General features: G+C 40.2%; 3 protein-coding genes across 8 annotated transcripts; 1 reads left to right on the top strand and 2 right to left on the bottom strand.

Annotated features, from left to right (window-relative positions):
• Window positions 1–16624: 16624 nt before the first annotated feature.
• Window positions 16625–21169, bottom strand: vrtn (vertebrae development associated). Of its 3 annotated transcripts, none has more exons than XM_028605403.1 (3): window positions 20928–21169; window positions 19794–20125; window positions 16625–19666 (listed from the first exon to the last, which is right to left on the bottom strand). In XM_028605403.1, the coding sequence occupies exons 2-3, from the start codon at window positions 20103–20105 to the stop codon at window positions 17903–17905; spliced, it is 2076 nt and encodes a 691-aa protein (XP_028461204.1). In that variant the 5' UTR covers window positions 20106–20125; window positions 20928–21169; the 3' UTR covers window positions 16625–17902. The 3 variants fall into 3 exon arrangements, with proteins under 3 accessions (XP_028461204.1, XP_028461203.1, XP_028461205.1); XM_028605402.1 differs by lacking the exon at window positions 20928–21169 and adding an exon at window positions 20684–20911; XM_028605404.1 differs by lacking the exon at window positions 20928–21169 and adding an exon at window positions 20468–20677.
• Window positions 21170–24038: 2869 nt separating this feature from the next.
• Window positions 24039–45230, bottom strand: slc25a29 (solute carrier family 25 member 29). 4 transcript variants are annotated; one of them, XR_003694896.1, is made up of 10 exons: window positions 45192–45230; window positions 44568–44618; window positions 36747–36790; window positions 36125–36208; window positions 32904–35541; window positions 26368–26637; window positions 25956–26223; window positions 25819–25872; window positions 24539–24585; window positions 24039–24448 (listed from the first exon to the last, which is right to left on the bottom strand). XR_003694896.1 is itself a non-coding variant. In XM_028605630.1 (4 exons), exons 1-4 carry the CDS (start codon window positions 44593–44595, stop codon window positions 34771–34773), a joined length of 927 nt encoding a protein of 308 aa, XP_028461431.1. In that variant the 5' UTR covers window positions 44596–45086; the 3' UTR covers window positions 32661–34770. The 4 variants fall into 4 exon arrangements, 1 of the variants encoding a protein (XP_028461431.1); XR_003694897.1 differs by lacking the exon at window positions 45192–45230 and adding an exon at window positions 45099–45140; XR_003694895.1 differs by lacking the exon at window positions 45192–45230 and adding an exon at window positions 44714–45086.
• Window positions 45231–46078: 848 nt separating this feature from the next.
• slc25a47a (solute carrier family 25 member 47a) lies at window positions 46079–50410 on the top strand. Its single transcript, XM_028605503.1, has 6 exons — window positions 46079–46262; window positions 46910–46953; window positions 47046–47117; window positions 47284–47463; window positions 47725–47989; window positions 48621–50410. The coding sequence occupies exons 1-6, from the start codon at window positions 46226–46228 to the stop codon at window positions 48926–48928; spliced, it is 906 nt and encodes a 301-aa protein (XP_028461304.1). The 5' UTR covers window positions 46079–46225; the 3' UTR covers window positions 48929–50410.
• The last annotated feature ends 21679 nt before the right edge of the window (window positions 50411–72089 follow it).

Genomic DNA, 72089 nt, shown 5'->3' with positions numbered 1-72089 from the left:
TTAATGATGGTGCTGCAGCTTCAGAATGGGTTTAGTAGGCCTAGTACTTTTTCGCCCGCTGGATTGCAACTAAATGAAATAGATTATAGGTTCAATGTCATTTCACCAGTAATATTAGACTTATGATAAAATATGATATACACTTTATTGGAATTTACGCCTTTACTCTAGGAGCAATTTTCTCCCACGCAAACTCTCTTGCTGTGTTCCTTTTTTAATGAAATATATGTTCAAACTCGCTGTATGTGAGCATGAGTATTTCCACCGACCCGTTTGTTTGTGGTTGTTAACATGGTGAATCATAGTATCATGGCTCCATTCATGATGCCTTTTTATAGTGGTGGTGCAGGCACTTAAAGGTCCCATGGCATGAAAATTTCCCTTTATGAGGTTTTTTAACATTAATATGCATTCCCCCAGCCTTCCTAAGGTCCCCCAGTGGCTAGAAATGGTGATAGTTGTAAACCGAGCCCTGGGTATCCTGCTCTGCCTTTGAGAAAATGAAAGCTCAGATGGGCCGATCTGGAATCTTCTCCTTATGAGGTCATAAGGAGCAAGGTTACCTCCCCTTTCTCTGCTTTGACCTACCAGAGAATTTGGCCCACCCATGAGAGAGAGACATCATGGCTTTCAAACGAGCAAAGTAACAGTTAGTCAAGGCCACACCCCCACCCTTCACCTTGCCCCCCCTCCCCTCCCTCCTCCTCAATAGCTACAGACACAGAAATGGCACATACTAAGTAAAGCTCATTGCGGGACTGACTCTAGTGGCTGTAATTCTGCACCAAGGCTGAATTTCGGGAAAGAGACTTCAGATACAGTATTAGGGGACCGCTAAGGTCTATATAAAAGCATCCCAAGACACGGGACCTCTAACTCTGAGTGAACCTACTCTGAGTTGATTGAACCAACTCAAATCAGCTGTTCTGGAACTGAAAACTCAGTTTCCAATCTCAGGGTAAATCAACTCAGAGATCAGGGTTGGACTCAGAGTTTGTTAAACCTCTGTCCTGAAATGGGCCCCAGATCACTAAAATTGTGGTGCAGATTCAATAGGTTCAATATAATATTGTTGTTAATTTTTGCAAAGAGCAAAGCAAGCCTCAAAGACAAATTATCCATTGAAATGTGTCCATGCTATGGTTTACATGCTTTAGTGGTAAATACAATTTGCATTATGTACTTTTGGCCTCAAATATCAGGAGGCCTTTGATCTTTGTGTACAAAAGCCAACATCAGCAGAAAGGTAAACCAAACTTTCTTGGTAGCTTCAGTTTGTTTCGAGTCTATTTCAAGATCAATCTCACGAGTCTATCCATCCATCCAGCCCTTTGAGCCCTTTGAGTCTGCAATCATTCTGCATTAAATCCATCCCACCGTGTATGTTTGTACACAGTCCTACAATCTGTGCGGCAGTTGGAAGGAAAACTGCAAAGAGAGTGTTATCTCTGCACTAAACTGCTACCACAGTTTATTGTCAAATGTTGCTATTTGTAGCCCTTCGAAACCTGTAATGAAAACCCAATTCACCACCCTCAATTCATAGAAGTTACACAAAAACAGGCTTCTCATTTCAGGCAGGCGGTTTGGCCAGCTTAGATGTCAACTGTCGCTAGCAGATTGTATCTAGCCAGCTAATGAAGCTAACATTAGCTTCATCAGTTGCTTGAAAACACTGTCTTTGGCAAACTATTAAATGTTTCCAGCAGATTTGTTTTAAGACAAAAACAAAAACCTTGTCACAAAGCCTGCTACATACATGATATTGAAAGACTATGTCCCAGGCAAAATAATGAAAGTATGTGTTCCTTGAAAGTAACACAGTGTAGTAGGTAGTAGGCTAGTTAGCCAGACATGCTAACCTTTGCAACTTACATTAAAAAAGACAAACGCACTGTGTCCAATCCTTATTTTGCTCTTATTTTTTTGGTTTTGGAAAGGTTTAAAAAAAAAAAAAGACACTATCCTCGACACATTTTATATAAGAAGTTTTGCTCCATGCACATCTTTTAACATGGACAAATCCAAAGATTACTTAGATGAGACAAAAAAGTGAACACTTCCTCAATCTGTGGCATCTCGCAGCAGAAGCAGTGTGAAACAAGAGCCTGTGTGGAAAAGGAGATTATCTACAGTTTTTAGTCGAGTTGGCACAGGAAGTCAAAGGAACTCTACACTGCAAACCCAGGGCAGTCTTTATCAGCTACATACACCATCTTTCTTTCTCTTACTCTCCCTGTTTGCACACATTAAAATACCATCATAAAATTCACATACCTTGATCTCTCTATAGACAAGAACCATATGTGCTCAGCAGACATCCTAAACAACAGGAATTCTAACTTTTATCTATTAATTATTTGAGTTGTTTAAACCTGCTGTGGGATCTTCATGCCAAAGCCCATTTTCAATACATCAGAAGTTCTCCTAAGGGTGGTATTATGTCCATATCTCTCTCTCACACACACACACACACACACACACACACACACACACACACACACACACACACACACACACACACACACACACACACCCCTACCTTTGAGAAACAATATGGTCTTCTTTTAGAGCAGCCAGATTAACAAATGCACTCAGACAGAGGAATTTGGGTCTCCTCTGCCTTCCTGTGAAATATAACAGACCTGATTGGAAGTGACACAGCTATAATTTCACATGGTGAGAGGGATCAGCCTTTGCTCTACCACGCCCGCGCACGCACATACGCGCGCGCGCGCACACACACACGGTACAGCTAATTTTCTCACATTTTCATCAGTATATTGTTATGCTTATTAGAACTGCAGAATCACATCATCTATTATTCTACAGCCTACTGGCATGGTGACAGTGCACGGAAATAAGCACTGATATACAGCTAATGCTTTAGACAAACAAAAGCACAAGACAATGTTTCTAGAGATGCTTACACAAGGATCAGTGCTGAATTAAAAACGTCAGAGTTGGAAGGGAATAGTCTAGACATATAGTGGAGGAGTGTTCCACATTTAGTCTTGTATTTCGACCTGTCTTTGTTGATCCTATCAAATTAAAAATCTATCACACAATACCTACTCTAATATACTGTATGTTGTGGTGCAAAAATCCTACAAATTAGAAGTCGAAGTTCCTTAACCTCAAAGGTGATTTCTACATGATTTAGTAGATGCACCTATTAATAAGTAACGATTTTTAGATTAAATGAGAATGTAGATCAATATGTACCAATCTTTTTGATGGGATCACTGTAATTTGCAAGTCATTTTTCATGTATCACTTTAACAGCAATACAGAAAAACAGACTTTGGGTGAAGACCCAGGAGTGGAGAGATCATATCTCAACAATGACCTGGGAATGCCTCGGGATGCCCGAGTCAGAGCTGGCTGATGTGGCTAGGGGAAAGGAAGTTTGGGGGTCCCCTGCTGAAGCTGCTGCCCCCGCAACCTGGATAAGCGGTGGAAGATGAATGGATTTAAATGCAGAATGATTTTATGTTAATGTTCTAATCTCCTTGGATCGATTATTTAATAAAACTAGTGCAGTGCCCGTTCAAAACGTTCTCGAGGAGGGACGGATCAACATTCGGTTCAGTCGTGGACCAAGGAGTCGAGGAATTAGCGACATGAGATGCACCCATAGTTGCATCCCCTAGCAATGCTAGCGTAGACGTGTCATTTGCTAACAGCTATTTCATTCCGAAAAGTACACTGTTGATGCTTAAAATATTAGAGTTTGCTACAATGTAACATCTCCAGTCTCTTCCTTCAACTGTTCTTGGATGTAACTGTAGTGAGCAACAAAGAGAAAGCTGTACTCAGCATGCTGCTTGGCGGTGTAACAGTTATTAGTGGTCTTCATTCAATACATTACACAGTGTGTAAATACATCACTAGTAATACATATGGCCCATAGATGTCAAGAGCTCACATTCAACTCTGCACTTCCTTGGCTCCTCAGCAATACATCCGCCAAGTATGAAGTCAATCAGATGAACGGTTGACTCCTTCCACTTTAATTAGATGGACCAGTTATTTCTTGGTTATGGATTATGTTGCAAGGGATATGAAATATGTAAACAATCCATAACCCTGTATTTGTACAAACCATAGTTCCATACACAGCCTCACACACAGTCCTTTAGGAATAAAACTCTTTCAAGGGCACATGTGTAGAATGCTTAGCTTGTAGGTGAAATGTATTTCCCCAAGCACACATCTAAGATCTCCTTAGTTCGGTAAATTTCTTTAATTATTACAACCCTGAAGCGGTCTGACTGAAGCTTCAGACTTATGACTAAAACAGCTGCAATAATTCAACCTAATAAACTCAACAAAGGCCTTAAATCAACCCAAGGGACGATTTGATTCAGCCGACTCAAGTCGGATTTAAAGAGCGTTTTGTTTCATCTAAAATGCTGCTGCACAATTTAAGTGGAGTCAGTGTTAAAGCTTTTAATTTGATTGCATTTCAGGCTGATGTCAGAACAGCACACATTGCTATCACTTACCTGAAAACATCTGTTCTTGTCACAGTACTATTTGCTTCTAACACTCCCTATAAACTATTGAGTCATCTTTGAAGGGGAAAGCTTAAAGAGCAGAGTTGGCAAAGCTGGATCATTCAAAGACATATCTGCAGGCACCTAAATCAAACAATAATGTTTTTGCTTAATCCTTTATCTAGGTCATATCTATTGTTACTGTCTGGCTGTGAGAAGCAAGGACAGTTCAGGGCAATTAGACTCTCACTGACATGTCCTCCCATGTCATAAAGAAACTAAAATCAGAATTGATCTGGTTAGTTCACATTGTCTACATTCCCTTCAAAGGAATGAGATGAGAGAAATATTAAAAAGTATGAGGTTGTGTTGATACTGGCAATCAAAACTGCTGTCACGAATGCAAAAGCTCCCATTTAAAGTGTTTGGTAGGAGTTACTAATGCAGACAGCCAGTTATTACCCACACTCTAATTTCCTGTCCTTACTTTATAGTTAATCCCCTGTACGTCGCTCTTCTTTTCTTGTACTAAAACTAAATCTAGCAATTAGCTCTTATCTTTTCATTTTGCAGACAACAGCTCTAGCTGAAATGAGTTCATGGTTCATGGTTGCGGTGCTTTTAATCACAACCCCGGACATTAGCCATTAGAGTAACCAACAGCTGTGCTTACACACCCAACTCACAATTGAGCCCACACGGTCATTATGGGAGGTTACTAATAAGGCTCTCTTTAACATGGGGAATCAAAAGAGGGCATTAGTAGTGAACATGGAGGATAGTTTAATTTTGGCTTTCAGCCATTCACCCAGGAGTACACAGTAACACTGAGCCCTGTAGGCAGCTGAGGGAATTTCATATGATGGGTTTGTATTTATTTGCTTGTTTCACAATATTTAAACATGAAATCCAGTGCTTAGGTAAGAGTAAATGTTGCATTAGAAGCTGAAATTCAGCTAAAGTTAAAGCAATACATTTTGAGAAATATGCTTATTCGGTTTCATGCCAAGATTGAGACGAGAACATTAATACCACTCTTTCGTCTGTATGGTAAATATGATGCTACATCCAGTAGATAGTTAGCTTAACATAAAGAAACAGCTAGCCTGGCTCTGTCCAAAGGTAACACAACCCACCTATTGGCACTTCTAAAGCTCATTAATCATGTTAAATCTTGTTTGTTTAATCAAACAGAGAAGAAATCAAGTGTAAAATTACGATATGGTTTTACGGGTTGTTATGTGGGACTACTTCTCGGCAGGGAGCAGTGACTTCCAGTTCCAGTAGTTAACTGGTTGCCTGGCAACCTCATGCTAAAGTCACTTCATTTTTGTACAAATTAAACATATGAGTTATATGGTGTCCATTAGTTAGCTTTAGAAGAGCTGGTAGCCCGGTTTTCTTACCTGAAAAGCAATTTCTCATTGAAAATTAAATGATTGAAGACGGTTAGAAAGGTAGGTGAATCAAATTAGGATCAATTTTATCAAATTAAATTTAAGTAGAAATTATAGAAATGGTTTATTACAATGTTGACAATTTAAAAGGTAACTTCTTTTTTTAAAACAAATACACTGCCAGTTACTAAAAATTACCAAATGAAAGGGTGAAGTGGGCAGAGGCCAGCTGTGGATAGGCAATCTAACTCAGGGTGTGTTCCAGGGGTGCTTAAACTTACCCACCACATGTGCTCACTGCAATCGATAGTCACTGTAAACCAGTTCACTGCAAATCGTGTCCCAGTGCTATTATTACTACAAACTGTGCAGGGACCCCCACTAGCGTGCCTAGCCTCGAAAACAATATCTAAAATACAAGCAGACCAAACATGGAGAGTGCCGCCTGGTGGCACTTTAACAAAGTCATAGTAAACAATACTATATAATATTACAATACTAAGAAACTAAACCAAGGCAAAACAGCAGCTGACAACCTTACACCATCTGCTCAGTTGACCAAGAAATATATCACGCCACTCCAGGCAGGGGAACTTTGAATTCCTAAAAGGTCACAGAGAGGGTTCCATTTGGCTACTGACAGGAAGAGAACACCAAACAGGCAGCCATTCTTCTTCTTCTCTTATTTAATGGCGGATTGCAAACAATTTTTTAGGTGCATACCACCACCTACTGTACTGGAGTGTTTATCATGTCATTTTACAACTATTTAAAATTCTACTCAACAACCCTGTAGCTTATAAAAATTTAAATAACGCTTTCCTGGTGATTCTTATCGCCTCTCCCTCTCCTTCTGATCCCAGTATCCCTATCAGAGTCCACTCCCGCCCTGCCTCCTGAACCCTATTTTTAAACACCTGTCTTTCCACCTCATGCAATGTGCAATACAATATTATATGTTCAGCATTTCTTTAACCACACAATTTTAACAGTTCTCACTATTCCTTTTCCCCATTAAAAACAAGGTGCCATTCAGTCCTGTGTGATCCACCCTGAGTCTTGACATTATAATGTCCTCCCTCCTGGTCCTTTCTTTCTTCTTCCGTATAATTCTTTATACTGACAGATTTTTGTATTTTATAATATCTCCTTCTTTTTCTGTCTTCCTCCCACCATGTCTGCCATATTTCAAGTCCTTTCTTCTTAACCACCGCTTTTCCTTCACCTTTTCCTAGGGGAATTGGAACTGTTATTCCCTTTAGTAATGCCTCTTTAGCTAGTTTGTCTGCACCCTCATTCCCTTTTACCCCCTCATGTGCTGGCACCCAGCAGAACTGAACATCTATGCCACCCCGGTGTAATCTTAGCAAACTGTGATAAAGTTCTATTAGTAGGTCTTCTCTGACAGATGTCATGGACTGTATGCTTTATACCTATCAGGTCTGACCTTTTCATCCCACTGTAATGCAATGATGGCTGTCACCATTTCTGCTGTATATACCGACAACTAGTCAGATAATCAACAGGCAGCCATGATGCCACAGGTGCGTTAAATAAGCTCAGCTAATGAGGGGGGTTTGGTCTGGGTGGAGCTATTTTGATATTAGGGAGGTGCGTTCAAGAGCAAACAGTGCAGGGCTGAACACCTGAAGTTCTGCACACAAGCAAATCCCACTAAGCTAACTGGCTGCTGGCTGTATCTTCATATTAAAGCTTCCCAAAAATGCCAAACTACTCCTTTAAGATTGAACAAACTGTACAGAGGTGTATAACAGATGAGGTTTCCATGAAAACACATAAGGTGGAAATTAAAACTATTGCAACCAGGTAAATAAAAGTGCAATATTGGAGTTCAACTTTTTTGTTTTGTTTGCAACAAACAGCAGGTAATTATCTCCCTCTTGCCTTAACTCCACTCGATTGGTTTTGGAAGAGCTCCTAGGGTAAGACTCGATGGATGGATGAACAGATGGACAATAGATGTTTTTCTTCCGCTTTCCTATCTTTAGATCTGACTTTATCGAGCTTTGCAGTCCAACTGTTCTGCTCTCTGACTCACCGTTTGGATGTTGCATTGAGGGATCAAGTCTCTGGCTTTCGCCGGCTTGCGTTGAACCAAAATTGAACAGGTTGTAGAACAGTACAAGATGAAAAATCAAACGTACACAACGAATCACGTGACCCCAAACATGGATTACCTAAGGCCTTTATTTTACCCGGCCTTTTATCCCTGATTATCATGTGTCAACATGCGGTCTGGTGCTTTAGCAGCAACGGGGATCGGAGTTGCTATAACTGCTCTTGTTAATGACAATCCCTCATGTCTATCTCTCTCTCTCTCTCTCTCTCTCTCTCTCTCTCTCTCTCTCTCTCTCTCTCTCACACACTTTCTTTGTCTCTCTCCATTCATTAAGTAAAAAAAGAATCACAGAATTATTGATTCAGTGCAAACAAAGAGTGAAACAATTGATGCAGGAAAAACAAGTCAGGGGCTGTCACTCATTGATTACTTGTCAGTGCAAATCTCTGATCAGCAGCTGCAGTATCATGACTGTGTTTACTGTATGTGTGCGTTTGATAAAACTAGTGCAGTGCCCTTTGAAAATGTGCCTGTTTTGAACTGCCGATTGCTTGGCCTGTGGTATTGCTGCTTGTAGAATTCATCAAAACCAAATCGTAGCCCAAAATTACTTACAGAAGGACCCCAAACCACTTCAAATGCAACTCCCCTGTATACCTTACTACTAACTTATTGATTTACCTGACAGAGAACTTTGCAGATTGAGAATGTAATCACAAAATATCACAATGAAAATGTGGAGTAATCAGACATTAGCGTCATGGAATCATGGCAGTGCGCTACCCACCTGGTCCGTTATGAGCGCTAATCACCACCAGAACCAGATGTTTTGTGTGTGTGTGTGTGTGTGTGTGTGTGTGTGTGTGTGTGTGTGTGTGTGTGTGTATGCGCGCAGAGAAAGAGAGAGAGAGAGAGAGACGGTGTTGTCTTGTGTTGTATGAGGGGTCCAAGCCCGAGGTACTACTAACTTACAGATTTACCTGACAGAGAACGTTGCAGGTTCAGAATGAACTCATGGCAGTGTGCTACCCACCCAGTTCATGTCTTATGAGCGCTAAACAGCACATATCTGCATTAATCACCACCAGAACTGGACTGCTTGTGAGTGTGAGTGTGAGTGTGTGTGTGTGTGTGTGTGTGTGTGTGTGTGTGTGTGTGTGTGCGTGCGCAGAGAGAGAGAGAGAGAGAGAGAGAGAGAGAGAGAGAGAGAGAGAGAGGTCTTGTGTAGTATAAGTGACTCGTAGGTTAATTTAAAGAGTCAGGTGAAAGATCCGAGTGAGTCACGACTCAAACAGGTTTAGTGCTCAGTCAGTGAGCAGTGTGAGAGGGGGAGTGGCCAGCGGCTGGAGCGGCAAAAGCCAATGTGTGCACTTACTCGTGGCTGTAGCAAGACACCTGTCAATTTTGAAATCCATCAGACTTATGGATCGAGAGATATGCGCATAACACACACACACACACACACACACACACAAAGACGTTCCTGCAATTTATAGATAGATGGGAGGCGCTGGATGTAACTACAGCAGCAGCAGCAACCAACCTACAGTAAATCACTTTAGAATGAATGCGAGAGAAAACTGATGAAAGCAATATGATATATAATATAATGCCTTCAATGTCTGAGCATGCTCACAGGCACAGTATAATTAAGTCTGACACTTGCACTCGTGGAAAATTCACAAATAGCATCTTGTTTCGTCGACTAACATGAACAATTCAGAACCCCATTTCACAACACATACACCTTGAGGGAAGATAATTTACATCAGCCTCATTTTTAAGTCAAATATAGACAGGTTTAATCTTTTCTCTTTTTCAAAATCTTGAAAGAAATGTGCATCTGCTTAAGCAAACAAACCCATAGATGCACTGTTTTGTTTTTGCTGCTTAATGTGCCATGATGCTGGATCACATTAAACTGTGGATAAAAATTGTGATTATTGAAACTCGAGAGTCTCAGACTCTGAAGTTCAACAAGTAAAACTGCAGTTAAACTATAAACAACAATGTAAATGAGTCATTTATTTACTCAAATATTAAGTCCTCCTATAGATTTATTTGGATATGAATCATTTTCCATGTTTTTTATTAGATAGAAACCAAGATATTAGAAGTGAGTTTTTAGTGAGTATGAATACTCTTTCAGATTATAGAAATGTATTGAGTTGATGCTAAACATAATCTAAAGGCAGAATAGCACAAAGCAACTTTTGTTTATGAGACAGGTGGGCTGGTGCACAGGTCGGACCCATAATGTTACCTCGAGCTCTCTGTGAAATCCTAGCATTTGATGCAAATTATTATTTTAGTTTTGAGTTATTTGCATTATTTAATAACCTTAAAAAGCAAATACAGGGAAACAGTTCTGGGACAAAATAATCCCAACCTAGATCTCATAGATGCCTCCTCTTTATTTTTCTTTGTCTTCTTCCTGTCCTCTTTAATCCATCATTAAACAATTTGTTTCCCAGGCGTTATCTAGTTTATGCATTACTGGCTGCAATGTTGGATTATGTTTATTAATGGAGTTATCACCAGAGGAATCTGCACTACACACCCTGAGCAATGCAGTAACACATTGATTTTCTGTCCAAACCAAAGTGTGTGTGCCTGAAGTGATCTTTTTTTTTTTTTTTTTTTTTAAAAGGCAACCAAAACCATGGAAGCAAACCACTGCCACCTAGTGGACAAACTGTCTACATGTTCTGATATACAGTAGGTATGTATGTGTTTGAAACAAAGAATTTAACTGAAGCCATGTTTTATATGAGATGTACCTAAACTACTGTTTTGAAACAGATGTGGGATTGGTACATTTCAAGCAATGTATGAAACTTGTTTTGAGAGGGAGGAGTTTTGTTATGAGGGCAGGGATAGATTTGAAAATGTCACCCTATTTCTAGTCTATATCCTTGACGTTCCACTTTCGGTATTGCTCCGGTGCCGCAGGAAATTCCGTCGGATGCATGTATGTCCGTTTCCTTTTGCTTTCTTTGTGTTCGAATTTTAAACTCCGGTGGACTATGGTTAACTGCTCCTCAGATCTCTGCAGGGTAAACTGAGACAGCTAGACTGTCTGTCAAATCAGAGTTTTCTCTCGCACGGCTATTTTACAGCGGCTCCGTGCAGAGCTTAGCGCCGCCCATGACAATTGTGATTGGTTTAAAGAAATGCCAATAAACCAGAGCACGTTTTTCTCCGATCCGGGAATGCTGTATGGACTAGCCAGACCCTCCTCCACTCTGCAGCGTGTGGATGGTCTGGCAAAGCGAGGCTTCCCTATTTCAAACATTTCAGTCTGAAATTGCTTAATTTTTTCACGTCTCACCTTCCTCACTTTACCCCCCACACTAAGGTCAAATTTCAGATCTTCTGAGTTCATACCACTGCTCAAATCAGAATGTGATTGGCAGCAAACAGCAAGCCTCCAGAGTCCCACGGGTCTGTTTTATTTACTGAGAAAATGTGGCATCCTTGAGGAGCCTCCCTTCTTTATTTATTTATTTTCTTTCTGAACCAACTGCAGTATGCTAATCCTTGAAGACTTCCACTCCCACCTGCCAACCCTCATTATTTTCATGCTATTTCTGAGATAAACAATGTAGAGTAGCTCGGTGCCAGTGAAATTCCCTCCTATCTTACAGTAATAAAGATGGAGATGGCAAAACAAAACAGGCAAAGACTTCATCAAATATTTACTTATGCCAAGGTCAGTTGCCATGGTGATTCTTAGACACTGATCACATTAGTCTATGCAATTGAAATAAACTTTTTAAATGTTTTTAATTAGCTGTCAATAGTTTATGGAGAATTGAAAGGATATGTTCACATTTTCACTTACTGACTTAAATCTCTCTTAAAGGAGAATTCCGGTCAATTCTTACTGTAACCCAGTGGTAAACTTGGGTATTATAGTGTAATGGGAATGGGGTGGGTTATGATTAATCACTCTTACTGTACGGGTGCTACATTACATTAATCTTAATCGCTATAAATATGCGAGTACAGTCAATAGAAAAAAACGAGCCAAATCGGTGCAGTCAACACGGAGTAGTTGCAGCTACATCTACGAGCTTCCCCTCAGCGGGGGATGTTTTAGAGTTCCTTTGTGCCTCTTAACAGACACAAAATGCAATTAAAATGTCTGTACAACATGAACAGGGCCATTACGTGACAACAAGATGCGTTTTCAACTCAGACATTGTTTAAATTCACCTACCCTGTCTCTATCCTGCTAGTAGCTAACTCGCCCTGCTAGCTGCTAGCTGCTAGCTGCCGTGTGTTCAGTCATGTTTCTGTGATAATCATCACACAGCAGTTCCGTGTGTTTTTGTAGCTCATCCATTTTGTGTGCGATCGATCTGGTGTTGGTGAGTAGGAGGCTTGGCGGTGGCGATCTGTGTGGTAGTTCCCTTAGCTAGCAGGCTCTGAGTTGAAAACGCATCTTGTTGTCACGTAAGGGGCCTGTTCATGTTGCACAGACATTTTAATTGCATTTTGTGTCTGTTAAGAGGTACAAAGGCACTCTAAAACTTGCCCCAACAACTGCCGTTTTAGCTGAGTGGAAGCTCATAGACGTAGCTGCAACTAGTCCGTGTTGACCGCACCGATTTGGCTCCGTTTTTTTTCTATCAACTGTACTCGCATATTTATAGCGATCAAGATTGATGTAAAAATTGGCTGAAATTCTCCTTTAAGTCTGTCTTAGATTACTTTGCAACATGAATGCTGTTTTCTCTACTATTTACCTTGTGATGGTTGTAATGAAGGATAAAATATGTATAACTTTCTTTAGTTGTAAAATCCTGTTTTAGAGTCAGAGGTTTGTTTGGCATCTGAGAAACATTCATAATTGTACATGTATAACTCTAACTGGACTTCCTGGAAAATATTTCATTTTTACCTTAATCTGAAGCAACACTCATCAACAGCTCAGCAAGGAAACAAAAGAACATTGCACATTAAAAAAAGGCTGGAACTTTGGAAGCTATCCATTTATATTTAACTACCTTATAGTGTTGGAGTATTACATTGCAAGGGTTGTGGATTTTGTCCCCCATTTCTGGAATCACGTTAGCCAGGAAGTACAGGAGAATGATCACAGCCACCATTAACTCTTTTAATGTACATATGGGCATGGGGGTGATGTTTTAAGACAAAAAAAAAAATGGGATCCTATTCTTTACATCAGACATGAAAAAAAAATCCAAAAACAAACTTGAAATCAGGCCATTATATTAGACTGTAACTGGAGCTGACATTGCTGTGTGTGTGTAGGTGGATAGAAAACTGACTCTGTAGTCAAGCTGATAAGATACAAGTTGAGTTCAGTGCAGGATAAACTGAACTGCATGTTGTATAAAATACTCAGGTATTAGAATGGTTCTTAGGATTTTGCACATGCCCCACCACTCCCTTGTTAAAAATGAATCAGTTTGTTTGATCCTTATACTTGATAGGCCAATGTTAGGACCAAGTTTTAGAAGTCTTAAAGGGGTGGTTCAGAATTTTGGACAGAGGACCTCATTTCCAAGTTAGCCAGTGTGTTATTTATCAGTGGAGACAGTTTTCAACACTTTTCATCCAGTCCTTCCAGTTGCAGAGTTCGCTGGTGCTAGGCTAGCGCCTAGCAGTATCTGCTAGCCTGCCATTAAAAGCAGTCTTACACGCTCCACAGTACACTGAAGCAAATAAATTATAACGCCAGACTATCGATGTAAATGTCTGTTGATAGAATAATGTTAGAATTAAAACTACCCTTGCATCGCATTGCAATAGTTACACTTTGTTCCCTGTAGTTGGTAGCATAGACTACAGCAGCAGCGGAGGGATATTACCTAGGCTACCGAGAAAGCCGGTTTACATGACAATCACACAAGTTTATTTACCTGCCGCTGTGAGCTCCAACTAATTACACTCTGCCAGGCTATAACTCACATAACATTACCGGTACATGAAAGCACACGGGCTAGCAATTTGCATGTAAACTGTCAGAGCTTACATGACGTTTCTGTCAGCAATTACCTAAAGTTAGCGGTTAGCCCAGCCAGGTATCTAACAAGAGTGTAGCTATACCGTTAGCTATCGTTGTCACTCTCCACAATGCATCGAACAGTAACGTTATCTCCACTAACGTTGTCAGTCTCAATCTAGCAGTAGCACCTAGGCTAATGTTGTGAAAGGGGCTAGCTTTATTAGTTCGGAGTAGCCTACCGAAAGTTATTACCTGTTCATTTGTAGCTGTTGGTGCATCTAGAAAGACGGATGGAACCGCATTCGTTGTCAGTGACTTGTGGTCCTTTAGATTGCAGGGTTTTTCAAAGTTGTCTGGTCTAAAATGATCACAACACATTTGCCACTTGAGTAGAGTCTCCGCCGGTGTCTGATGTCCAAGCCAGCAGCTACTACCTAGGTTTCCCGACTGGAGTTTACTTTTTGGCGCAGTACTATTAACCGGAGCTAAGTAAAATTCCGCCGCTGCTGAGAAACTAGTCCCTCAAAATGTAATGCGATCATTGAGATGCAAGAGTAGTTTTATTTCTAACATTATTTTATCAACAGACATTAACATTGATAGTCTGGCGTTTTAATTTATTTGCCTCGGCTGTACTGTGGAGTGTGTAAGACTGCTTTTAATGGCAGGCTAGCATAGGGTGACCAAACGTCCTCTTTTGCCCGGACATGTCCACTTTTTACCTACTGTCCGGGTTTTTTTTATAAATTCATTAAAATGTCCGGTTTTCACTGTTTTTCATGGGACCATTAAGCGTGTAATTAAATTGACTGGCACTTTGCTCAACACAATACTACGGTAGGCTACTTTGTTGTGTGACGTAATTCCCGAGATTCTGCCTTGTGAGCGGCTCTGCGACGCGCACATACACAGGGACCAGGGCAGACAGACAGGGACCAGGGCAGACAGACAGGGACCAGGGCAGACAGCGGAGCAGCATTACACACAAAATGCCGAAGCGTTTCCTGCTAAAGATTTCCCACCGTGGTCAGAAAACACAGGGGAGACACTTTGTTTCTCTCACTCTGACTCTAGAGTCGGTAGGACTCGCTCGCTGTCACTCTCACTTCTCCCCCGCTCTATATCACCCACCCCCACACACACACACACACACACACACACACACGCCGTCTCGACGCACACACTAGCGCACAAGTATAAACATCAGTCCACTTACAACCATAAAACAAGACTAGTGCAGCTTCACAGTTGAATTGCAAAAAAAATGTCCCACATACCGTCCCGGTCGGGACCGGACAAGTGGGAGGCGGAGTGGACCGTGTGCAAAGCTGGCACATATGTTTCAGTGTCTTTATTATTTATCTTATTACATTGAAAAGGTATTAAGAGATATTTTGTCGAAGCTGGATTTTCTAACACAGAAGAGGTCATATTTAGAACATTATTTCATATTATTTATTTATTTTAAAAGAGAGCTATTATTTTGTTACAGATTTTATTTTATTACAGAAGTTATTTTTGCACAATTGAGGCATAATAAAGCATGTTCATTAACCTCTGAGAATCACCACTGTCTGGATTTGTCTCGAGGCCAGGCCGAGTATCCTCTTTTTTGGAAATCAAAATATGGTCACCATAGGCTAGCAGATACTGTTCACTTGCGCTAGCCTAGCACCAGCGAACTCTGTAACTGGAAGGGCTGGATGAAAAGTGTTGAAAACTGTCTCCACTGATAAATAACACACTGGCTAACTTGAAAATGAGGTCCTATGTCCAAAATTCTGAACCACCCCTTTAACTCTTCACCATCACTGAGCTTTTCTGTTAAGGACAGGTTTCTTTTGTCCCTAAACATAGACAGTTGGAATACAATAAATACAGATATTAAACAAGGAAAATTAAAAGAAAGAAATATTACTGGAAAATGAAACTCACTAGTATCACCTGATCAGAATGATAGTCCGTCCCCTTTCCTTCTTTCTACACCTCGTCTTTTTTTTTTTTTTTTTTTTTTTATTGACACCTCTTGTCCTCCCCCTAAACTCTTGGATGTTCTTGGCCTTATCTCAAACACCTCTGTCTCCATGAATACAATTAACCCCTTCCCCCTCTCTCTCTGTACTCCATACCACCTACTCTTGACCATTACCATAAGTACAATGGCTAAATAGAGAAAAGACCACAAAACTGGTCTCAAAGCTCATCTCTATTCTTTAGCCTGCTGGCTCGGTTTGACCTTTGTGTTTGTACATTTGGATGTGGTTACACACAGTGATTTTGATCCTTTTCTTTATCTTTTGTACAGCACGCTGGTTGTCAACATGAATTAACTTGGCAAGGCCAGACGTGTCTTTTGGGTCACAGTATAGTGCAGACCTCTGCGATGTGCTAAACTGTCCAATTTCTTACACCAGAGAGTGAAATCGTGATGCAGCCGATGGGGCACAAGATTAGAATTGCTTATTGGTTTCACTTGAGCCGGAACGAGGACTTACTGACTTAGAAGAAAGACCAATTGATTTGGGAAAATTGCAGAGATGTTTTACAGTTTTAGATATCGTGGAGCATAAAACTGGCGGCTTTATCAATTTGTCAGGCATGGACTGTGTTAATGAGCGGACATGATGAAGCAGCATTTTAATGTCCCTGTGAGCAAGAGTGAAGCAAAGAGTTGATGATGGTTGATGGTTTATTAATATACAGCACAGATTTCCTTACCTACTGACTGACTACGAAACAAAGCTGCCAGTATCAACAGTACCCATTTCAGACATGTCATAAGTACAAAGTAAACTGAAATGTATTATTTAGGGTTGTTACAGTGGAAGTTGTGCAAAACAAGTTTGTCTGTGTGGAGAGAACTGGAAGTGGAACTTCATTTAGTGAAGAACAGCAGACAAACGTAGCTTATAAAAAGGCAAATATTCCCCAATATTGCAAGAAAATAGGTAGTCTGGAATGAAGGATTGTACAAAAAATTAAAAAAAATCTTCATTTATATTCAGTTTTCAAGTAAAGAAACCATGTAAACATTTTTTTTTCTAAAAACAGAATTGTTGGAAAATTCCATCTTAACCAAAGTGTGCATGATGGTTAAGACAATACATTCAACAGTGTCATGGGAACTATTTCAGTGCAAATACAGTGTAAGTGTGACACAACTAACAGTTTATATATTGTGCATCACCAAAAGTTAAAGAGGCATTTTAAAAGTAGGTCATCAAAAAAAAAAAAAAAAAAAAAAAAAGCCAAAACCTTGAGATAACCACCTAAAACTTTGGTGCACAAAATGTGTACATTCAATAATCAAAAGTAGAACAATGAAAAAAAGACTGAACCCCTGTTTACAGAAGATTGAACAAGGAGGAGTAAACTCATCTCTGAAAACAAATACTGGCTTTCTTTACATTTTAAGTATCAAAAAAATATGAAACCACTAGGAATCTCCCAGATCAATATCACAAGCATCAACAACAAAAAAAATAATACTTTTATGCATTAACAAACTTACTACAATGAAAACTGAAAAATAAAAAAGGACCCTGAGTACAATGCTTAGCAAGGATTAAAAGAGAATGGAGGAGAAACAGCTTCAAACAAAATGCCACTTAACAGCTTTGAACTGCCTTTTGCCTGGAGGGAAACATGCAGGGTCTAAACTGACCCACAACTCGGTTTCTTTTCACACACGTGCAAATGTTCAGGAGGGAGGAATGAGCTGTGGTGGTGGGGCAGACAAAGGACACAATGCATTTAGATGCTAAGCCGGTGCACTTAACAGTCTTTTAGAACATGAAGTAAACAATGCTTGTGTAGTATGTTCACAGTAAAATGCACCGGCGGAGAGATGCATGGAAGGTTTTTGGGGTCAAGAAGTTCTTCAACAGAGCTTTCATGTCGCTCCTAAAAGCCCATTTTTGTTAGATAAAAGCATTGGGCCCATGGGCATTTACCCATGAACCAGCGACACCCCATGATGCAAAGCTCGCTTCCACATGTAGTACGTTGAGCGTGGCGTGAAAGGGAAGTAGGACCTGAATTCTTTAAACGTGGGGAAGGATTTCTCCTCAAAGCGTTGCTGCAGGAACAGCTTGGCCTTGGCCTTGAAGTTGGCCAGAGCCACAACATCCATCGCGAACATCTGCTCATCTACGGGCGCCTTGCTGTGAATGATGTGCTTTGGATGTGGGGCATGAAACGGGGGCATGGGGGAGCTTTCTAGAGGTTTAGGACTCTCAACAAATGGGAGCACATGGTGACTCTCCATCCTCCTCTCCATAATCTTGTTTTCTGGAGCAGTGCTCTCCAGACTCTCAGGAAGGTTGATCTCTGTGCTCTGCATGCCGATCTTCTTCTCGCGGTTCCGACTGCTACGCCAAAGCCAGAAGAAAGAAGCGGACATGGTTGGGAACTTGAGCTTGAACTTCGTCAGGGACCAGTTGAACTTCTGGACATGTAGCTTTGCAGCATCTCTGAGCTGTTTTTTACTGATGTACGCCAGCATGAAACTTTTGTGTTTTTGTCCACAGATTCTCCTTCTGGGCGCGAACGGCTGGTTGGTGTGATGCAGGACTGGGGACAGACTTTTTGGACTATGGCTCTTGTCGGCATCTGAGCTGTCCTCACTGCTGCCAACGCTGCCTTTGTAACCGCCGTTGAACAGCATGGCTTCTCTCCTCCAGTTGTAGTAGGTTGATCTGGAGATCCCTGGGAAATTTCTTTTGAAGATCCTGAAGGGGAGGGAGGCGTTCATGGCGATGCAATTTTGCAGACAGCGCTTAGCTTCCTGCATGTGAGCTACAGTCTGGGCCCGCTCCAGGTCCAGCTTGCCGAGGCTGAGGCCAAACATGCTGGCCACACTGTCATTATGGTCTGGCTCAAACTGCTTCGCTTCAGGCGAAGACCAGGTCTCCTGTTCCGTGCTCTCTCCAGGACTAATCTCTCCAGCGGATGATGAGGTGGAGAAGTTTCCTCCGGTTTTCAGGAGCTCTTGCTTCCAGTTGTAGTACGACGACCTTGAGATCTCAGGGAAAAACTCTTTAAACTGGTGCAGAGGGATGAGCTTGCCCTCCAAGTAGCAGGCCTGCAGGAAATACTTTGCCTCGTACCTGGCTGCTGACTTTTTGCAGTGCTCCTGCGTCTGCCTCTTCCAGCGGTAGAAGGTCCTCTTGGTGATGTTGTATTTGTCCTTTAGACCCGGGTAGGAAAGCTGCAGGTCCCGGTTCAGCAGGTCCTCGCTCTTCGTCGGCGACACCCTCTGCTGGCTGTCAGGGCTTCCAAACGTGAGGTCACTTGTCTGGACTAGTGCCACAAAGTGGTTCGGCCTGAACAACGACTCAGACTGCAGCTCTCCAGACCACATGATGTGGAGGGTCAGCGGCTCACAGTCTTTAGGCCACGGCCTTGGACGTATGACGCGGTTGAAATAGGGCCGGATCTTAAGGTTGAACTTGGGATAGATGGAGTAGATGTTCGACTTTAAGACTGACGAAAGGGCGTACACGTGCCACATGTTGGCATAGGAGCCGGGGAAGCAGGACGCTTTGACGTCGGCGTCGAAGATGGCCTCCAGGACTGTTACAGGCAGGTTGAGCATGTCCTCAGACTCTTCGGCACAGAGGCTGAAGCGAACAGCCTGAAGCATCATTTTTGAATCGATCATTCCAGAAAGGTAGTATCTCTTCCACAGCACCATTTCCACTACTGTCCGGACCTGTGGGGACAATAATATTTGCAATTAATATTACAAGATGCACGTATAAACAGCTAGAAAGAATCTGTATTGGTGTATACATCTAGACCGTACAAACTGAGTTTATAAATCTTATAAACCGGCTCACCTGTAGCTCCAAGCTAAGTCCAGTGTTGCCCACTAACAGCATGCTTACTGCGTCAAACAGCCGGTTGCCCTCCCCCTTACAGTTTAAAGGCAGGAGGCCCATGGGTGCATCGGGTGGGTACAGGCCATGAGCCGAGTTATCCACGCCTGCCCACTCGGGAAAATCCTGACAGGGGGTCTCCGGGAGCTGGAAGGGAGCAAGGATCTGGTCCACCTCCAGGGCCACTCGGGTCAAAGTGTCCAGGCCGGAGCTCTCTGTGGCCTCCTGGAGCTCCCCCAGAACAGACAACACCACCTCCTTCCTCTGAATCATACCTGGGGATCTGACGAGAACTGGAGGGGGGGAGGAGGAGGAGGAGGAAGAAGAGATGGTGAACAAAAGTTAAACATAATGGAGGAGTAGAGGGAAGCTCTGATGATTCTGAGAAGTTTAGTGAAACAACAGGGACTAGGCTTAGGGAATGTGTTCATGCCTTTGTTAACAGTAGAATAGATTATGTAGATTACTGAGGCCTATCCAAACTCAAACAACAGCTGCAGCTTAATCAAAGCGCTGCTGGTGCAGTTTGGTCTCAGAACAAAATAAACACATCTCACATGTTACTCAATGTATTGCACTAGATTTATGCCTGAACAATGATGCTGATCTCTAATGCATTTTCTCTCGTTACTCACCTCTTGGCCCAAGTCTACCTTGTTTCTTTTTACAAATGCAAAGCCACGGCTGTGTTTATACACTTTGTAAATTACATTTAGAAAAAGGTCTCGATAATAGTGTGTGTGTGTTTTATTTGTATAATTACAACGTAGCTGCAAAATATGACTTATTCTGTTAGTAACTGAAACTTAACAATGCTAATTCAAGTCAGATTCAATACCGACAGGACTTACTTTGTGTCGCGTCGTGTTGTGTTGTGTTATGTTTATGCTCTCGGTGATGCATTTGCTTGTTTCTGTAATTTCAAACACTTTCCTGAACCTGCGAAGTTTAAAATCAACTCAAGCGGAGTTTCGAAGTAGCCTGACCTCGTACACCCAAACACAAGAAAACGCGCATCTGGAATTAAAGATAACAAATGACTCGTGATTAATCGAAACGCGAAAACGACATTAAACCAACCAAATATGTTCCTACCTGAACGTCCAGAGACTACAAAAAGAGACTCAATGGAAATCGCTTGTTTGTAGCGGAGGTGTTTTACAGCTGATCTTGTTTCTCTCTCTCTCTCTCTCTCTCTCTCTCTCTCTCTCTCTCTCTCTCTCTCTCTCTCTCTCTCTCACTCTCACTCTCTCTCTCTGGGAATTTTAGTCCATTGCGTGCGTGCAGCTCCAGAGAGTTCTGTCCTCAGACCTGCGGCGGCTGATCAGTGGAGATTTGGGGAGCGACAGGAAATGGTTAATCGTCGATTCTCTTTTTTTTTTTTTTTTTTTTGTCTCTGCGCCGAGAGACACCTCCCTCCCCTCCCCTCCTCCTCAAGTTGGCTACAGCCAGGGTCAATTTCAATGTGAAGTGTTACAGGTATCGGTGCTTTTAGGTTTTATCGACACGTTTTTGCTTTTCCTTTGTCAAAGCCAACTGCAGATGTCAACAGTTCACTTTCAAGTTTATTTGTCAAATGCGTCAAAGGAACATCAAGGCTCTTTTTGCCTCATAAATAAACCTATCCTTACTCTTATGTGGTTACTTGTATAGCTTGTTAGCCCGCACTTCAAATCCTCAATGCAAATAGACAGTATAGGAACATCATAACCTTTACACGCAGAAGTCAAGGGCCAAAATGTATTTGGATGGAAGGCCATGGGCCAAAAATAAATGTTGATGTTAAAGAATACCATAATTGTTGTAATTCTTCGTAGATAAAACTTACATATGTAATTTAATAGGGAAGTTTACCAGCACTGTGCTTTACATTGCCATAAAACTCAGATTAAGTGCTTTTTAGCTGCCACAAAATGTAAAGTTAGGATTTTACAGCATTTTCAAATTAAGAGGAGAATAAGTATGAGCATGTCAAATGCCAAAGTGGGCCTAAACAATGGAAGCAGGCTGCTTTCTTTCCCAATGCAATGCCTTTGTATGTATTCTTCAGTCTGCACTCCAGAGACTGTAGTGTAAAAGGCCAGTTTGTGGATTAGAGTGGATATGTGCAGACAGGGCGTGGACATGAGCTTTGTGAGAGGAGGGCTCTTGAGCTCCAGGTCTGCTCCACTGTATCACTTTTAACACCTCCTCTCCTGCCTTTTGCAGGATTTCAGTAATCAAGGCCTTTTGTTCCACACATGCACAACGATCCCAGCGACTGTCCCCAACCCCCCACTGCCCCTACTGTAGACCCATACACACACACACACACACACACACACAGGGGACAACAGCATTTGGCCCCCACTGATATGTCCACTCCAAGCAGCACTTGGCAGACAAGCTGGTGCCAAGCTGGGGTTCAAGACTTTGACCTAAACCTTATCAGCTGTTTGGACAATGTGTGAGTGAGTGAGTGTGTTTGTGTGTGGGAGGGTTTACAAAAGAACAAGCACAATTTCACCACTTTGGTTTGTATTTCTGTCATTGCCAGCTGAGATAATGCATATAGACACCCACTTGTTAAAAGGTATGGTAATATGTGTGTGTGTGTGTGTGTGTGTGTGTGTGTGTGTGTGTGTGTGTGTGTGCGCATGTGTGTGTGTGTTTGAATACAAACTCCTCTGTCTTAATGAGGAGCTTCCTTCGCTCATCGTCTTTGACCTGAAATGTTTTGGAAGTCAGTGTGTTGAAATGCGAGCAGCGTCATTACTGCTATAATTTACGGTGAATTTTGAAATGAGGATGGTGACATGTTTTGTAAAGAAAGGTCAAATAAAGTGTCTAAACATTGCGTCAAAAGAGCGGAGTGGAAGAGAGGTCACACTGAAACCATCTGCACAGCTTTGCATTTTAAAACTTTTTATATAGCCAATGATTTCATCGTAGCTAACATTACGAAGACATCCAGGGGCAGAGCCTTTTTTCCCTTCAATTTATCATTAAAAAATATGATTCAATATAACTTCATCACATTGACCTTTCGTTGCGGAAATACAGAAGTCTCATTGTTGTACAAATATACTGAATGTGCCACATTATCCTCAGATCCTCAGCTTTGAGTATGAGTTCAGGGACTTTGATATCCTTTAAAGCATATTAAATCTAAGTCATGGCTGTTGCTCTCTTATCCCTCTTTGCCTTCATCTTCTATTCACTTTAATGCATTCAACACATTTTAGAAAAAGACAGCCTATCTACTTTCATCCTTTGCATCCTGTTTTTTTGAAGGATAAAATCAAGAAAATGAACACATTCAGAATCTAGTACATCTGCTTCCATGTCATGTGTTATGTGCCGAGGGCCTCTAATCTATCCTGGTATGGCCTCTCCACTTTATTCATCTACCCCCTTTCTTGTGAATGTTTGTGTCTTTACCTTCTTTTCTTCAACCCCCTTCAAACTCTTGGCTTGTAGCCAATCACACACCTTAGGTGTGTAGATTAGCTGTGCTGCACTGCACCGTGAACACAGTAGTGGGCTGGCTGCAAGCATTTAAAATGCAAATAGGGCAACACTGGGACTGGCTCCGGCAGTCTCTCACCTGCTGTGGCTGTGTGTGTCTGTGTCTGTGTGTGTGTGTGTATGTGTATGTGTGTGTATAGGTGTGACTGTGTGTGTACTGGCAGAGGAAAGTAGAAAGCTCCACACGAAATTGTAATTCAGCATGTTTGCAGAGGCACAATAGCAGGTTTGTGTGCAAAATAAAGTGTTGCATTTGGCTGTGTAGCTTGGTCACCTGAAATTTGGTACTGAATGCTAAAACACTATCACATGCAAAAACACAATGTCACTGAACAATGGCATTCAAAAATATTCCAGGGCTTGTTGAGATTTCACGTAACAAATCCTGTGTTCTTTGGGCTGTGTGTTTCTGTTTTTTTTAACCGTGCCCTGTTGCCTTCCACCACATATTGCAAGTTCCTCTACCGGGTTAGTCAATTAATAAACATAGGCTTCCTCTAGTTGCAGTCAGTAATTTGCTTACATTACTGTATTCAAAAGCTCTCTAACCAGATTTTCTCTCTACAACTCCTGCCAGGTTTTGTTCTATGAAAAATAACTGCAGACTTAATAGCCAAGTGTGTCATCATTTGATTTATTATAGACCTACAGTCAGACACAGTTTTTCAAAGAAAACAATAAGAAGCACCATAAATAACAATGAATGTAGGTTTTGTGAATACATCCTCTGATAAAAAAAAAATTGGGAATTGCTGAATGAATTACCATATTTAAAAAGAGAAGTCAAACATATTGAGGTAGACTAATTAAATCAATTTAACATTTTTCTAATGCAAAATGGCTGAGTCAAAAGGCCAAATATCTGTTAATAACAGTAGTATATAGTACAGGGTATGGTATGGAGCAATTCACAGTATTAAAACAAATGGCCGTAGCACAGTTGGAGCTCACAAACAAAGAAAAGATATACTACAATTTGTAGTTAGGACAGCAGACTATTTGTATCGGACACTGGCGTATTCAGTGGACTCGCACTCATCAACCCACACTCTGTCAGGGCCAGCAGGGAAGATAATGTCAGCTTAGATCACATCGTCTGCATTCATAACCTAAAAACACACAGACACACACAATCATTACCTTTGAAAATGGCCAAAAGCACAAAAGATTTTACTTTATTTGTGAGAGAATTGACTTACATTGTTGGTACTGGCCGTGTTACAAGACTCATCTGGCACCTGGCTGCCTAAATAAACATAGGAATGCACAAATTCATGTTTTACTACAATTGTGTTCAAATAGAGTCAAAGTCACGCCCTTCTACTTCCGGCCAAAATAGGAACGAGAGTCAATGGAGAGATAATGATTATTTTTTTATCCCGTTTGAATTGAGCCATTGATTACAAATATAATGTTCGTCAATTCAAAAGATGATTTTTCTACTGAAGAAAGTTTCAGTTTATTGTTAAACTGTTGAAGTATAAGACTGTGAAAATATCTAATTAGAAAGACTACACACTTCAGTGTTGCATGGATGACGTCTCGCTGAAGCTACGATGTCTGCGTGTATCGTACCGGGGATGTAACGTTACTCTAATGAGCAGCGGATCTTGCTTGTTCTTTTTCTTATCTGCTGAAAACACTTCACTGGATAAAACCCATCAGGTAAGATAACGTTACATGTGTTGTTAAACAGAGCTAAGCTAGCTAGCTAGCGAGCAAGTTGAGCATCAAGCTAGGTGACGTAAATTGTGTGAGACGAGAGATGTACAGTAGTTCACTGAGCGGTTTCACACAAAACTAAGGGGTCATATGACAAACCAACGGCTAACTGAGACTTTCTTTTGTTGAAAAATGATCTTTTAAATTGACGAACATTTTATGTGTAATCCATGCTCAATTCAAAAATCAAAAAATAATTTGCCTCTCCCCGTTCACTACCATTCATCTTTTTTTCCTTCCTCTCCTTTTTTTAAACTAGGAGAAACAGCTAGCTTGGTTCTGTCAAAAGGTTACAAAATCAATCTACCAGCATCTCTAAAGCTCAGGAATGTATGTGTAATATTTAATTTATTCATTTATTAGATAATAATTAGCTAATCGTCACCTGGCTCCAGCTTCAAATATAACAGACAATCTTCAATTTCTCTTGGTAAGAAAGTGAATAAGTGTGTTCAAAATGTCAAACTATTGTTTTAATATTTAAATTGGAATGAACTGGAAACTATTCAGTTTTGGCAACTCAATACGCAAATTGTGCTTTCCACTATAATCCAAATAATGTAGCTAGACCCTGAGTGTATCGTAGATTTATGACAAAATAATTAGCTGGCATATTATTAAAGTGTTTGCCTTTTTGCTGTCTTGGAGGGGTTATTAATTTACATATATATGTTTATTAGTTATTGAGCAAATATTTAGAAAAAAAAGTAAATTTGTAGGCTATATGAGTAACAAAGATGGTCTCTATATACTGTACCTTGATTTTCGGGTTCTAGGTCTATGATGAATCCTCTTCCCCTCCCTTTAAGAGCTACAAAGAAAATAGCATTTGTTATTATTACTTTTTTGAATCCAACACCTAGGAGTCTACTGGTTAGGATGAATCATACAGACCTGGGACTCTGACCCGCAACTCCACTGAAGTCTGGACTTGTTCACCTACAGTCGCCTGGCTCCTAAACTTCTTGTTTTCAGGTCTTTGAAGGGTGAGAGTCAGAGTTATAGCACACAAAGACTCCTGTTTTATCTGATGTTGTGAGTCCTCGTGTATCTCAGTGCCGGCTTCATCCACCCACGTCAGGTTGACCTGGTGGAGCTGTGCTCTGCAAAATGCACTGCAGTGACACGGTTTTGCCAGGCATGAGCTTTAACTCTGGGCTGGCTGAAAGAAAAACAAAAAAGCATTTGTTTTATTTATTGTATTCCTTTACAGCACAGATTTCTCTTCATCAGCTTTCTCGTTAGAAGGTGAAATCCATTCGGTATCAACCCACAGCAGTAAGACTCTAATCTTGACAGTACTCACTATTGTGATGAGAGAAGACATCTGGCCTTTGTTGGCAGCGATGACGTCCAACATCTTCCGCTGTGAGATCTTTGATTTGCAGAGTGCATTTCGAGTCCTCATTCACTGATGTAGCTGTCTGGATCTCTCCATTACTGACTATGGCAATGTAATCACTTGTTTGGCTTGTGCTGAGCTGCCGTACATGAAAGCAGACTAAATCTTCCCCACATGGAAATGTGATAGAATAAGCCCGTTGGGCAAATATCAGACCATCTTCTCCATTTACACCTGGTGAAAGAAGATAAACCGGGTCAGATTTTCTATTAGATGTTTGCGATAAGATTATAAAACTATCACAAGATAAGATTGTGTCAATGTTTCAGTAACCTGGTGTGATGAAATATAACAATAGCAGCCTCATCCCAATGTGAACAACTCCAGCCATCCTTGTGTGCAAATGTGTTCGCTGTGAAAAGGCACACTGGAGGTTCTCTGTTTTTACCCTGAACATTAGTCAACAGGAATGTCACTTCCTGCATTTGCCATCATCTTTAACCTGCTGGTGTGGAAAACCTTAACAGCTACTGGTCTGACTGTAGTTCTGAGTACAAGAACATTTATACAAACAACAGAGCTTTTTTAAGTCAGAGTTCAGTTGGCTCACTGGGGAAAACAGGTCAACAGTAAAGAGGAATAGGAAAGACTACCAAGCAAAAAAGAACTTGACATTTTCAGAAACTATACTATATTTCCACATAAGAAAAAGAAAACTAAAATCAAAAATACAGAACCTTTTTAACAGTGCTGATTTCCTCTTTTGTTTTCAGACAATTTGTAAAGAGGTTTATTGATGAGGACAGATTGTTTTCTCTCCTGTGAGTAGAGATGACCTTACAAAAGATAAATGGATAAAGGAGGATTTTAGTGAATAGCAGATTCCAATAGCAGATGTGCAATCTTGTGTGGGATGTGAATTTTAATTTAACAGATTTTTTCTTATGTACATTTAATAATAAATAACAAAAAAAACTATTAAAGGTGCAATATGTAATATTGTATGTAATACTGGCAGCTAGCGGTTAAAATAGTTACTGCACTACCAATTCAAAACACTGGAGAGTCGTCTCCCCCGCCCCCTCCTGCCCAGACTCGAAAGTCACGGGGGTTGCCAGGCTGAGACCGCAGCATTCACAACAACGTTGCCAGACGCTTTTCTCACATAGCCAGACGTTACTCCACAGCACAGCCGAGTAGCTAACGGTAGATGCTGGCTATATTGACAGTCATAAAAGCCTGTGCTCACGCGGAGCTCTGTAACCAACTGACAGACACACTTTTTCGGCTTAAAATTACAGTATGAACCGCTAAAAACACAACAACCTCACTGTCCTCTCCACACGCCAGTCAGGCACACTTCCTCGGCTTAGAATTACAATACGAAACGCTAAAAATACCACTACCTTGTGACGGAACACACTTCATTGGCTTAGAATTACGGCAACAATCGCTAAACACACTGCAAACTCACAGTCCTCTTTCCGATTTACAGCCCCCCTCTCGTGGTTTAAAATAACTCACCGTTGTCGGCTCCAGCCGCTGAACTACACGTTGTAAACAGCCGTGACCTGCTTGCCTGGTCCTCCCGGTAACGTTAGCAGTTAGCAGGGTTAGCATGGCGGCGTTAGCCAGGACCAGTCGGGATCACTTTACTGGCTGTCTCAATTGTTTTTGCGAGTAACCAACTCGGGTACTCTAGCTATATAATTCAATGTGAGTACACAAATGTTGAAATGACAAAATATGCCCATCCCTAGTAGCTGTGATAAATTAGCCTGAAGCTAATGCTTACCTGTTCAGGAGAAAATAAGCCAACTCTGCGTCCTTTTGGGATCTAAGCTGTCTCCATCTTTCAAATACATCTCCAATATTTACCAGGGGGTTGTTACGTCTCTGGTCACGCAACTGTTAGAAACATGCTGTTTTCTTTTTTTGATGACATATAGAATCTATCTCCGTTGATCCTGTTCGTTTGTTTGCTGCTTTCATGGCTGTACTACCGTTACAGCTGTAGTGCGCTGGGTTTACGTTTTTACAGGTATATCTGGCAACCCGGCCTGGCTGTCAAACTGGGCCGTTGATAACAACACACAGATCAAAACATAAACACCGTCACAGAATGTAAATTTCAAAAAGAAAAAATACTGACATTAGCATTGTTGTCAGAAAAGATAGTATTTCAGTTTAACATGTTTCCTTAATATCTGATGAGGCATTAAGGTCATTTTTGGATTGATTACAGTACAAATATTACATATTGGACCTTTAAGAGACACATTTTAAGCGTCGGTCCACTCAGTTCTGCACCTTTAACCCCAATACAATAGAGGTTAACCTTTGTTTGTGGTGGTCATACCCAGTGGTTACATTGGCTTTTGTAGGGAGGGGGAGCCCTTATTTACGGAGAATGGTTGTCATTCAAAATCGTGCCATAAAATGACTTAATGTGTTTTTACACCAAATGGGCTCTTTTTTGAGTATTAATGTGTAAGGTAGGGTTGATAAGTTATTCAAACAAAGTCAAATACTTCACAATTCACTTACTTTATTAATTTTTTTTTTAACCTTTTATAGGCTAATGTTAACAGGCAGGCAATGGATTTCACCCTTGGAAAATGTATGAAATTGAACATGTTTGAAAATATTGGTTGGCAAATATGTAAACATCTTTTTAAACAAGAAAATTATGTTGATTTAAGAGAATCAGAAACCACTATTATAGCCTTTTTAACAGTGATTGGCTGGCCCAGCTTGTTAATAGCCAGTGTATGTTCATTTTAGCTTCCAGTTTGTTAGATGGCACCAACATTTGGTCTAATAATAACTGGCCTGGCAACTCAAAGGCCAAAGTTTTGCTTCCAGATTTGTTTGGTGACTTATGATGTGGGGGTCTGGGGGTCCTCCCCCAGAATGTTTTTAGCATTAAACACTTCATTTTCTGCATTTTGGTGAATTTTTATGCACCTATTTATAATATATATATATATAATATATAATTTATAATGGTATGACTCATACCATTATACAATTGAAAAACTCAACAGTAGACCTCACTCACTACAGATTCCCCTTCTTTCTTTTAATTTGTATAACCCATAGACTGCATATTAATGGCCAGCGCATGTGTGACGTCACCCGTCGTCGAGTTTGCAGTTACCGGCCGTTACGGACACAGCCCTCCTGGTTGCGGATGTGACGATTTTAGACGAGAGGGAGGAGTGAGGGAGGAGCGGTTTAGCTCTACGTTACGTTACACACTTTCACTGGCAATCACATCATAGCCATGCCCTAAAACACCTCCTGCTTTATCGGCGATTTTAAAATCAATGAGACCATAATTCAAAAAAAAATAACATCATTCTGTATTGCAGAAGACTTAAAACTAGCGATTGAGACCATAAACTCATTATGAAAATGTTTACTGACGTAATAAATAAAATGAGAAGTGGGTCACTTTCTTATAGAAGTATACAGAAACCAAACTCATTTTGTAACCGCACGTGTCGCCCCCCCGCTGGAATTCAGATAGAATGCAGGTCCAACCGGATGCGTTGCCCATTAATATTAACGGTCTATGGTATGACCTGACCCTTTAAGATGTGGTTGCAGTTACCGCTGCTCATCAGCAGATGGAGCTCTGGCTGAAACTCCAGCGTTGCTCCTGTTGTGACAATATTTCCCAGTGCCTTTTCTCTGAAGAAGTGATGTGTGCAGCTCTCTGTCATTCTGCCTTTCTCATTTAAACTAGAAGCTACGGTGGAGGTTGATTGGAGGTTGATTCCACCCTTTTCTAGTCTACTATCTTGGAAAGCTCTTCAAAGACACCCTGCTTTCAGCAGGCAATATATTTGAAAATGCAATCTTCACTTCATAGTGCCAAGTGGCCCCTGCACCTAATGTTTGCATCAGTCCCTTGTGTAGCAGGACACAATAACATTATCAGTTAATGCTGATTATGATAGAAAAGAGATACAATAGATAAGAGAATAGATACAAAATCTTTTCCACAGGGAGGGGCCCATGAATGTCATAATTTGTCAATTATGGGAAATGTCATAACCTACAAGAACAGTATTTTTTTGTGAACATGGAATGCTGTGTTTATCCAGTGTAGAGGGGTTTACAAAAAAGCTGCTGAATAATTTTTTATTTTGCCATTTGTACAGATCATCAGTGACAAATCTAGACAAATAGGTTAGGTCATGATTATGTTAAAAAAATATGTCTCAGTTTTTCAGTTAAAATCTCTTCAGTGTAACAGCCACCTCAAACTGATGAAAGAGACTTTAAAAACTGCGTAAACTCAGACATTCAGGGAACCACACAACTACCTCAGACTGAAAAATATATGTACTGTATATATCTTTACATGACAACAGAATCTCACATTAACACAGTTATATCCTGTACATATAGCATCTTTCACATCAGCTGGACTACATGCTAGCTGTCAAATGGCAATCACCAAAAGTTTCAGATGTAATCTACCTTACAGTCAGAGAGGTAACTGTCACCGTTCAAGAGGTGGAATAATTGAGTAAACACAAGCAACTTCTACAGACATACTGTACCAAATATCCCTTTGCACTTTCATTTCTCATCATCACCCACCATCAACCAGAATACAGCCTTGGAAATGTACAGGTTTTTCAGCAGCATTGAACAATTCAAACTAGTGACATTTAAATTTAAAACATGATTCCAAGAAATCATTTTATCCCTCAAGTCTGAGTTTTAGTCCAAACACCTGCGAGTGAATACAGCTGTGTTACATTCAACATACGGAAGGTTTAAGTGCATCTGTGACTTTCTGCTCTCCAACAGCCTGTCATAGTCTTCATAAACTGTAGCTTGATTTGTTGCCAGGTTTACAACTTCAGACAAGATCTCAGAAAAGCATTCAGGGGAACGGGTTGTCAGTAGTACGGACGGTTTACGGCTGATGGGAACTGACTAGGATTGGGCATCGAGGATCGGGTCCAACTTGGAATGGTTTAAAAAATTACGATTCCAACAGAAATTGTTTTTTTTTTTCTCTCCTTTTTCTTTTTAAATTGAAATCGTTTGGAAAATTTGGTTTTGAATCTGATCATCTAGAGTTGGGCGATATGGAGAAAATCAAATATCACAATATTTTTGACCAAATACCTCAATATCAATACTGCAACAATATTGTAATGTTGACTATTGGTGCTTTCACTAAATATTTACACAATGAGATTTTTTATAAATAATCATCAGTAATGTGGATATAATGACTAAGTGGGTAAACACATAACGGAACAGTCTTTTAAGTTCAGAAAAGTACATCACTTTACTGTAATGCAGCCTTTAAAACCAGGAAAAAACAACACTAATGCCATAATACGATATCCAAAATCTAAGACGATATCTAGTCTCATATCACAATATTGATAAAATATTGATATATTGCCCAGCTCTATGATCATCAGTCCCAAATTTAACATGCACAATTTTTGGTTCCTGTAGCGGCCACTGTACTTGCAGGCGCTTGTTATAAGTAAGCTGCGCTCTAGTGTGGCTTTACTTTACGTTGAAAAAGCCCAGTCAAACCGTAAGTCACCATTGAATCAAAATAAAATTTTCCTCTCATCTGTGAAATAAGCAACTCCACCCATAGATATAGAACAAGACTCCACCCCTCAAAGAATCGGAATCGATGAGAACCGGAATCAAATGGAAGAATCGGAATCAGAATTGTTCAAATCAAATGGATGCCCAACTCTAGAACTGACGCATTAGCCTTTTTGTAGGGGAGTAACTTTGATTGGTTTACAGCAAGATATTCAACATTCAGGCATAAAATATAGGAAGAAAAAAAAAATCTGATACTGAGCACAAACATGCAGAAAGCAGACAATTCCCACTCATTAACAAAAAACTGATTATGTTTCTGCTGCAGCTCCTCCGTCTGAAACGCTCGGTCTGATAAACCTGTTTGAGTCATGATTCACTCAGATCTTTCACCAGAGTCTTTAAATTGAAATTTAAATGAATTGCGAGTCTCTACTATCATTAACTCTGATCAGTTGAGTCCTACTACAATTCAATCTAAAATGATAACAGCACCACACACAAACCTCTTGCAACATTAGCTACTACTAGGGTTGCAAAGGGGTGGAAATTTTCTGGTAAATTAGCTGGGGAATTTTGGAAACCTTCCAATTTGGAAACTTTCATGGGAATTAACAGGAATTAAAAAGGGAATAAACTGCATATTTTTAATATTGCTTTCTATGGAAAGTTTAGCTGGGGAATTTTGGAAACATTCCAATTTTGATTTACTATGGTTAGTGGGCTATACAATTAATAATAGCAATGGGTTATGTATTAGTCCTGTTATAGATTAACAGTATTATAACAAGCAATATTCAAAATATCCAGTTTATTCCCATGGAACGTTTCAAACTTTGAAAATTCCCAGAATTTTGCAACCCTAGCTACTACTAGTCCTAGCCAAAAGCTTTATGACTTACAATTTCGTAGGCAACGACAACTCCACAAGTCAACTCAAGTGACTGAGTGAGCAGAGAGACAGTCCAAGACAGGTTATAGGAACTTCCCGACCTGCAGACTCAGAGCCGGAAACATTGCAAGCTCGCAGACCATGGGACTAACTCAAGAACTCATGAGTCTTCGATGACTAGCGAGTTGTTGATGATTCGTGAGTTTTCGCGCAAGTCAGTCAATCGCACAAATCAGCTGGCTATAAGTGGATCTGTAGCAGACGAGTGAGTGAATTCTCTCCTCGAGCTGAGGGTTTTTGAAAACCACAACAAAACCAATTCTTTCACTTCTGAAATAACATACAATGTTCTGCACATAGCCTAGCTAGGCCTACTGTAGGTTTTGATGTATAAATGTAGTATGTTTAAATGCAATTAGATCGAGCAGACAGTCAGACACATTGCAAAATAGCAATACTGACAAGTGACTCGCACAACCCGGATCAGTTTAGTGAGTGACTCAGAATAACCTGAATCCTTAAAAGGAATCAAGCTTGCCAGGCCTACAGTCTGAGCTACAGTCTGCTCTGATTGGTCAGCTGGCCCACTCTGTTGTTATTGGTCAACCAAATTCAAAACAAGCCACTGAGTGGGCTGTGCTTGCTCAGGCAGCACCTATGGGCAGCAAATATGATAAACTGGGCTGGCATTCTCAATTAGTGGCATCACTAATTAAAGACTTCCAAACAGAAATGTGGGTAAGGCGTATCTAGGCAGTTAAAAAAAAAAGTGCTGTCTGTGGGAGAGAAAAAGGAATGAGGGCCATCCTAAATGCTGACCCTCCCAGTTTTAACTTTTTCTAAAACTTTAAAGAGAGACCACCTAGCATGCATTTCTGACCCTACAATAATCATATAATGTGCAGTTTTAAAAGCTATTTTAAAACTAAAATTTACAAAAATAGTGGAACTAGTGTGGTGCCACACCCACACGTAGCGCCATGTTCCACTTCTGGATCAGGCCTTTATTACAGTAGTACAGTTACAATGATAACACTTCACATTATTTGGTAAAAAAACACAACATGCTAAACAGACCAAACAAGACCTAACACCACCTACCATCCTGATTCACACGCAGACCCACTACACATTCAGACCCGGAAGAGCCCTTTAGACCAGTGGATTTCTGTACTGACATGTGCTGCATGGAGTAATAGTGCTTTAGTTAGGATTAGATTATAGCTGCAATATGTTATTTGGTTAGAAAGCAGACACAAATGATAAGTTCTTTGTACTTATCAAATGCTACATTCCATCGCCCTCTTGCTTGGCTCCTCAGAGGATACAGTTCAGCTACAAACAGGTGCTTCAGCTTCCTTAAACAAAATAAAAAAATTCATATTATAAGGCAGGGAAATGTCTCCAATTGACATTTAAAAACAGAACTAAAACCAATGATATATACAGGTGCAGCGAAACACTGCACATTTCAAGACAGATATCAACCTTCAGTGTCTACACTGTACACACCATGTAGCCACACCCTTAGTTTTGTGGCTCAGTAACAAGTCATAATCAGTGTCACACAAGATCATTCTCACAGAAAAACTTTCATGAATCTCATAGCTCCATTTTCTCCATCTTATCATAGGTAACACCATCCCCTTGTACAAGTCTGCATCTTCAGTGGCAAACCTAAAACTTAAATTATAGCTAAAAATAAATATAGTTGCCTTTGTGACATGAAAGTAAAAACACGTGTTTATATAAACCAGGTTTTTTTTCTTCTCGAAATGGGGGGTCTGGTGTGAGACTGAGTCAGACATTTATAAAGTGTTTGTATGTTTATATAATCCATGGTCCTGTAAAGTGCCCAGGTTGAGACCTCTGTGCTGTCACAGGCTGGAGGGTTGGGCCTGCTGCTTTATCTGTGTGTGGTGGCTTGGCTGAGCCTGCTCACAGTCTTTAGGCCCCTCCTCCACCCCCCGGGCGTACATGAGGATAAGGGTGACGGTAGCAAAGGTAGTTGCATTCACAGGGAACGCCCGTAGCAGCGTGGAGGTGAGGCCTCGTGTGAACACCATGTAGCCCTCTCTCCTGATACTCTGTCGCACACAGTCAGCGATGCCGCTGTACTGGTTGACTCCACCCACCCCGTCTGCCTGCAGCCGCGATTTGATCACATCCACAGGGTAGGTGGAAAGCCAGGAGGCAATGCCAGCCATGCCCCCTGCAAACAGCAGTTTGGGGATCATGTAGCGGTCATCCGGCTCACAGCCAAGGCTGCGTGTCATTACATCATAGGCCAGGAAATACACTCCAAAGCCAGGTGTCTCACGGATTAATGTCGTGACCATGCCTCTGTTTACGCCCCGCAGACCCTCCCGATTGTAGATGCGTGCCAAGCAGTCCAGGGAATTCTTGTACAACTTCCTAGAAGACTTCTTCTCCCCAGTACCCTGCATTTGCATGCGGGTTTTAGCCAGCTCCATAGGGCAGCAGATGACACACTGGATGGCACCTGCTGCTGCACCAGCAAGGAACTGGTTCATGGGGGTGTCCTGTCCCAGGAACCGCATGGTGTTTCCCTGAACACCAAACACTATAGCATTGATGAATGTAAGGCCCATCATGGGGGATCCGATGCCTTTGTACAAACCAAATACCTGTGAAGAGGGTCAGAATCATCACATTAAACAAAATGTTTTCACACATCACTATAATCTAGCTGCCGTTAGCTAGTTAGCTCAGTTAGCTGTACAGCTGGAACATTAACCAAAATGAGTACACTTCCTTCTGCACGGTGATACGGTTGGTGGGTCTAATTCGGTAGAAAGAAAAAAGTCCCTACATGAATCTGCTCACAACCAGGTCTTTAAATTGTGATCTGTCCCTTTAAGGTATTCCATTCAGTGTTAAGACTCTATCAGGTCAGTCTGACCTCACTGACTTAACTGTAGACCATAACAGCCGAGGTGGCTGGACCTTACTAATAGGTTCTGACAAACATAACTTGCATAGATGTCATCGTGAACAGCAGGCTCACAGCTTTACAGCCCAGGAAGGTAGATGATACATAGCAACAAACCCCCTGAAGAAATAAAAACATGTATTTTAATAAACTCTATAGACTGGAAAACCTTCACATACGTCAGAGCCAAGCTAGCAAAGCAAACATAGTCACTTATCAGTAATATTACTGCTTGCATATATTAGCATTAGACTTGTATGGGAAATAAATCCACGTACCGTCTCCTGCCGTATGATGGACTGGAAACAGTGATAGGTCCCACGGTACAGAGGCTTGTCAACACTCTGGACCTGCAGTCTCACCTGGGAAAGAAGACACTCTTCAGTGATTAGATAAACCACTTTCTCTACTGACATAGCAAGAAATTAGCAATGAGCTTACAGGGTTTCCCGCAGAAAATGTGTTAGTTAAGGTGCGGGTAGGGATTGCCATCAGACCGGGGGTGGGTACCGAAATTTGGCACTGTTTGATTTAAACTGAATCCGTCCTCGGTAGTACCGATATTATTTTGAATTTTTAATGCGTTCTGCAAAGTCACGTTGTTTTTTTTTTTACAACCTAGTTAAGGCGGTAGGCCCGGCTGCCTAAGCTGCAAAGTGCTGCGGGAAACCCTGGCATAGTTCAATTCAGTTAGCCATCTACAATGTCCAGTGACAACATGGCAACTACATATGCTGAAAACACACAGAGATATCTCTTTAACAGTTAATAAATAGTTTGTTTTTAAGTTTGTTGGTATATTTAAACAAGGTGCATTTAAACAGAAGATTACATAAAAAGGTCTAAAAAGTTATTATAAATAAATAAAATAAATTACATTGTGCCTTAAAAATTGCCCACCTTAACTGTGTCAAATGGGTGTCCAACCAAGACACCAGCAGCACCTGGAGACAAAGGAAACAACCATTGAAAAACAACCATTGATAATCTATCACTTGATCTTTCTTGATGAGTATTGTTCTGTAATAAAGGTGTTTTTTGTATTATATAAATCATATATAGCATTTATGTATCAAATGTAATCAAGTAATTTGATTTTAGTATATGAGAGTATGACACTTCCGTTCAACTCATTTTAACCTCTCATAAACCCTCCAAACTTCATAATTATAAGAATAGACAATACTACCCAGTGTTATCTTAATCATAACATAAACAGACTGTGTGCCCTTGTCCTTAAGGTTTTTCAGACATCTGTGCAAACATTAAAATTGGTTGTTTCACCTCTGTTACTGAGATCTAATGGTTACTGAAATGCTAACTCTGCCTTCTAAACACAGCAAAACATTCTTGCTGGCCTCCCAGCGTTTGTCTCCGTTCTGTACAGTTATGACCAATACAGTCAAAACCTCTGCTGAGTCTTCATTATCCAGACAGTTACTGTACACATTTTTCTGATAAGAAGAAATCTGGACCCACTAACACATCAGGCCTATTTAACCAGTTTTTGGGCTATTTGAGCAGGGTAATGCTGCCTTTTTCGAGCCTGAGCCAGCTCACTAGGCATCATTACCCTCTAAAACTTCCCAAGCGGGCCTGTGAAAGTTACATAACCTAGCCTTGTGCAACACATGCCCACGGTCTAATGCCAGTTTGTGCTTCTCACCTCAGTCAATGTGAAGCATGATAAGAAATCCACGACAGACCACAAACAACATTAAGGGTCCTATTTTAAAAGGTATAGTGGAGGATTTTCTTTTTCCGGGTGGATCATCAAGACTTTTGGTCCTCCTAGTTGTCAATCATTCTGGTGATATGTTTACGTAAGGCCGTCGTACGTGCACGTCCCTAGCTTTCAGGTGTATATGTGTGGTGAGCTTGAGCTACGGTTTCAGCCATTCATTGAAGCTTTTGGGAGAATATTTCACACGCTGGCGTGCGCTAAAAGCACAGGTTGGGCTTCCCACTGATGCCTCAGTCGTTAAGTTTCTACTCCACAGGTAAAGTTTGGCATGCTATTTGGAGAAATCTATTTAAAATCACTGCTAGAAAAAGTTGATGTAAGCTATGATTAGCGATGCTAGCCCTGGCACAAGTCACGCACCGCGCACACACGGTAAACATCTCAATTTGTGAAAAAGTGCAAATCTTCTTTTGGAAAGTAGGCTTGTTTGAGCCATGCCGACAGCAACTTGAGCGTTGCGCATGTGCATTTTTTTCAAAAAGTACAGAGGGCGGTTCTTTTCTAAAATTCGTGAAAATCCTCCACTATACCTTTAACGATCTGACACGTAAGTATCAAACGTGAAACGCAAGTAGCTTTGTGGGCGGATCTTGGGCGCTGTTGCTATTATATCGGCGGGATAAATGAGTCTTGCGCCCGACGCAAATCTTAAATGGGTTGGTCTGAAGTAACTAGGTGTGGTTTGGGTGTAACGTGAAAATAACCAATCAGAGGGTCATCCCACATTCCCTTTAAGAGCAGGTGCGCTTGTTCCATGGCGGATTGCTATTATAACGGCGGATTTGCCTGGGGCACGCCAGCGGGAGCTATCCGAGATGCGGCAAAGTAATAAACGAGTGGTGATGTTGCTGCGGCCTCTCGGGCGCATCTTCCCAAGTCTGGAGAGGATTGCTGCAGCCATGGAGCGTGGGCCAAATGCAAGACCTGCACCTGTTGTGCCCCTCTCTCCTCCCCCCCCACTCTATCTCCGTCCACCCGCTCCACCAGGAGTGCATTGAGTGTCCAATCCCACCGTAGTTCAACATCACATCTCCTTAAGTCCTCTAATATTTCCTCATTTATGTCATCAACACATCCATGATTCATGGAAATGTGTAAAACGTCTATCAGCAGCGATCGTTAGAAAGCACGTCCAAGAATAGCACGGACACGCGCTTCACAAAGCGAGTGGGCACACGTGCCACTCAGAGAAAAAGGGAGAAAGAAAAAAGAGACAGGCTGTCCGGAGGACCCGGTTGAGATGGCATGTGTGCATCCTTGAGAACTGTAAGTCGTATAACTTATGTTGTCAGTTCATTTAAGCCTGTATTAGTCTATAGTTCTTGCACATTTTTAGTTTCACCTTCACCTGCTAGCTAAATTGCACATGGCTGTTGATTCTATACAACGCCCTTGATATCATATCATGGCATAGTAGGCTAAACCGTGATTATTTCATACATTCATGTCCCGAAACATATTGGGGGAAATTCATTTAACATAATTTACAGCCAAATAACAATTAAAAGTATGTTATTTGAACATTTATAACCTAACCTGGCACTGCCTCCGTTTTGGTGTCTGCTGCGGTGCGCAGCGCTGTTCAGACCGTGCGCCGCTGCCCTTTTTTTCCTTCATAAACTCCGCTGTCAGCTACTTTGCCAGTTGCTGCATGAACTTCCTCCAGGACATTTTACAGCTGGTGCACTCCTTGGAGAGGATGTGTGCAATGATTCCAGCCAGTTGTAGCATGTACAGTGGGGGAAATAATTATTTGACCCCTTGCTGATTTTGCAGGTTTGCCCACTTACAAAGAATGCAAAAATCTACAATTGTAATCATATGTACATTCTAACAGTGAAAGACAGAATCCCAAAGAAAATTCCAGAAAATCACATCATATGAATTTATTAAAATTGATAACCATCTGATGAGGAAAAACAAGTATTTGACCCCCTGGACAAACAGCAAGTATTCTGGCTCCTACAAGCTAGTTAGTCTTTCTTTAAGACACAGCCCCAATCCGAACCAATTATCTACATCAAATACACCTGCCTCACCTCGTTACCTGTATAAAAGACACCTGTCAACACCCAAACAACCAGCATCCAACATCACCACCATGGGCAAGACCAAAGAGCTTTCTCGGACATCAGGGACAAGATTGTTGATCTGCACAAGGCTGGGATGGGCTACAAGAGAATCGGAAAGCAACTTGGAGAGAAAAGATCAACTGTCGGTGCAGTTATCAGGAAATGGAAGAAGCACCACACCACCGCCAACCTTCCTCGGTCTGGGCCTCCACACAAGATCTTGCCTCGTGGGGTGTCCCTGATCATGCGAACGGTGAGGAATCATCCCAAAACCACAAGGGGGGAACTGATGAATCAACTGAAGGCAGCTGGGACCACAGTTACAAAAGAAACGCCGTCATGGATTGAAATCCTGCAGCGCACGCAAGGACCCCCTGCTCAAGAAGAAACATGTACAGGCCCGCATGAAGTTCGCCATTCACCACCTGGACGACTCAGAAGAGGCCTGGAAGAAGGTGATGTGGTCAGATGAGACCAAAATAGAACTTTTTGGCCTCAACTCAACTCGTCGTGTTTGGAGGGCAAAGAACACCGAGTACAACCCAAAGAACACCATCCCCACCATCAAGCATGGTGGTGGCAACATCATGCTTTGGGGGTGCTTTTCAGCCAAGGGGACGGGACAACTCCATCATATTGAGGGGAGGATGGACGGGGCCATGTATCGTGGAATTCTGGACCGACATCTCCTTCCCTCAGTGAGAGAGCTAAAGATGGGTCGAGGATGGGTGTTTCAGCACGACAACGACCCTAAGCACACCGCCAAAGCAACAAAATAGTGGCTGAAGAAGAAGCACATCAAGGTTCTGGAGTGGCCTAGCCAGTCTCCAGACCTGAATCCGATTGAAAATCTTTGGAGGGAGCTTAAAATTCGAGTTGCCAGGCGACAACCTCGGAACCTGAATGATTTGGAGGCTGTCTGCAGGGAGGAGTGGGCCAACATCCCTGCCGAAATGTGCACAAACCTTGTCACCAACTATAAAAACCGTTTGACATCTGTGCTGGCCAATAATGGCTTTTCTACAAAATATTAACATGCTGTTTGTCCAGGGGGTCAAATACTTGTTATTCCTCATCAGATGGTTATCAATTTTAATAAATTCATATTATGTGATTTTCTGGAATTTTCTTTGGGATTCTGTCTTTCACTGTTAGAATGTACATATGATTAAAATTGTAGATTTTTGCATTCTTTGTAAGTGGGCAAACCTGCAAAATCAGCAAGGGGTCAAATACTTATTTCCCCCACTGTATAAAGTTATACACGTACGAACACGTAGACAGCTACCAGCCATCTACGTGCACCGCGCCGTTGACAGAGTGAGCGGCTGGTGCTTTTCTTCCGATTCAGTACCGAGTCCATCCACGCCGTAGCCTACGTTTCCAACTCTGGCTTTGCCTGCGGCCCATCGGTGATACCCACACTTGTTACTCGAGAGTTACATTTCTCTGACAGAGACTATGGTTATTACTAAGCAACCAAGATGCATCTTCAACCACGCAAAAGATTAAAAACAAAACCACGAAAAAATGGGTAAAATAGGTAAAAGTGATTGTATTTTCTTTGCCTTTTGTGTAATGTATATAAAAACTATTTTAAATAAAAATACAGACTCTTTTAGGAAAAGTCAGGTACTAGCGGGATTGTATTTATTTTATTTAGTAAAGTTATAACACATAAATTTCAAAACGGTCCTGGCCATTCTAGTGCTAAAGAACAGGCCACAGGGGGACCATCTAGCAGCATGTAGGCTACTCAGCATTAATGGGCCACCTCTTTCTGAATTCCCCTATAGCCGAGCCTTGGAGATATTTTTGCAAAAGCCAAGAAAAATCAAATGCACACAGCAAGGCTGCAAACTTTGCCACTGAGGCAAATATGCAATTAGTTTCAATATGAATGGTTTCATACTATAGCCTACTTTGGGTTTTGGTTTCCCTATCAAGAACTTCTTGTAAAATTCATTTAGTAGACCTACAGTTCCTCAAAAATACAGTTCAATCAAAACGAAATGAAAATATGCCTCATGTGTGAATAAATATATTTGTCTGTGTCGCAGCGAAGTGTAAGTTCCGTTTAATACATAAAACATTTGGCAGCAGGGCACAGGACTGAGGGGGGGGGTGCGACAGATCTGTCCCCACTGCTAAAAAAAATCCTAAAGGAAACACTGGGTTGTTAGATCATTGCGAGCAATGTTGCCAAATGAGTATGACAGCTTTATGACAGTATTGGATTTTTAAATGATTGTGATATTATCAGCATATTTTCCAAAAGATGTACTATATCATGATATATATCAATATTGTGACATGAAATGACATATACTGCAGATGACTTTATCCATACATTACACCCCAGGAGGTTAATAACCTCTAAATGTTCATAACATTTAATGCTGCAACTAATTTTATTACTGGCTGATCTAATCAGTATTATTTTGAATGAATCATTTAGTCAATACAAAAAAACTGTGAAATGCCCATCCCAAGTTGGTAAACAGTTTTTTTGTAATTTTTATGTTTTTAATTTATTGTTGATTGTTTTGTTTAAACAAAAATATTCCAGATGTCAATTTAAGAATTACGTTTTAAAAGGAACACGCCGACTTATTGGGACTTTAGCTTATTCACCGTAACCCCAAGCGTTAGATAAGTCCATACATACCGTTCTCATCTCCGTGCGTGCTGTAACGCTGTCTGACGGCTCCGCCGGTAACTTAGCCTAGCACAGATCCTGCAGGTGAATGGTTCCAATAATCCTACTGCTCCAAATTGTGACAAAAGTGACAAAATAACGCCAACATGTTCCTATTTACATGTTGTGATTTGTAGAGTCACAGCGTGTACAAAAAACAACGTAACACGAGACACAGCCATCTTCTAACCGTAAACAAACCGGGAACTATATTCTCAGACAGGCTTGCTGCAAAGCAAATCACTCCGCCCAAGTACTATATTCTTCCGCCTGAGAATATAGTTCCCGTTTTGTTTAGGGTTAGAAGTAGGACTGCCACCTCTTAGTCGATTAGTCGACTAATCGGTTGTTTTGGTCTTAGTCAACTAAGATTTCTTTAGTCGATTAGTCATTTTTTATGCTTAATTACTTATTTCCAAGAAACCTCTGAGCACATTTATGGTAAACACAAGATTTAAAGTGGTGTTTTTGCAGGATTAATTGTGGAGAAACTCAGTTTTACAGATGGTTAATTAACTACATTTATATTGTGCTTTTCTAGTCTTAACCACCTCTCAAAGCGCACAGCTCTGTCAATTAAATCAACTAATCGATTAGTCGACAAAATCGTATAAGTGTTAGTCGACTAAGAATATCTTTAGTCGAGGACAGCCCTAGTTAGAAGATGGCTGTGTCTCATGTTACGTTGTTTTTTTGTACACGCTGTGACTCTACAAATCACAACATGTAAATAGGAACATGTTGGCATTATTTTGTCACTTAGGATTACTGGAACCATTCACCTGCATTTTCTGTGCTGGCCTAATGCCGCTGGAGCCATCAGACAGCATTACAGCACGCACGGAGATGAGAAGGGTATGTATTGACTTGTCTAACTCTAGGGGTTACGGTGAATACGCTAAATTCCCAATAAGTCGGCGTGTTCCTTTAAGGTTGAAAACATAATGATAAAAGTCCTAATGATATTAATAAAAAGTATTGGGAAAAAATAGACCTGATGTCTGATGGCCCACCTGTGTCACCACAGTAAACAAACCACAGCTTATCTGTCATAAGCACCTGCTTTGTCACCTGACCCATTTGTAAAAAGAGCCAACCAGGAATGAGTCTCAGCTGTAAGCCCAGAAAAGAACACAAGCAGTGTGTTTGACACAATGACGAGCGGTCATTGACCTCAATGCACTTGTATGATCTAAGGAAAAACAAGCAGACCAGGGTGTTGCATCATAGTTGTTATAAAATCTTCTGTGTGTCACCGTCACCGCCCAACTCAAAATGCCTCAGCATGCAGGTATGAATGTAAACTTCACTTGTTTCAAAAACGATCCCCCTGTTAGCTAACTGGGTTTTGAGCTAAGCACAAACTAGGCCATCTAGCTTTCCATTTGGCTGTACTTGGTTCCCTGACATTCTACCACACTGAGAGGGTGGGAAACCACATGGTCTGCCATGTGTTAAGAAAATAAAGCATACGATTGGTCTGTGAAGGGATGTGTTCTGATTCATGTTTTCTGTGTATGGTGTGTGGAAACTTTAAACTGCCAAGCCAACCCATCTTAAAAGCTCAGGTTGCACTTGTGTAGTGTTTGCATGGTTTCAACTTTAAGGCTTGTACAAGTTACACCAGGGAGACATGCAGAAGGTTGGAGCACCCTTAATTAGCAAAACAAAGTCTTTTCCACGTAGACCTTGTGAAATGCTGTACATTGGACATACAAGAGACCTGTTAGATTCAATAAATTTCGAATTCTGTATTTGAAAGTTAACATATAGTTTAACCTAAACTTCTGTGTTAAGTTTTTTAAACAATCACAAAAATTACTGGAGGGAAAATAATATGATAAAAGGAAGTAAGCGTTTCACAATATGGAACTTCACATTATCGTTTGCACTATTTGACCCAGTAGCTAACGCAGAACTTTACACTCAAAAGTCAAAGTTTGCCACCCGATCAAATGCAATCAGCGGAATACGTTTACTTTGGTGTGCCGACCTGCGGTGGAATTTCGAAAATGCACTTGTAATATTGTGATAGAGTTGCATCACATTAGTAAAGGGGATTTAGAAGAGAAACAGAGGGACATTATACCACAACTAGGTCATGCTATGTCTCAAACCAAGGTGTCTCTTTGTCATCTTTACTAATCTAATAAATCACAAGATAAAGTGGCTATATTACTAAACACAAGTGCATCTGACTGACTTACCTCCGATGCATCCAGCAACGAAGTCCATCGCCGCTCTTCAACGTCACCTAGCTGCAGAAGGACTAAATATTACGTTTACGTTAACTACTAACTGAAAAGCACTCAACGATTCTATGAAACGTATTTTTCTTTCCAAAACTGTTTACTTCGTTGTGCAATTTACAGTATCCGTTCCTCTCCGTTTAATCTCGCTAATGGACTAAAGTTGATTCACACTTGCGGTTTAGCACCGGGTTCAGTTACAGTTAGCGTCTAGCTATGTTAGCTGGCACTGGCTAGCTAGCTAGCTAGCTAGTTCCGAGTCGTCCTCTAAGACCTGACAGGACACAATAATTGTATTTTATTTTGTACTATTATTTAGCTTGCTCTATATTTATCCTAACAAAACTCTCCTATTGACCGACACGACCTCAATGTACCGCTGTGGCGTTTATTGTCAATGCGGACAACCTCTGTGCTGCCTGTATCGAGGAGGTTTATTCTGTACCACGCAAGCTAGCATCGCAGGTAACTGTAGGAGGCGGGAATTACCGGCTTTGGGTAGAGTTTCTATCCAATACAAGTGAAGAGATAACGCCAACACCCCGCGTCAGACCAAATCCGCATCATTCATTGGCTACATACCGCAAGGGCTCCCTGTGTTGAAATGCGTCACAAGTGCTGTGTGATGTTTTGCTTTTGAGTCTCGTTTCAGTGGATGAAGGCAGTTTCATCATTTCACTTCATAGAGCCACGCGGTCCCGATCAGCTGCCCTCATTGTTGCTGTTGAATTCTGTTTAGGATTGTTTTCTCCCTAATGCATCCTACAAATACTAAATGATTCACTGTGGCATTCTGTTTTTATGTACAGTGAACATTTATTTACAGGTTCTCCATTCATCCCAAGTTCTTTCCTCTTAACTTCCACTAAAAGCATATCTAGTGTCTCTAGCTGATTGGACTGTTCAGCCAAAACGATCAACAAAATTTAGTCACAAATTTAAGATACAATGATTTAATCTGTCTGTTTCACTTAACAGATACAGCAAAAACTCCATCTTTATTTTACCTGTTAATGAGCTCATTATGCCAATTACACAAATTGCCCAACATGGAACTTTTAGCAACCAAGTTGAATTGCAAGACAGAAAAACGTTTAAATCTATAAATATTTGGACAGAAAGTAGTGTTTGGGTTGACTACACCTTTTTTAAACTATAAGTAGGCTACTTGGACAGAAAGTAGTATCTGTGTGGAATAAACCTTTCCAAACTGTAATTAAGTACTTGTACTTAAGTAGTATTTTTGGGATAAACCTTTACAATTATAGGTACAGGTTACTAAGACAGAAAGTAGTATTTGGGTAGAATAAGTCTTTAAAACCTTTGTGGTCAGTCAATTCGATAACTGTGGCGCTGTAGTGAAAATCTAGGATCCTAGAAATGCGGTCTTTAGCGACGGTAAATCTTTCGGCTATCTTCGGGTAAAGTCGGGACAAATGTTTTCAGTCGACGCTGTTTGGATCGTAGTGTGTCACGGTCGGTCACGCCTCTGCTACACTCGTCATGTAACAGCGTACAGTCACTACACTCAAGGTTATGCTGATGTTATGCAGCTGGTACAATGGGCTCTTATCGACATCTGACAAGTATATGTTGGTCCGTCGCCATCTGACAGGATGCATATCGCTGATTTTGTGTCTGGATCGTTTGCAGGTATAGCTACGCTAGTCCAGAAAACATCAGCATGAGCTGGATGTTTGCTACATCGCTAGCTTACGTTACTGTATTAGCATGGTGCGATAACCATTAGAAGGCGGTTAGATTAAACGCTGACGGTAATGTCTTGTAAAACTGTTTTTGCCTGTCCTCTTATGCGTGGCATATGTGTAACGTTACACGGCAAATTTAAATCTGAAGAATTTCAGGAGAAGTAGAAGCAGTAACGTTAAACTAAACTGACATAACGGTACTGTAGGTAGTCTGTGATCATTTCATTGACATTGAGAGAACAGAAATAATAATGGTTACATCTTACATTACTTAGCTCAAAATCAAGTCTTAAAATGTCTTATTTTTTCGAGTCAAGGCATACATTTTTAAATATGTAAAACAAATAAGCAACATACCATCACGTTTGACCTTCCTGTCAGCTGCACTTTATTATTAAAGGGATGCATTTCACGCCCTTTGATGCTCTCTTTTCTGGGGGAATTACTGGAATTGTTGGGTCTTTGTATATTATAGAGTGTGGTCTAGACCTACTCTATCTGTAAATTTTCTTGAGATAACTCTTGCTATGATTTGATACTATAAATAAAATTGAATTGAAATTGAATTGAATTTTCTCTGGAAACACACAGGGGCATGTGGAGTTGCAGTGGGCTATCCTCTGGATACTGTCAAGGTACACTAAGTTGCATGTATCTGTAATATGATATCAAGATGGCTATGTAACAAATGGATGCCATTTTTACATCATATTCTTTATCTTTCTAGGTCCGGATCCAAACCCAGACACAGTTCACTGGGTTATGGCAGTGTGCAGTGTTGACCTTTTCAAAAGAAGGGGTAGGTGGCACTGATGTAGACTACATGGTGGTACCACGTTTTATTTTTAGTGTGCCTGCTACAATATGTTCTCAAATGATTTTGAAAAGTTGTTGAGAGGCAACAACACTCATTGGGTGGTTTGTTATTAATCTCTCGTCGTGTCATCTTTCATTTGTGCCATCAGGTGCATGGCTTCTTCAAAGGAATGTCCTTACCCCTCACCACAATCTCTATGACTTCCTCTGTGGTGTTTGGCACATACAGGAACTGTCTGCAATGTCTGAGCCAGGCGCGAGGAGCTGGTGGTGGTCCCAACACTAAACTAGAAGTCTTTCTGTCTGGCTTGGCGGCAGGTATAGCTCAGGTAACAGATACAGTCTCACAAACCCTCTGAAAAATTGTTGAATCGTGTGCCTCAATAATGTGTTTAATTTCACCTGCAGTTTACACTGTAAAGGGTAATGCAATGCATGGTTTACATCCACGTGTATATTTGGCACCTAAAGCACCCACAAAAAATACCTTTTCCCTCGTACCCCCAGATGTGTATAGCCTTGCAGATAGTTTTATTTTCCCAGGTTTTGAGATATCTGCTGTTGCGTCTCTCCTCATCTGCCTCCAACAGACGTCAGTGATGTCTCCAGGTGACATAGTGAAAGTACGTCTGCAGTGTCAGACAGAGTCCAAGCGAGGAGAAACCAACATGCTCAAACCCAAGTACCGTGGTCCAGTTCACTGTCTGATGAGCATTATCAAAGACGAGGGGTTCATGGGGCTCTACAGAGGAGCGCTCCCGCTAATGCTTAGAGACGGGCCATCATTCGCCACATACTTCCTGACTTACACAATCATCTGCGAATTGCTGACAGACAGCGGCAAGAAAAGACCAGGTGAGTTAAGTCTACTCCGCCTTTATTTACATATACATATATATATATATATATATATATATCCATATCCCTCGGATCACCCATCAAGGGGGATGCTCACCGGAATGCTTACTGTCAAATACACTGCCAAGGTCAAGGACATTCTCTTAGTACGCGCTTGCACTTAAGGGTCCTGTGTTCCCTGAAAACTGTATGCTGATCTCTATCAGCACTGTAAAATTATCTTCATGCATGTTTCAATATTTGTTTAGTTACAGCCTGGAGTAATTTGAGGAATAAGTAAAATTACACATCAAAATCAACATTCATAGTTATAAAATATCTGTTAAACGTGTGACGTCATATGTGATTATTGAATTTCTCAGTCACAGCTCTTTTTGGTGTTTATCTGCCTCAGTCATCATTTTGTATTACAATTTAAATTGAAAGTGTTGCATGAGCTGTAAACTAGCTCATATCCTTGAGGTTAACATAACCATTGCTTCCAAAGAGGAACACTACCAAGGCCAAAAAGTACTTCCTTAAACTCTTTCCCCTTTATGTTACAAAGTCCTTGAGGATTAAAAAGACAAGTTAAAAATGTAAATGTCTGTGTTCCCTTTTAACGTCAGTGTCTTTTCATCTCCTCCAGGTTGGGGTGGTGTGATGCTGGCCGGTGGAATAGGAGGAATGGTAGGTTGGACTATAGGAACACCCATGGACTTCATCAAAGCCCGTCTGCAGATGGACGGAGTGCAGCAGACGAAGCGATACAAGGGCTTCTTTCACTGCATCTCTGAGATAGCGAGGGTGGAGGGAGCAGGGGTGTTCTTCAAGAGCTGGGGCATCAACTGTCTGCGTGCATTCCCCGTCAACATGGTGGTGTTTGTTACATACGAGGTTCTCAACGGTTTCCTCAGAGCCGACAGTGTTGACCCTCCTCGTCTAGGGTTCGAATAGCAGCGACTGACTCCATTCTAAATCCCTCTCATTAATTATGTTTAATGCTGGTGTTTTACATACATGATGGCAAAGACATTTGCCATTTGAAAATGTCTGTTGCATTGCAATATTTTCATGGAATGATTGTCCACAGCCATCCTTTGAGCTGTCACTTATATGTGTAACATTCAGTTAGGTAGGGTAATGTATCCTAATATGCTCAGGGGGTAATTTGACAGTAATAGGCACTGTTGGTACCATAGAATGAACCAGCAAACTTCTGACCACTAGATGCATGACAGGTGAAGTTTTACAACAGAAGAGCAGTGCACCAAGAAACCTCAACAGGTTTAAGACTGCAACACAAAATAAGGTATAATAGACTGTATTCAAGAGCATTTAAGGGCTTGAGTTTAGAATTTACAAATGAGCCGCAGCACGCACAACTGACAGTATGATACCCGTCCTGTTCCTCGCTCAACCATGACTCATTTCCAGCTCACTAGCTAAATGGCTAGATAATCTAAATAAAACACAATGTGCCGATATTATAAACCTTGATGAACTGGATTGATGAGATTATTCTATAAATAGAAGTATTAAAAGAAACCGTAGACCCAGCATAATCAGTAAATGGTTTTATATCACTATTACACACTACAAACGTAAATGCTGTTATTGTTGGAATCCTCAAAGCAAATTGTCTGTAATCAGAAGATGGAGACACCTCATCAACTTCTTTGTTTTACTCCATCTTCCTCTCAAACATGTAGACAGGTGCAGATCTACCGGGGTGGCATAGGGTGGCAAGTGCCACCCTAAAAGAAAGCCTTACCCCCCTAGTTGGCAGCAACAAATTAAAAGTTATGGCCAATTTGACAGTTTACGAGCACAAATGTCCAATGTCCGACTGCAGTCAGTCAAAAACAGTTTGCTTCCCCTCTCGCACATCTGCCACTCATCACCTGTGTCTTACCTTAATGCCTTTCCTGTGATAAAGCCCCTTACGTACTTCTAGTTCCTATTAAGTGAGATCACATTGTATGGTCACTTATTCCTAATATGAACGGTTTCACATGAAACCTCAAATGCAAGACATTGATTGCATGAGATTAAGTTTGTCTGTATGAGTTTGCAAATGGCAGCCTGTGCCCTTTTGTAGTGTGTACATACTATTTCTGATCAAACTGTAATAACTGTGATTGAATTTAGTATATATACATCTGTCATATGTTGCCACCCCTCAAAAAATCCTGCCCCCCTCTCGCCACCCCATAAATATTTTTCTAGATCCGCCCCTGCATGTAGAATTGTTTTTACCCAAAATCCAACACGCATATTTGAATTACTACTGTCTACTACTGCTACTGACGTGTAGACATTTTAAGGGCATAGGGTTTGGCATCAGAGTGGGGGACACAGTGAAATCAGCGTTCCTTTAACCGGAGGAAAAATGTAAATTATATTTTGTGTAATTTATTTATATGATTATCATGAAAATTGTGCCTTCCATAATAAAGGTATCTAAATCTCTTGAATCTCTGTTTTATTACAGAACAAATGCTACTAACCAATCGAGTCACACAGCTTAGAATAGAGAGGAAAAAAGCTAGGAAAGATAAATCATTTAAACAAGCTGACACTAATATTTACTCGTCGAAAATTAATTATTGTATCAAGAGCACTCTCTTTTACGTCCTTAGCCATGGTTAATATAAAATACTAGCATATTTGAAAGATTTTATTATAAATACACCTGTAAATGAAAATTAATGCAGGAGTAAGGAAGTAAGCAAGTGACTACAAGTTGCAGTTTTTGGACCAAAGGGGCACAAAACCAAATGAATGTATATATGAATATGATGTGTGTGTGCTGTAACATGATGTTAATCATAATGATAAAGTGCCAGTTGAGGGGACATGGGACTCAGATATACACACATACATAATCTACATAGCTAGAATCTGTTCCGTGGGGTTTTACCACCATCTAGTGTATGAGTTGGACAGCATCTTGGTAATGTCATCCACATCGGTGTCTGCAAAAGTAGCCAAAATGCACAGGCTTTGCTTCCCCAAAAAAAAGGCCATGTTCATGTATTTTTCCATTTAAAATAAACAAATGAATCGTGCTCTTGAGCTACCTGATCATAATGAACTCAAACGTATGCAATATGATGTGTATATAATCTCATTGTATTACTTTCTCTTTTTTTTTTCAAGGAATCAAAAATATATGTCGTTAAAATGTAATCTTACGTCAGCCATTATTTTAAAGATGAGAAAAATATTTACTGCAGCCTATAATCTTGTGAAGTATTCAGATCCTTTACTTAAGTAAAAGTACAAATAACACACTGTGAAAATACCCCACTACAAGTTTAAGCCCTGCATTCAAAACCTCAAGTAAAAGTCTAAAGTATTATCAGCAAAATTTAAGTATCAAAAGTAAAAGTACACATTGTGCTATAAAATGTTCCCTGTCAATGTTTTCCCTATTACATATGCTGTTTTTTGAGGAATGTGACTGCTGGATTCATGTGTATGTTGCATTTAGCTGCTGTAGATGTTTAAGGTTGTGCTCATTTTAACTCCTTCATATACTGTTAGGTAGTTTAATCTACAGCAAGGCATCATATTCTATAAGATCATCATATGTTTGTAGTGTTGCTGTCCTGTGAGAGCCACATACAGTATCTCTAAAAGTCAACTTTTCATGGTCAGAACGCTTTCTTCAACTATATGACAATGCATTTTCCAGCTGATTCACAAGGGTTTTTAAAGACTTTGTTTAGCTTAAAAAGTAGGAGAATTTTCTCAACACAAAGGAACACTTCATCCTTTAGTTATAACACAAACAGTTAAAATGAACACATCTTGGGGGTTTCTTTGCTGGACAGGAAGGGAATGAAAAACTGTAATCTGTAAAGAGCTGTCAGAGAAATGTAGACAGTTGAGTAAAAAGTTCTATGTTTGCGTCTGAAATGGAGTGGAGTACAAGTATAAAGTTAGTTACTTTGCACTGATGGACACCCCAATAGATTGCTTAAATTCTAGGTGAGTAGTTCATGAATATATTAATAACATTTTAATTTCTGAGTTTAAAGGAATGCGCGTGTTACAGTAATGAATGGAATGCTGTCTGCCTGAAAAGTTACATCCTTTGCAAACATTTCTTGAAGCCACCTATTATATTCCCTTCCAAATTCTAAGTAAGAAGAACAAACAAGCCTATTGTTTAATGGAATAATTAGTGCATTTTGAATTAGATTATTCCACAAGCAATATCAAGTGAAATCTAGGAAACATTTTAAGAGCTGTTTGAGTAAACCGCCAATTCTTCAACCATCCAACAGAGATTATTACTGCAATCAGGCCATCTCTCTCTCACTCTCTATATTTGTGTTCTTGTTGTGTGAACTGAATTATAAACTCTGCATGAGACATGTGATTTGTTTTCATCAGTTTTACATGTGTGTAATTGACTTGTGTTTATCCCACCATGAGTGCAATAAAGCCTCATTATAAAGAACTCAACTGTAAGAATTTAATTGCTTTAGGAATACTCAATGTAAAAAAAAAGTGGGGTCATATTTGGTGAGACCACAGAAGATTACACGCTGTAAACAAGAACAAACTAAACAGAAAAGGAGTGTCTTTTTAGCATATTGATTGTTGTTGTGCATCTAAAAAAAAATCAACTTTTACAGATGGCAAGTTATAAAAAGATTAGTTGGTGTTAATTAGTTTCAGGGGTCCTAAAAGAACAATTGTGAGAAGTGCTGTGTAGTTCACAGCTGTTGATCTACAACAGTTGATGGTTGAGGATTAAAAAGACAAGTTAAAAGTGTAAATGTCTGTGTTCCCTTTTAACGTCAGTGTCTTTTCATCTCCTCCAGGTTGGAGTGGTGTGATGCTGGCCGGTGGAATAGGAGGAATGGTAGGTTGGACTATAGAAACACCCATGGACTTGATCAAAGCCCATCTGCAGATGGACGGAGCGCAGCAGACGAAGCGATACAAGGGTTTCTTTCACTGCAGAGTGCAGAGTTTGCTAAATCTGAATGCCTTTTATTTCAGTTCCAAGCCAGCGCCGAGCTTCATAAACCAGGCTTTTCCACAATGGGATACTTGCTGAAATTCTAGGAATTGCAGACTGTACTGTGAAATTAGAAACCTCTTGAATGTTGCCTTTGTTAGCTGCTTTCAATTAAACCCTGATCCCTATGTCTTTTCCCCCTTATGCAACAACAACACGCAATTATGCAAGCATCTAAAGATCTCACTGAACAAAACCGGTTGGTAGTGAAATAACTAGAGTTGAGTGACACCTTTTCACTGATATATTGTTAAATTTTTACATTTGCAAGGCTTCGACATTGTCATATTTGCATACATACCATGCCCCTGTGGATGAAGTCAGAGATACACAAGAGACATTTTTAAGTATTTGTCAGTGATGAAAAATGTTCCTGACCTGGATTATTACATTTGTTTGAATGGTCTTCAATTTAAATAGGTTTGGCAACCAGATAACACTTCTGTTACACAAAGCAGATCATACAACTGATTATAGTTCCAGTGGTGAATATTGTGTTGGTGGCATTTTAATAAGCAAATCAGTGGGATGAGTTCTAGCATGGGACTCACATCAGAAGAGCCTTTTATGTCTTTCAACTATATCACAGTATATTTTTCTGTGATGGCCTATGTTGCATATTCTGGGATCACATAAAAAGCACTCATCAATAGCTCTAAATAATCAAGAGGCACATGCTGTGGAAAAAAATATGATTAATTCCAAATTGTTTCAAAACATAATCTTAGGAATTTTGATGGCTCTCCAAAGAAGTGCTGAAACACATGATAAATCAACCAGCAGGGTTTGTGTGGGTGATTAAATGATGGGTGTTTGCATAATGTTAGAAACCTTCATTTTGTTGTCAGAATCGGTACTTGGTAACTGCCACTTGGGCCCCCATTCACCAATTGCTGTTTGGGCTATTTTGGGAGCTCTGCGCTCCCCTGTTAGTGACGTGTGCTGCTGGGTAAATTTGCAGCTCTGGCGGCCTGGGTCTGCAACCTCAGATGGCATCAATCTGGAGAATATGAATGGGTGGGAGGGATGAGAAGGAAGGGTAACAGAGAAGATTCTAGAAGGAGAGGAACAGAGTCGCAGGGACTGGACAGAAAACAAAAAAAACTATTGCAAGATGGCACAAGGACATGAGTGGGGTTTTAAAAAAAATACATGATGTTCAAAATGGCAAAAATAGAAACTAACCAAAATAACAACAGAAATAAGTATTTTTTAGGTGAATCTGAAGAGGAAAATCTGTTGGCATCAGATGAGAGAGATGAAGGATGCATTCATGAGGAAAATTAACTATTATTCTTACTGATGACTAACAAGTGTAGGGAAAAGTAATAGATGATGATGGAGGTGGAGTGGGGGCGCTATTGTACTTCATACCAACTATCTGTGGCAAATGGAAGGAGGAAAGGACATACTGAATAAATCTTTGTTATGCTCACTTTTGATGCAGTGCAAATTCTGCCTGAAATGTGATTGGTGATGTTGTTGTATTACACTAGTTTTGTTTCTTGCATGAAAGACTGCCTAATGACAAGCACAAGTGCTTTTAAGTGGAAATGTTTTCAGTATTCTATTGCAAAAAAACAACACACACAAAGAAATCATCATCATTGTCCATCACTAGTTAACAACAATTTGTTAATTTAATTTATTTGTATTTATTTATTTATTTGGGAAGTCTGGTTGAGATCGGTATTAGCCATCACACATGCAGAGAAGCACTGAATAATACATTTCCCAGATTTCTTTTAAAATAGCAAGTAAAACTCATTCCTGTAGCCAGTTGTGCATACTACTGTAAAACCATTTCACATGCTGTGATCTACTGCCAGGCTTATTAGCTGTGAGGAGGTCAAAGTGGTCACGTTAATGGTATAATTTCTCCCAAACCAAGAGTGCAAAACATTTGCAGTCATAAGTGAGATGATGTATTTGCAAACCACAATAACCATCCATGCTGTGGATGGAAAACTGTAAATAATTTGACTTAGTTACAAAAGTAAAAGCAGCAGTATTCTATTAGTCCATAGAGTAAATGGCAGGATACCCAATTTGAGTCCTTGCGGAACACCTTTCTTAGCATTTCATGGGTTTGATTAGGAAAAAAGGCAAAACAAGTGATGCATAACTTATACTTTGACAATGTCTAAATCCTGATGAGAGGACATAAAAATGACCTCATTTGTTGTGTTGAATAGTGATTCTAGGATTTTACTCAAACATGTAGCAAAACGGTTAAAGTGATGTTGTGGTGATAGAATAAGCTACTGTATACAACATAGAAGGCTCAGTTCAAATTTGTTTCTCCAACTAACAATCTGAGCATGTAACAAGTCAAAGGGAATATTTGATTTTGTGGTAAAAATAAGGATGAGGTAGACAAATCAAAGTCTTAAGAAGATGAAATGTAAGTAATAATTGCAATAATTAATTGCAGAGGTCCAGTAAACACCCATACAGCAATAGTGATATGTACATTCCCTCAAGCACATATATTCAGAATTTCTCAGCACTGAAGAGAAGTAGACAAACAGTGTATTTGCTTAAATCAATACAAAACAACACCTTGTTTCTCTTTCCTTTCACATCTGTTCACAGCACCAGTTATGCCTTCATTTGAAACTGTCACTGAGCCAGGTTTATGTGGAGACATCCTGTGCAGTTTCACTTCATAACACGTACAAATTCCAATATAATATTTAGTTTCTAATGTTTAGATTTGTGAACTTTTGCATATTCATTGGGCAATATTGTACACATTCCTAGACACAACTGTATGGATCTTCATTTAAAAATAACATATATATTGTATTTGTTTTTATAGGATTGTTTTCACATTATTGTCACATTTTCTATTTCATTTATGTTTCTTGACTGTTGCTGTAATTGATTTGATCTTGTTCTCTTTTACTATATTTATTTTTATGCGCCAAAACCCCAAGGAAAATTCCTTGTATATAAAAACCTACTTGGCAATAAACCTGATCCTTATGCTGATAGAAGCCCAAGCTCATGGAACATCCTAAACTCTAGTGAGAATTTAATTTCATTATTAATATTAGATGTGTTATGAGGAAGAGAAGTGTTGTATATGGTCCAACCCTGTCTTATACATTTGGAGAGAAATATGCCATCTGAATTGTGTTTTGATCAACATAACTATGTTGATTAATGCTTTTAATAAACATATCTGCAAATTCACAAAATGTTCATACCAAATGTATCTGCATTCTGCTGCTGTTATCCTGTAATATAGCAACGCAAGCATGATAAACATTTTTGTTCTGAATATGGTTATGTTTAGGCACTCAAAGCACATTAAGTTATGTTAAAAAAAAGTATTAAAACATTTAAAAAGTCAACACTGACTTAAACCACAATCTCTCCCTAACCAGTACACTTGGATCGCTCCTCTAACAAGCTCTTTTTTCATTCTTCACACAATACTGTGACTTCTTTCACTTTTCATTATGTATAAACAACTGCGACACCATGAATGCTTTCGAGGAAAGACTTCCCTCAAATATGCACCCATGTGATTATTGTAGTCTGGCTCCTCGCTTTGACTGCAGGCTTTTTGAACTACGTTTGATGGTGGTCGCTGGAAACAGCTATGATACATTTTGTTCCAAGTATACCCTGACCACCTCCCTACAAATTGCATGCAGTACAAGAACATATCACTAGATTGTGTGTGTGTGTGTGTGTGTGTGTGTGTGTGTGTGTGTGTGTGTGTGTGTGTGTGTCACACTATTATTTTTGTGGCAAACCAAATTCGTTTTATATAAAACATACGAGGACACAGACAGCTGTACAAGGCAGAAAACAGTAGAGATGTCAATTTGACTGGCGCTGATTCCCCCCAACTGTTGGAAGCAGCCTTAATGGATAAGGTAGTAAGTTGCATGTTAGTTTAGCTCCAGTTTAGTATGGTTCAAGTCAATCTTTGCCACATATTTACACAGACCCATGGTATGTTATGTTGCACTCACATATTGGAATAATTGGAAAAGTTAGTTGGGAAAATTCACGTAAATGGCCCTTCAAGTCGGAACAACAACAACTTGGAAAGTCGGCTAAAATTTTGCTACACGACTTGTCAAGTTGGCATCATATTAGGCAGTTACATGGCGGACAAAAGTAAATGTTGTTGGTAACATGTAATATCTTATATGGTATTAGGTTTTAACTGTTGCCATCTACGTAGAATGACCTAGTTTAGTTAGAAATGTTATTTATTAGCATTAACCCTGATAACAAGTCAGGTAAATCAATATTTGAGTGTTTTAGGAAATGTACTGGTGCAGCAACAAGTCTAGGAATAAATCCCTAAAATAAAGCTTCAAAATGGTAATAAATATTGGAAATAGCTATCAACGTGTTGTTGAAACACTCTGAGCAATAAAATACAACATACAGTATGTTCTGTGTAGCATGCAAGTTGTTCCCACTTTACGACTTAAAGCTCATAAACAACCCAACTTGGTAAAATGGGACCATTTGAGAAGCATGTGAATGAGCATGACTTTTATGTCTCTGTAACAGAGGACAGCTGAGGGGCCAGCAATAATGCAGCACTTAAGAATGAAAAAATGGTGATTGTTTCAGCCTAACGTCATTTGATCTGGTATAGAAGATAACATATGGTGCACAGGCTGGAGGCAGACAGGGAAGCGGACTATTAGCTGATAAGAAGCAGCTATTCAGAAGGAGAATTCTCCCAAAAAGGGCCAAAGTAGAACCAGGAAGCCAGACCACCCATAACAGCATGCACAGAGCGAGGGGAATCCACTACCTCTCACCTCAAATACCGGAAGTGCTTAAGTGAACTGAAATAACAAGCAAGGGTCTGCAGAGTCCACGAAGAAACTGAAAATGAATGAGAAAGAAGAACCCTTTTTGCGAGAAAAGATTATGAGCAGGCATGGAGAGAACAGAGAAGGCACGAACAGAAGAAACACAGCAGCAAGCGTAACTGAGAGAGAGGGGGGAAGGAAAGAGGAGAAATACTGAACAAAGAGATGTAAGAACAGGAGAGAGGTGAATGGAGGGAGCCGTCACGCAGCACTGGGAGCGAGCCTTTTAGCAGCCTTGATGTGGCCATCTCTTCTCGCCTACTCACTCTGATAGCCTGGTGGAATGGTGGAGGGTTCAGACCAGGTCAGTTGCAGACAAACATGCAGGAGATTCTTGACTCCATCGACACTTTGGCAGAAGAGAGCGAGGGGAAGGAAACCCGAAATATTCAAACCATGTGTTGAGCCAGATATAAGCTGTAGATAAATTCCACATTTCCCCCTGTTAATTAGTTTGGACATTCTGTACAGCACAACAATTTAAAATGTGCTCAGACTTTATAAATTGATGAAATAATTACATCTTCTCTGCATTGAAAACTCAGCGACATCAGTCTCTAGATTGAAGTAAGTAAAAATGTATCCAGCACTTATCACAGATAAAAATCACAAAGTGATTTACATAAAACATACAAGATGATACATTTTATAAAAGGAAATACACAATTAAAATAACAAAGTAATACATAAAAAAGTGCAGACAGATCAACCAAAAGCCTGTTTAGGATTTACATTGTAAACCCACAGTGGTAAAGTTGCAGAATAACAGAAACTTGATGCATAATTTGTTTGGCAACATAAACATGACAATAAAGAGGTTTCTTTGTTCTATTTTCAGCTTAATAGTATAACACAAAGATCATTATCTGGAAGCTTTATTGGATTTTACCATGTGTGTGCAGCTCAGAGAGGAAACAACTGAAGGGGCACTAAAGTATCAAAGGTAACTTTGTCAGAGGGATGTTAAGCATTGACCTTTGAGAGCAAAACAGAAAATGCGTGTGATGTCGACACAGGAGACTGTTTGTTTCCAGAATGATTCCTAAAAACTGTTAGGTACACATTGTACAACTCACAGTGAAATAAAGACATGATCTGGTGGGAGCCCTGGATGCGTGTGGGGATAGGGTTCCAACAGAGCTCAGGAGGACATTGGGTTTCTTGACAAAAACAGTCAACGTTTGTTTCTTTCATCTATGACCCTAATCTTTCCCTAACCTTAACCACCGCTGTCATTTTAACCATGACAATTGTTCACAAAGTCTTAACCAACAGATTTTTTAAAGCATGGACCACTATATATACCCAATTAGTCTTTGTGTCTAAACCTACTAAAACCATAGCAGTGAGGTTAATTATTTTTTAAATGATAATTTGCTCAATTGATCAATTGTTGATCAACTTCTGACCAACAATTGGGCCATAAGATCAGAAAATTGTGTGGGTGGATTTGGAAGGTAAAGTGTTGTCAATATGTGGTTTGGAGGACTTGTCAGTCTCTTCTGCCTCTACCCTCTGCAACAAATGTATTATGTTGGAATTAGGGCTGGGCAATATATCGATATTATATCGATAATGTGATATGAGATTAAATATCATCTTAGATTTTGGATATTGTTATATGGTAAGTGTTGTCTTTTCCTGGTTTTAAAGGTTTAAAAGGTTTTAAAGTTAGTCTAGCTTTGCCAGACCTTGCTCCACAGACCTGCGGAGAAGGGTCTGGCTAGGCCACACAGCATTCCGGGATGGGAGAAAAAAAATGCTCTGGTTTATTGACATTTCTTTAAACCACTGTGCCGCTGAAAAATAGCCTTGGGAAGGAACGTTTTTTGGTGGAACACGTATTCGTTCAAAAGCTGTTTGTCGTGCAACAGAAAACTCAGATTCGACAGATAGTCTAGCTAGCTGTCTGGATTTATCCTGCAGAGAGCCGAGGAGCAGTTATGGTGCGTTCTTTTTGTCTTGTAATCGCGACTAGTAGCTCGAGTGTGACGTCACATCTGTGTCGAAAAACGAGAAACGAACTCAGACGACTTGACGAGTCGTATATACGACCTCGGGGGCGTTCTTTTTGCAACTTCCGGTTTGTAACTCCGAAAAACAACTCGTAAATGGACTTCGGTCGACAAAAAGAAGGCAACCTTAACCATAGAACACAACAGACAAAATGGACATCCGGCGGAATTTACGGCAGAAACGGAGCAATCCTGGAAGTGGAACATTGTGGATATAGACTACACAGTAAAGTGAACTTACTAGATTGTTCTAGCTGTTCTATTATTTGCCTTTAACCACTTAGTCATTATATCCATCACATTATTGATGATTATCTTTTATCTAATATTTTGTTAAATCACCAACTGCCAACTCTATAACTATATTGTCGCAATATCGACATCGAGGTATTTGGTCAATAACATCGTGGTATCAGATTTTTTTTCCATTTCGCCCAGCCCTAGTTGGAATATTACATTCCTACACATATAGCATTGAAACGTGTATCCATCGCTATCGTCAGTATAGTGCTGTCACTTTTGTTTCATGTATTGATATACAAAAGACTTCTGACCTAGAATTGTTATTCTGTGGCCTTAGGCCGGTTACACACTAGATGCATCGCACGAGCATGTCAGCTGTGTGGCGTGTCCGTTATTATTTCGGCTCCCATGTTAACAGGTTAGAGCTTACACACTGCCTGCGTGACACGCACATCTCACAACGCGTGCCTGCTAGAAATAGAACCAATGCCTATTTTACGCGACACGTAAGTGTTGGAAGCATTTCCAGGCAAAATAGAATATGAAAAGATGTTTATAGGTCATTTAGACATGAATACATATTAATAAATTACATGTTGATGTTTGAAAATCTCTAGGTTTTGATATAAATGCAGATATAAATGTAAAAAAATCAAAAAATCGATTTTCTAATATTGTAGGCCTACCTGTCAATACAGAATGAAATATTCTGTAGCCTATTTTGCCGTCAATACTGCCGACGTTGTCTTTGCTGTAATCAAATCAGTATATCTTTATGTTTAACATGGTATTTCCTTTTATCAATGGGAAACATACATATGTCCAGACAAGGCTAGCAGCAGCAGCGCCGCGTCAGACACGTTTCTGGTGTGTAAAGCAATAGAAAAATCCATGCAGCCGCCACGCAGCTGACACGGCCTTAGGCATACATGCACTTGCAAGCTCATTAAGAAAGAACATGAACATGTAAGCAAATCAAGACTTATTATTTTTTGCAATGTGACATTCACCAAAGACTGGGTTGCAGTAAAGGTCTTTATTTATTTTGTCTTGGATGTAGTTCTTTGATTCTTCTGCTTTACTTTGAAGGATGCTCTATATGGAATTGTGCATAAATACCTGAGTACTGTCAAAACATATAGTCCTGATATAAGAGTAATGGCAACTTTCCTGCACGCACCAGTAAAACAGATTTCTTGAATTATTAGAAAATAAAAATGTCTTTGCTCAGGCTGAGATGTTTCTTTTCCAAATAGTGAGATACTTCTTTTCAACTGATTCTACTAGCAACATTTCACCAAAATGATGTCACTATTTCATATTTAAATATTTCATTGGTGTAAACTTGGTATCTTTATGATTTATACGTTTTACAGGTTTGGTCTGTTTTAATCACAGTAGAACACTGAATAACCTCATAATATAATATCTTCACGGTAAAGGATAACCTGTCAAATGGTTATAATTGTGTATTGCACAAACACTCTCATAAAGGCTCGGTTTATGTTTGCCCTAGTTTGAACCCACAGGACTGTACTGTAATGTCTGACTCATTAGGTCAGGCCGTACAAAGTGTACAGAAAATGTACACAGCCAATGTACTTTGTTGGCATGGTGACAAGTGCCCTGGGCAATCATTATAAATATGAAAGTTTGAACAAACAAAAAGCTACAGATTATGCAAACAATCCCTTATTAGGACTGAGGCCAATAACCTCTTGTGCTGGGATACTGTGAATGTTCAAACTGACAAAATCGTAACAAGTATGCTGTTGATAAGCCTCGAGTTGGACAAACAGATTGTGGGAGTTATTTTCGAGAGTACAGTCATCTGAAGATAAGGAAAGAAAATATGAATGTCTGGCACATTTATAGGATCAAATGTCAACAGACAGATATACTGTATATATGACTTCACTGACCAGTGTATACTTCCTTATTGGTAGGGTAAATAAATACAGTTTAGGGCTGCAAGTAAGAGTTTGTTATTGATTAATCAAATTGTTTATTTTCTCGAATGATGGTTTAGTCTAATAAAATGAAAAAGGAGGAAAATGTCCAGTGTGATGCTATAAAATGTTTTAATCTTCATAATATGTTGTTTACTATCAAAGAAGACTGAGATAAACCTGCATCTATTCAAAATATATTATGTATATTGATTGATTGACTAATCATTTCAGTTCTAAAGTTAAGAAAGTGTAGTTTAGGGTTTAAGTTAGTTTAAACGTATAATGTGTAACATTTCCACAACTAGACCTATGTTATATATTTTGTTAAGTTGTGTACTTATGATCCCAAATGTTTCCAACAGTGTTTAAAAGAAATCTGTCATTTTAATCAAAGTCTGTTACTGTGGCCACTTGTAAATGGCGTCATATCCCCTTTAGCGTGCATCATGGTTGTTTTAACTACTGTATATCTTTAAACTGAATGAAGTCTGGATCTTATTAGCGAAGCAATCTTTAAGCAACAGCTTGGCCCCAGACCCTCTGATGACGTGCCAAACTTACCGGTTTTAATCACCAGGTCCATTTGTTTTGGAGAGGAGAAAAAAAAACAAAAAACTCCTGAACGATGAACACTGAAGAAGAAGTGGATTGCAATGATGGCAATTGTGGGTAAGACAACAGCGCTACATCACGACTTCACCGAACTGCGCCTTTTGTTATGGTTTTGAGAGACGGATAGCGACAGAGAATGACATATTGCACGTTTAAGGTTGAATACTGAACAGCTGGACCTGTATGAAGCTAGAACAGTCTCAATAAAGATAAATGCACACACTACATTCACATATGCACACACAGGATTCATATATGCACACACATGATTCATAAATACACACATAGGATACACAAATGCGCACAAAATTTACAAATTCACACAGAAAATTTTAAAAGCACAGAAGATTCACAAATGCATACAAAATTCATAAATGCACACAAAATTCATAAATGCACACACAATTCAGAAATGCAAACAAAATTTACAAATGCACACAAGATTCACAAATGCACAGGACAAGATTCAGAAATGTATTTCTGATGCACACACGAATATATCTTGATTTACAAACTGCTTGCGGTCTGTGAGCTGTGAAGTATTTGTGTGTGAATTTTGAGACTCCCCTGACGTGGCTCAACTCACAAATGCATTTTTTTAAACAGGGAATGATCTGCAACCAATCAGATATCTCCCTTGTTTTAGCCAATCACAAGAACGCCCCCCACGTGACATACGTCACGATTTGGGAGGTGCCGATGTCTGAGCCTATGGCCTGAGCCATGGCCTGAGCCCGTCCACCTTTTTGGCATACCTACACTATCGGTAACCAGGGGCAACTATAGACTGTATAGGGGGCAACAGTGTGAATGCTGCATTTCAAAACACTTGAAGAAATGGATGTGGAAATGTGAACTGGGCTGTTTAATTTGTTTTGTTGAGATGGAGAAAGTGAATCAGCGTCAGTCTGCTTGCAGGAGGAGAATATTCTGTCGGCAACTTTGGCCGCAATGTGCGAAGGTAGGTAATGTTACCGACACTGATATACTATCGTTTTCTCTTATTTATCCCATGTCAGTGAATTATAAACTTTTCAAACGTTCATGTTTGTACTTTGTAGTTGTCATAACACTTACCGGTAAGGAGAATTGCATTAATTAATCTAAATTACATTAAGCTTACAGTAGCTAACAGTTTACATTAGCTAGCTTGTAGTTTACTGCATGTATGTAACATTAGCTCATTGCCCAGTAGCTTATAGCTTTCAAACAAAAGAAGTGCAAAATATGATCAGCAACTACAACAAGGTAAACGCTACCAGCTAATGCAGGTTGCCACAGGCGGTATGATATGCAGTAAACTGCAAGTGAGAAAGGTTAAATAGTACTGTAAACGCACAAGCTACAATGCTACAACCAACATAACCAACATGTTGTTAAGTGTGTAAAATGGTCAACAGTTGCCAGTTAAGACCATGATGAATAAACTACACCACTACACAGTTACATGAAGTACCTTAATGTTACAGTATGCTTAAATATACTTGTGATACAATTCTAATCTTACCAGGACAGGTTGGATAACTACTGGACTAACCTAAAGCTTTCTCCTTCTGTCTGCAGTCTGGAAGCAACCCCATCATCGGCAGCTGAGTCTGATCGTTGCTTCATGTTAAATATACTTGTGTACAGTATATAGTCATGTTTGAATAAATGTTATAATAAAAGATACACGTTTCGTTAATGTCATTTAAAAGCTGGTATACCTAATTGGTTATTAAAACAGGTAGCATCTGAGTATAATTATTCAGCTAGAAGTTTCCTGTCTCCAGGTCACAATTTGATGGAAAGATAGACATTGAAAAACTGTTTACAATATATATATATATATATATATATATATATATATATATATATATATATATATATATATATGCCCAAAAACTTAAAGACAAGGACAAATCAGTTAATTTGATGCATTTATTTTTTGAATGGCAATCTCTAATATAGCAAATCTATTCAACATCTTTTGCTTTCCCTCTCCTCCTCATCTCTCCCTTCTGGTGATGCTAGTGCAGCCTCCGTTTGTTCCTTAGTCCCTGTTAAAAGACAGCAGCAAACACAAGACAAATGTTTACCGTTATGAATGCTCTTCACATAGGAAACTACTTATACATTTTAGCTTTCATTTAACGTTGCTAGTGAAGTAAACAAGGTGCAGCTTTACCTCCCATCCTGCAGCTACAACTGATAAACACATTTCTAAATCACTGCTAACGTTACCCATATACAGTAACGGCTTATAAAAAGAGATGAAAATGCCACCGGACATTAAACTTTACAAACACAAATGGCACAAAAGACAGCGACCCAGCTAACAGCCTTATGTTAAATGATTAGCATGGGTGTGTTCACTTACGCTTAGCTATCACTGTAGTTAGCTAGCAGGATAGGGAACAACGTTAGCTAGGTGCACTTTGTGGCTTTAAGAGCCGACAACATAAACACATTTTAAGAGAACTTACCCAAATGAATATGCAGAGAACACACTCTCATCTCAGGAAGTAAAGTCCTTTCTTCTAATTGCAGCCACCCGATAAATCCGACGTCTCAGCAACCAACATAAACAATGAACATGAGCAGTTCAAAATGGAGGAAGGGGCGGGGCGCTGTGCCCTGACGACACCTACTCATTCTCAATTAGCTTATAAGTAAACAATCCCCCACGTGGGGTGCGTTCTTGTGATTGGCTAAAACAAGGGAGATATCTGATTGGTTGCAGATCATTCCCTGTTTAAAAAAATGCATTTGTGAGTTGAGCCACGTCAGGGGAGTCTCAAAATTCACACACAAATACTTCACAGCTCACAGACCGCAAGCAGTTTGTAAATCAAGATATATTCGTGTGTGCATCAGAAATACATTTCTGAATCTTGTCCGGTGCATTTGTGAATCTTGTGTGCATTTGTAAATTTTGTTTGCATTTCTGAATTGTGTGTGCATTTATGAATTTTGTGTGCATTTATGAATTTTGTATGCATTTGTGAATCTTCTGTGCTTTTAAAATTTTCTGTGTGAATTTTGTGCGCATTTGTGTATCCTGTGTGTGTATTTATGAATCATGTGTGTGCATGTATGAATCCTGTGTGTGCATTTATCTTTATTGAGACTGTTCTAGCTCCATATCCAAGGGGGTAAGCTTTGCTTCAGAACTCGAGCCATCATGGCGCCATTTTGTTGCTAACTGGCCATCACCTCCTGTTAGCATTCCGCTGACCGCCATTTTGTTTTTACGTCACTTGACTGCGAATAACTTTACATCTGAAGCGTTTAAAGACTCTATTTGTCCGTTGTTTAGTTCCAAAGAAACACGACAATGTATAAAAGGCTTCATTACCTTGTACCTCACGTTATGGCTCCGTAGCAGACGTTTTTGTAAAAATAAGCTAACGATTGTGTCATAACCAAGTGACTTACTGTCGCATAGTAGAGGAATTACCGTATAGTACAGGAGAAGCTCGCAGGCAGTTTCGACTTACATGAGATGTTTAGGTTTAATTACTAATGTTAACTAGCATGTTAGTGATCAATAATTAGCCTGTGCCCATGTTATCTCCTTACATACACCTACAGTCTCCGTATCTGTAAGATTGGGAATGATTGAGATTTCTCTTGGCACAGCTACCAGAAGACTTACAACTTTCAGACACGTTGCTCACGTCACATTCTCTCAGTTGGAGGCTGCGCATTAAAGCTGGCCATCACCGGAAAAGTGCTTCTAATAGCCTTCACTGGTCTCCGTCCAGAGCAACGGGGTCTATTGGTCCATTATATACTGTCTATGTCCATATCTCGTGTTGCCAAAGTACTGTCCCAATACACAAGTTTGCATTTCGCCAAGAACAGTTAAAATTCCCGGATGTATGCTTGACACGCCCATTTACCGAGGATACATCGGTTGGTAACTTGTATGAACTTCACAGCACCTGTAACCCAACATTCATTTCGGCATTCAATGATGGTTGGATTTCCAGTACATAGACAGCCCAAAAACGGGACAATTTTAACAATTTTCGCCATCTTATTCATCACTAAATTCACTTCTGAGAACGTTTTAGGCAAGAAATGAACGGTTTATATTTTGAATATAGGCAGTCTTGCAAAAATCTACAGTACAGCGATTTTTCGCAGCTCCATAAAATGACGCGGCCGCCAGCTTGCACCTGCCGGGGCCGCTTGCTCGGCGCTCGGACAGTCACACTCGGAGATCCCGCTGTAAGATGGAGGTCTTTTAGGCCGGTCCCGTAAATAAGAGGCTTTTATTTCGCCGTTTCGGATCGTTTGTGTAAATATCACAACACATGTGGTTAACTGTCTTTTCGGAGTTAAACTCAACACACACACACACACACACACACACACACACACACACACACACACACACACACAGGAGAGATATACCATAGATAGACTGTATATTATTAGTCTATGAGATACACCCGTTTCTTTTCGGGAGACTTGTTTAAATTATGCCATATGCTATAGCCTACATTATATTTTGTAGTTAGTTCATATTTTTGGTGTATTTGTTTTCTGATTTACTAGAAGTTGAGTTTCAGTCTTTATGATAACAGTTGTACATAAAGTGGTAACATCTTATGTAGACTAAAGGGGAGACACCAACCTTTCTAATTTCCATCTCCCTGGGCATATACAGTGCACTACAATAATATAGAAATGATAATTCCACATAACACTAATAGGAACACATAGGACACACTAGTGCATATGCTTATTTATTTGTTTAATTTAAACTGACTTAAACTGATATGCTAATAATAGGGATCACGTTCCACTCTTTTTAATAAGTAAGGGGTGTTTGAGCTAAACCATAAACAATAAAATTAAAGCTCAAGTACTTTTATTTTTCAATATTATTGATTATATATATATATATATATATATATATATATTCAATAGTTGTAGCATTATGAGGTTTTCTTGTCCGGAGATTGTTTTAATACAAAGTGGTTATATTGTTGTGGTTTTTATTTCTAGCTGGTATTTTGGAGCCTTACAGGTAGCCTCTGTGCTGGCAGTGTTAACAGTGTTTGCTGTGCTTGTGAACTTGTGAGTTAATTCTTCCAAGAACAACCAGCAAGAACGTTCTCCCCAAGAACACAAGTCCGTAGTTTGCATTCTTGGTATTGAGAAACGCCCAATGCCTCATACACAGTAATGGCGTTTTTCCATTACATGGTACCTACTCGACTCTATCACGAGATTTAGTACCGCCTCATGCCTGAGGCAAGCGTAGCTGGTCGTCATAGCGACGCCGCAGGAAACTGCCGTGACCTAACACGACACACACACAGAACGTCGAAGGTTGTTTTTGACTATCGGCATGTGGCTGTTGCCACAGCCAGAAGACAAATTTTGTTTCAAAAGAAGCTGGAGGCAGCAAAAAAAAACACCGTTGACTAAACTATTTAAAAATGGCGGGTTTGGGGTTACGTTACCATGCGTTCTCAAGGGCAGGTCTTGGCATGGCCATAGTTGGATTCATAATATTTCTCCCCCATCTGTCGCTAGCAATGATGACGCAGCGATTAGTGACAATTCTCTCTGACCAATCACTAGTCTGCAGGTTTTCACGTCACCTTTTGCTATTGGCTCAGCTAGCTTGGAACCTGGACGGAGTTCAGCAAAAAAAAAACACTTGTAACACATATTTTACGGCTGCGGCTAGCTAACCGCACTCATTAAACAAGAAAGAACACTGCTGCTAAACAGCTAACTTAGCCGGTAACACTAATCCCCCACCCCACCCCATCTCCTTTTCACTACGTGTTGCGCTCAATAAGAGGATGAGACTAACTAGCCTGGATGACTGCAACTCTTTTCTATTTTTAGAGGGGTTTGGGTTGTTTCAAACAGACTCACCCACAAAGTTGTTTTATTCACGACGGGCCTGCTGACTCGATGACCACGCCGTCTTGAGCAATCTCCAGGTCGGCGTTCTAGCATTCCTTAGTCAAGACTGCCAACACCCGGGGGTGCAGCTCCAGCCTCTCCTGCTCCAATGTGTAGTTCAGGTTTTAAAAAAGGTATATTTACAAAAGTTTGTGTTGTGGGAAAACACCACAGGCCTGTACTACGAAGCAAGATCAACTTGTCCTGGATTTCTTTCAGTAATCCGGCTTCACCTAACCTAACAACCGCGGTCCCGCATAACCTGTACTACGACGCTGGTTATCAACTAGTTCAGTCAACTCAGGGTTTCCCAATCCAGCGGCGCGCGCGTTCACATAAAGGAGGCGGTGTCTGCGCACCACGACCAATCGCAAACATCTACCAGAGCCGCATGTTATATATAAGAAGAGCAAATTATAATTCTCCATAAATATGAAGAACACAGACACGGTTTTACAGGGAAAACGCAATACAGTCGCTGCTTCCTAAAACAGGAAGGAAAGCTGGCAAAAAAAATAATAAATAGCCGACGCTGTAGATGTTTAAATCATAACGCTCATTAATATCACTTCCTCATCAGTCAGGACCAAGATCTGACCATAATTACACTTGTGCTTTCCATAAACTGTCGTTGCTTTAGCTTATTATTTCAGTTGCAACCCTGGCAGTGGGAAGCGATCGTTAGAGCAAATAAAACATATAAAAACATAATTCAAACCGATGTGCATATTGGCGACACACGGCTCAAGAAGCCGATATGTAATTCCCTCCCATTAAAATATATAGGCTATATTTCATAAAAATACCCATGTTAACGGGGTTGTTGGTCTCTAAAAAAAATAAATGTAAATGTTTTAACTTTTATGAGTGCACCCCTCTCTCTCCCCCTCTCTCTCCCCCTCTCTCTCTCTGCACCGAGCTCCGCCTGATCTTCTTTAAGAACGGTGACGCCGTTATCAATCGACCTATTGATTGGTCAGTAGGCGGTGCTTTTACACCGGTTGATCTCTGATCTCCAACTTAACCTGCTCCCGACCAGGTTAGGTGTTCAGCATGAGTTACCACGGCGATTGAACCCGATAACAACTGATCCACCTTCGTAGTATAGAAAATCCTGGGTTGAGCCTTAAGTTAGCTCGTTAACGCCAAATCCTGCTTCGTAGTACAGGCCTCAAGTCTCTCCAGCCTCAGCCTGCAGCAGCCTTCTCTCTCTTCTGAATCCAACTGAATAAAACTCCCCCTCATTGCATCAAACACACTGTCGCTTGTTGAGCTAAATCAGTTCACACAAACACACCCCCCTCATACGTGCATGTCAGTATTTCCCTATCCGCTCTCTACTCCAAAAGACCTTAAACTGATCCTAACAATAAACTGCTGTCATAACAGATACGTCAAAACAACATGAAACATCAAATTCATTTTAAAACAGACTTTAGAAGTAAGTTGACCCAAGAAAACCTGCAAGTGAAACTATGAATATTTCATATAGACAACGGGATTAATATTTGATTAATTTATAGTAATCTCCCAATAAAACTAAGCTAAATGTACAACTCCTATTATAATGTTCACCAGCAGGCCTTCCTATAACCGGATTGAATAATTGTGTGTGTGTGTGTGTGTGTGTGTGTGTGTGTGTGTGTGTGTGTGTGTGTGTGTGTGTGTGTGTGTGTGTAAGGCCGATTTGCAGGGAGCATGGGGGCAGATGGAGCGTTTGCTTCTCCACTGGCTCATCACCTCAGGGGCTGTAGACTTTAATCTACAAATTGGTTGTGGTTTAGGTTACTTGCTGGTCTCTGTTCTCCGTGATTGTTGGGTAAACTGTGTGGTGAAATGCTGTCGGCATGTAAATTCAGCCACAGCAATTTCTTGGGGGTGCTATGGAAATCCTAGGGGTAGCTACAGCACTCCCAAGCCCTCCTGTCTCCAGTCTCCTCTACTTTCATCAAAAGGGTTAGAGGTGGTGAAGATAATACTCGGGGAAAAACTTAAAAGATCCTCTCCAGACATACTGAGATTGAAAGTGAACTCAGAGAAACTTTCCTCTGCAGCAGATTCATTTGAAAACTGTCTTCTAAGGTCAAACCGTGAACATAGTACATCATTCTGCTCAGTGAAGCTCAGACAGCCAAGTGAAGGAACAACAAGCTAAACACATTTCTGAGTGGAGGGAGCCTTTAACAAACCTGTTTTTTATTTATATATTTAAATTTTTTATTATTATTATTATTATTATTATTATTATGTTTGTTGAAGCTGCTGTAAGAGTGGATTTAAAAGAGAAAATAAATGTATGGAGAGTAGTTTTCAGAATCAATGTTTAAAAAAACAAACAATGCAGGTCCTATGACATGCTGCTTTTTGGATGCCTTTATATAAGCCTTAGTGGTCCCCTAATACTGTATCTGAAGTCTCTTTCCCAAAATTCAGCCTTGGTGCAGAATTACAGCCACTAGAGCCAGTCCCACAATTAGCTTTCCTTAGTATGTAGCTTTAAATGCTATTGAGGAGGAGAGGGGGGGGCAAGGTGGAGGATTATGACCTCATAAGGAGAAGATTCCAGATCGGCCCATCTCAAAGGCAGAGCAGGATACCCAGGGCTTGGTTTACACCTATCACCATTTCTAGCCACTGAAGGACCATAGGCAGGCTGGGGGAACTCATATTAATGTTAAAAAAACTCATACTCAAAACTGAACTCATAAAAAGATGAAATGTTCATGCCATGGGACCTTTAAAACAAAATAATGTGGTTGCAGTGGATCAGCAACATGAAACATTAGACTTGGATGCCAACCCACCACCAAGATGCAGCCTACATTTTTCCTGAGGAACGTTTTAACAACAGCTGTGGAAGAAAGCATCTAAATTCAGCTGATGTCCCAGCTATTTTTCCTTTTCCTTGGAGTAGGTAAGATAAGTAAATAATTGACAGACTGCACTGTAGCTGAGACTACGGTAAATACATTTACGTTTCAGTATTAGAGAATAATGAGCTGGTTGTGATAGAGGTCATGCATCATAATGATGAAACTGTAGGACTTGATATGAGTAATAACAGGTACGAGATACTGTAGCTTGCCCTTGTTTCTCAACCCACAACACCCGTTTGAATTTTTATTTTTTTAATGTGATTGTAATGAATCCCCCAGAACATAAATAAAAACCTAATTTGCACAGTTACATTCAGCCTGGCAGAGAGCAGATGATGCAGATAAAGCCCAGAGATGATGGACTCCTCCTTCAGATCAGTGTCAGAAATGAATATAGTGGATACATGCATGCATTCATGTTTTGACTTTGTTTTGCCACATCCTGACACTACCCAATCCTGTTGTAGCAACAGATAGTGTAGAAAGACTTTTCTTCAGTCAGATCAAAATTGGCATCAGAACATCAACAGTGACACGCAGACTGAATTCTTTGTCCCTCTGACCCTGTTATCCTTTAAAAGAGAACAGACTGGCAATAATTAAGTAATTTAATATG

The sequence above is a fragment of the Perca flavescens genome, chromosome 18 (assembly GCF_004354835.1).
Source record: "Perca flavescens isolate YP-PL-M2 chromosome 18, PFLA_1.0, whole genome shotgun sequence".
Classification (NCBI taxonomy): domain Eukaryota; kingdom Metazoa; phylum Chordata; class Actinopteri; order Perciformes; family Percidae; genus Perca; species Perca flavescens.
The sequence above is the reverse complement of the archived record's forward strand: the minus strand, read 5'-3'. Positions and strand labels throughout refer to the sequence as shown.

Bases quoted from the DNA above. Each gene is read 5' to 3' on its own strand.
- vrtn (XM_028605402.1), bottom strand. From the start codon at position 20,735: ATGCATCACCGAGAGCATAAACATAACACAACACAACACGACGCGACA. The intron at 20,126-20,683 runs GTAAGTCCTGTC...CCCCCCCTCCAG, and splicing joins ACAACACGACGCGACACAAA to TTCTCGTCAGATCCCCAGGT. The intron at 19,667-19,793 runs GTGAGCCGGTTT...TTGTCCCCACAG, and splicing joins GACTTAGCTTGGAGCTACAG to GTCCGGACAGTAGTGGAAAT.
- slc25a29 (XM_028605630.1), bottom strand. From the start codon at position 44,595: ATGGACTTCGTTGCTGGATGCATCGGAG. The intron at 36,209-36,746 runs GTGGGCAATTTT...CTTCTTTCCCAG, and splicing joins ACCCATTTGACACAGTTAAG to GTGAGACTGCAGGTCCAGAG. The intron at 35,542-36,124 runs GTACGTGGATTT...CCCTCTTCACAG, and splicing joins CCATCATACGGCAGGAGACG to GTATTTGGTTTGTACAAAGG.
- slc25a47a (XM_028605503.1), top strand. From the start codon at position 46,226: ATGCATATCGCTGATTTTGTGTCTGGATCGTTTGCAG. The intron at 46,954-47,045 runs GTACACTAAGTT...TTATCTTTCTAG, and splicing joins ATCCTCTGGATACTGTCAAG to GTCCGGATCCAAACCCAGAC. The intron at 47,118-47,283 runs GTAGGTGGCACT...TTGTGCCATCAG, and splicing joins TGACCTTTTCAAAAGAAGGG to GTGCATGGCTTCTTCAAAGG.